At 47.1% G+C, this 72,089-nt stretch overlaps 1 protein-coding gene and 1 pseudogene across 1 annotated transcript; both read right to left on the bottom strand.

The window, feature by feature from the left end:
- Window positions 1-2,502: 2,502 nt before the first annotated feature.
- LOC109732409 (uncharacterized) lies at window positions 2,503-3,390 on the bottom strand. The gene is made up of 3 exons (XM_020291585.1): window positions 3,310-3,390; window positions 3,054-3,194; window positions 2,503-2,679 (listed from the first exon to the last, which is right to left on the bottom strand). The coding sequence occupies exons 1-3, from the start codon at window positions 3,388-3,390 to the stop codon at window positions 2,503-2,505; spliced, it is 399 nt and encodes a 132-aa protein (XP_020147174.1).
- Window positions 3,391-16,536: 13,146 nt separating this feature from the next.
- LOC109732410 (cytochrome P450 711A1-like) lies at window positions 16,537-57,790 on the bottom strand (annotated as a pseudogene).
- Window positions 57,791-72,089: the final 14,299 nt, after the last annotated feature.

Below are 72,089 nucleotides of genomic sequence, written 5' to 3'. Positions count from 1 at the left end.
CATCCTCAGCCCAAGAGGCAATCCACCACCACCACACTGGAGTAGGGTATTACACCACAACGGTGGCCCGAACCAGTATAAATCTTGTGTCCCCGTGTTCTTTGGGTTCGTCGAGCTAGTCCGTGAGATCGTGGAGTGCGAGAGCTGAAGGAAATATTCCTAGAGGCAATAATAAAGTTATTATTTATTTCCTCATATCATGATAAATGCTTATTATTCATGCTAGAATTGTATTAACCGGAAACATAATACATGTGTGAATACATAGACAAACATAGTGTCACTAGTATGCCTCTACTTGACTAGCTCGTTGATCAAAGATGGTTGAGTTTCCTAACCATAGACATGAGTTGTCATTTGATTAACGGGATCACATCATTAGGAGAATGATGTGATTGACTTGACCCATTTCTTTAGCTTAGCACTTGATCGTTTAGTTTACTGTTATTGCTTTCTCCATAACTTATACATGTTCCTATGACTATGAGATTATGCAACTCATGAATACCGGAGGAACACTTTGTGTGCTACCAAACGTCACAACATAACTGGGTGATTATAAAAATGCTCTACAGGTGTCTCCGATGGTGTTCGTTGAGTGGGCATAGATCGAGAATAGGATTTGTCACTCCGAATGTCGGAGAGGTATCTCTGGGCCCTCTCGGTAATGCGCATCACTATAAGCCTTGCAAGCAATGTGACTAATGATTTAGTTATGGGATGTTGTACTACGGAACGAGTAAAGAGACTTGCCGGTAACGAGATTGAGCTAGGTATTGAGATACCGACGATCGAATCTCGGGCAAGTAACATACCGATGACAAAGGGAACAACGTATGCTGTTATGCGGTTTGACCGATAAAGATCTTCGTAAAATATGTAGGAACCAATATGAGAATCCAGGTTCCGCTATTGGTTATTGACCGGAGATGTGTCTCGGTCATGTCTACATAGTTCTCGAACCCGTAGGGTCCGCACGCTTAAAGTTCTGTGACGATCGGTATTATGAGTTTTTGTGTTTTGATGTACCGAAGGTAGTTCGGAGTCTCGGATGTGATCACAGACATGACGAGGAGTCTCGAAATGGTCGAGACGTAAAGATCGATATATTGGACGACTATGTTCGGACACCGGAAGTGTTTCGGGAGGTTTCCGACATATACCGGAGTACCGGGGGGTTACCGGAATCCCCCGGGGAGTATAATGGGCCTATTTGGGCCTTAGTGGAGAAGAGGAGGGGCGACCAGGGCAAGCCGCGCGCCCCCTCTCCCTCTAGTCCGAATTGGACAAGGAGGGGGGGCGGCGCCCCCCTTTCCTTCCTCCTCTCTTCATCCCTTCCCCCTTCCCCTACTCCTACTAGGAAAGAAGGAGTCCTACTCCCGGTGGTAGTAGGACTCCCCCCTTGGCGCACCCTCCTCCTTGGCCGGCCGCTTCCCCCCTAGCTCCTTTATATACTGGGGCAGGGGGCACCCCAAGACACAACAATTGATCATTGATCTCTTAGCCATGTGCGGTGCCCCCCTCCACCATAATCCACCTCACTCATATCGTAGCGGTGCTTAGGCGAAGCCCTGCGTCGGTAACTTCATCAACACCGTCACCACGCCGTCGTGCTGACGAAGCTCTTCTCGGAAGCTCTACTGGATCGTGAGTTTGCGGGACGTCACCGAGCTGAACGTGTGCTGAACGCGGAGGTCCCGTATGTTCGGTACTGAGGATCGGTCGATCGTGAAGACGTACGACTACATCAACCGCGTTGTCATAACGCTTTCGCATAACGGTCTACGAGGGTACATGGACGACACTCTCCCCTCTCGTTGCTATGCATCACCATGATCTTGCATGTGCGTAGGATTTTTTTGAAATTACTACGTTCCCTAACACTCTCGGCATCGACAAAACCACCCAAGTTATTGTAGGGTCTCTCGGCATCGACAAAACCACCCAAGTGATTCTAGGGTCTCTCGGCATCGGCAAAACCAACCAACAACATCAGATTCAGCATAATTGGAAGATCCATACATAACCATAACTAATATGTACCATATTACACGATAGTGCTTAATGCTAAATAGGAACATTACATAACCATAATTCTGATATTACTAGATCATTCATCTAATAGTACTCATTATATAACCATAATGATAGTACTCATCATCCCATAACCATGCTGGTGGTACTAATAAGCAACATATTACATTATACTGCTCATTCATCTAAGATGGCCTTGATCCCATTCAGCTTCACCTTGGTCTGCTCCACAACCTTCTCAAGCTCATTAATGTGGGCCTGCAACTTCATCTTCTCTTCAGCAAGCTTCAACTTCATGTTCCTAATGACATTGGCTTGAGCAACTGTCAGGTTCTTGACCATGTCATACTTCTCCTGTAGCTTGCTCTCATCAGGTTTCTACTGCATCTGTCCTCTCTGCATTTGAGCCCTCTGCTCCTGGGCATCCAAGAGGCCGTTGACATCTTCAACCAACCTCTCATAACTTGCCTACAGCTTGATCTTCTGTTGTGTCAGATTCTGAACAACAAATGAGCTTGTCAGATTGTCCTCAATCTTGCTCCTCTTGCACTCTTCATACTTATTCCACAACTTGGTCAATGCATTCTCCATTGTAGCTGGCCAATATGGATCAACCCATTCAACCAGCCCACAGTTTGTTCCCTCCTGTAATATTAGTGTTAAACAAATGGATATGAGATATATGACACAATGAGCTAAACAATTACAGTGCTCACTAATCCACATGCTATAAAGTAACAAGTCTCAATCAGTGCTCCCAAACCTATGCACATACTGACATATAAACAATGACCTCACCAACCCACCACTATCACAGAAAATACATAACTAATTAACAACCTAACTAACAGGCCAGATCTGCTGACAACACGGTGCACATGCTCACATATAAACAATGACCTCACTGAGCAAGTAAGCATTGAGACCACATATTTAAACAACCTAACTAACACAGCAGATCTGCAAACTATAAAATCGGTACTAAACAATGACCAAATTAGCACAAATTTGGCACATACCTTCACAACACAAGCAAGGAACCTCCTGCCAGTATGGATGCCCTGGAAATCAACATGCCTCTGTGCTGGCAGGCCGTGTTCATTGCACAAAATGTCAGTTTCAATGCCCTCGAAATCGGAGTCATCCATGGTATCAGGGATCTGCAGGTGCAAAGGAAAGCCAACCATTTGTAACAAAACTTCAGATCAAGCTCAATAGAAAAATCACCAAATCCAAACCCTAACCCTAACCCTAGCTCGAGCTCGAGCAACTCACCTGGATGATGCTCTCGTCTGAAGCTGAGTCGACGTACTGGTGAGAGTTCTCGCTGCTGTCGTCATCAGACCAGGACACCATGGCGACGCGGCGGCGATGGCGGTCGGAGATGTGGGAGGGGGCGGCGGCGGCGAACGAGCGGGAGCAGAGAGAGGGAGAAGGCCGAGAGACAATGAGGGCTGGGGGGTGGGCCTGCACCGATTTGGGGGTGTTTGACCCGAGCGGCTCGAACCGGTGCGGGCATGGTGTCTAACGCCGTTTGACGGCTCGGACAGAGCAACAGTGCCGCCACGTCGACAAATACGGGGCCCACATGTCATTAACGTACTTAAAACGGTCCAAACGAGCAACCAGTGTTTTTTGCAAAAAATTATGAAAAAAATTAGTGCTTTTTGGCACAATTCCGTAAATGTGTGGTTCCTGCAAACCTTGCCTGAAGTGTCGATGTTTTTTGCAATTCACTCTCTTGCACGCAATATGTGTATAGTTCTTAGATGATGCGCTTTTCAAATTAGTTGCGAAAAACATTCAAATTGTAAAAAAGGGAATGACATTGCCATCCATGCGTCCATTACTGAAAGGGCATGGGCTTGTATCATATCAATGAGATTTTCCTATGCAGTTGTGCTGAAACTTCATATTATTAGTACCACATGAGCTTGTGCTCTCCACGACAACATTTCAAGGTAGAGTTTAAGCTATGTTCTTATTTTCTCCCTTTCATTTGTGCTGGTGCAGTTCTCTTTTCTTCAGTCTCATCCATTCTGTGTTTCAGATATGTGTGCTGCGTCGGGTACATGCCATGTAGTCAGAGGAGTGTCGGCGCTGGATTTCAGGATCGTGGAGTGGAGAAGAGAAAAGAAAAGAAAAATGTGTCCTACTTACAAGTGGGTTTCACACAAGGTACAGTGTCCGAGTTTGCACGGTGTTTCCAGAGCCTCTAAACACTTCTGGAATGCACTTCAAAACCTTTTTGGTGGCTTAATATTTGGGCAATCTACTAGAGTTCCTTTGAACGCTAATCTATCATCCCCTGCTATGATGCTTTGAATCTTACGATTGGATGATTGGTTCAAGCATAACACCAGGATGAGAAAGTACACTGGTAGAAAATGGGCCTTTAGTCCCGGTTCGCAAAGGCCTTTAGTCCCGGCTGTGCAACCGGGACTAAATATGCGCGACTAAAGACCCCCCCCCCTCTAGTCGCGCCTCTTACGAACCGTGACTAAAGGCTTTAGTCCCGGTTCTCGTGGCTAACCGGGACTAAAGGCCCTTCCACGTGGGCGCCAGGGGTCCGTCGGGGCGGAGGACCTTTAGTCCCGGTTCTCGTGGCTAACCGGGACTAAAGGCCTCCTCCGCAGGTTTAGGGTTTTAGCCCCCCTAAACCTGGTTTCTTTTTAATTTGTAGTGTTTTATTTCTTTTATATTTTATTTTGTGTTTTATTTTAATTTTGATGAAGTTTCAGTACACATATTCTACGCTACTATATACATGCATATGAAATTTCAAACAAGAAGAATTCAAGAGGAATATATAATATATATTCAATCTCGGGTGACCATATACAACTTCGAACAAGTTTCCATACACAGTTAGGATGGATGACCATATACAACTTCGAACAAGTTTCAATCTCGGGTATGCATATAAATTTCTTCGTCCTCGGTATAGTGTTCTCCTTTAGGATTGATGACTTCCCTCATGAAAAATTCTGCTAATTCATCTTGAATTGGTCGGAAGCGAGCTTCTGGACTAAGCCTCCTCCGCAAGTTATCCGTCGCCTTGCGCACGCTATCCAATGCCTTCCGCTCAGAGGTGTGTCTCCGGATGTTCTCACAAACATAGTATCCACATAGATTGGTCCCCGGTGGCTGCTTATCCACATTAACTAACCTTCTAAAATCTAGCTCATGTTTGAATTCACCGACAATTTCTTCTGAGAACCGTCTCCAAACCCTACAGGGCAAAGAAAATTAAATGAACAAGGGAGTTATTAGTTACTTGATATTAGGAAATGAACGAAAGAGACCGATCGATATAGAGCTCAAATGATTGAAAATAATTACTTTTGCAGCATTTTTCTCATGTCGCCCAACGCTTTGGATCCGAATCCATAGAGTCCATGATTAGAACTCTGGAGGTGTGAAGTTCAATATTTAGCAGAATCCAGTGGAACCTGCGGACACGTTACATGCACAGTCATGCATAACTCATCGATTAGACATACCATGCATGGAGTAAACAAAAGAGAATGGGCACAAGAGAGAAACACTCACCCAAAATGGTCAGGAAATAGAATATGACTTTTGAGTTGATGCTTTCTAAGAAACATGTACAAGTCTTTCTCCATGTCTTCGGGGGGATTTTGTAACACATGTCCATTAACGATATGTGGGTCAATGAACCCAACATCATGGATGTTTCTTATTTTGCATTCCCAAATCTTCAATCTGCATAATAGCGTATGCAACAATATAGTTAGGACAATATATATATATAGTGCAGGCAATGAAGAACGAGATGAGGTAGAAATAAATCACTTACAGAACGTAGCAACTCAGCATAGATTTGTCGAGGTCCCGCAGATTGAACAGCTGGAACAATTCACTCATATGAACTTGTACAGAGTACCGTTTGGTGTGATGCTCCTCTGTAACATCCGCATAAACATATTCTTTGTCGGCCCATGTTATGAATTGCTTGTACCAACATAACAGATTTCGCATTTGTGGTGGTAGACTCTTTTCCCGCGCAGGCTCGACAAGAGGCCCATTCCGCACATATTGTAATGCTATCTCACATACTGGCGCATCCTCAAGGCCTAAGAAGGCACGAAGAGTCAAACCCATCTCGGACGCTTGTTTCATGGCACTCGCTACAGTCAATCCAAGTGCTGCCGCAGCTGCTATGATCTCGGGGTCCTCTTCCGGACCGGCTTTCACTATGAGCGGGGGGATCGATTGTTTATTCTGCATCCCGAGCTGGTCAACTTGTTTCCCGCTTTTTTTACTTTCTTCTTTCTCCTCCTTCAATATTTTTGCTTGCCTACGAAGTTCATGTCCATAGTCGTCAGGCATATTCAGCTCGGCTTGGGACGGTGTCGTCAAAAAATCCTTAGCCCACTTCTTTTGCTTCTCAATGAATACTTGCTTGGGCTCAGGCTCTTTTATCGCCTTCATATCCGCCTTCCATTTCCCATAATGAGCAGACGCGGCCAATTTGGTTTCAGCTTCACTAAGTTCCCAAGGCCTTGGGAGGAGAGGCTTCAGTGATGGCTCCGGTACCCTTGTGGTCTTAGGTACATAAGGGTCCGGGTTAATAGTCCAGGAGCGGGTTTCCTTGTTGTCCGCTTGCTTCTGCTTCTTCGCCGGAGGTGGATTGGGGGGCGTCGTACCCACCGGAGGAGGATTGGGGGGCGTCGTACCCGCCGGAGGTTGTGGATCGGGGGACGGTGTCGAATGGCGTGAAGGAGGTGTAGGTGAACCACCACGACCACCACCACCGCCACCACCACCACCACCACCACCATCGGAGGGGGGTGGACTTGTTAGCCTTGGCGCCTCGCCTGGAAACACTATGTACTTCTTTTTCCATAGAATGATCTGGCGCTTGACATCTCCAAGTCTTCTCTCCCCTTCGGGTGTAGCTTTGTCAATCTCCAGGTCCTCAAACCCTTGGACTATGTCTTCCACCGTGACACGAGCATAGCCATATGCAATGGGGTTGTTGTGGTGGAGTGCTCCAGGTGTACAGGGTAAAGCACTGCCGCTAGCTACCTTCGTGGAAACGTTCCCCACGGGATAATGCAGATCACATTCTTTCATCTCCTTTACATCATCCATGGGGTAGTGAGGCTCCCGTGCACGAATCTCGATCATCGGTGCACTAGCACCAGGCGGGGCATCCGTGGAAGCCACGCTGCTTCTCCGCTGCTGGCTTCCGCGATCCGCTTCATGATCTTCATGCGGCACTGCAGCCGATTTTTCTTTTACTAGTTCATGCACGGTCTGCTTCAACTCATGGAGTTCCGATGCAAACTTCGCCATAAGATCTGCATCCCGGTCCGTCTTTCTCTTACGGCTTCTGTAACAGTACGGGTCATTGTCCTGGGAAAACCCTACTTTCCACGGAACTTTGCCTTTGCCTCGTACACGTCCTCCGTGTTCATCATTCCCAAGGGCTGTTGTCAGTGCGTCTTTCTCTCTGTTGAACTTGATCAAGCCCTCTTGAGCTTGGGTCATTGCGTCAATAAGGGCTTGGGTGGGAGCAAACTTTTTCTTTCGGTGAACACACACCCCTGTCTCCGGGTCTAGCGATCCCCCATGCCCGTAGCACCAGCTTTTGGCCCTTGGGTCCCATCCCTCTGTACCTAGAGGGATTCCTCGCACCCTCAGGTCCTCCTCCATCTTCTGCCACCTAGGCTCCGAAAGGCGGTATCCTCCTGGCCCCATAATATGATGGAACTTTTTCTTACTCGCATTATCCTTATTTTTTTCAATATTTCCTTGAAATGCTCCGATTGCTTTTGCCTCACAAATTCTGGCCAATCATCTTTCAGTTTCTCATGTTGTCCATTGAAATCCGGAGTCTTGCCCTTGTTGACATAGTCACGGGTTAAATTTTTCTTGAAGTTCCGGAATGCTTCGCCCATCTTCTGAAGAGCGAACTCTATAACTAGCCTCCTCCTCTCACGTCCACCCGGAACCTCGTTACCGAATTCATCGACTTTGTTGTATTCCGGAGGTAGAATGAAATGTTCCATAAGCTTTCTCCAGCAATCCTTTTTCGTTCTCTTGTCGACAAAACTGAAACCAAGACGTGCCTTCTTTGGCTCCTTCCATTCCTGGACGGTGATCGGGACGTTGTCTCTAACAACGACTCCGCATTGGTTGATAAACTTTGAGGTGTGCTGTAGGGGCTTGCCGGTTTCACTGACAAACTCAATGGCATATGTTTCTCCTGTTTTCATCGCCTTGGATTTTCCACGCTTTGTCGTACTCGATCCGGCCGAGGGCTAAAAAAAGAAAGAGAGTCGCGCGCGTTAATACATATGTATTCACATTTCAGTAAGTTTGTATCACGAGAGGCTCAATGTATATATATACCTCGCCGGAGGTGGTTGCTACTTGCAATTCGAGATCGTCGTTGTTGACGGTTGACCTCCGTCGACAATGTCCGTTCCTTCACCTTCTTGATCATCGACAATGTCTGTTCCACCGTCAAGGTTCAGAAAAGAAGAGACTGCATCCTCTTCTTGCTCATATTCTGAGCCCGGCACATAAGGAATCTCGTTGTTGATGATGCCCATTAAATAACGTTCAGCCTCCGGATCCCTAAGCGGCTCGGCTCTATCGTCCGCCATATGTCACTCCTGCATGTAGTAATAATTATTTAAGTATAAAGGAATTAAAAAATAAGATTAAGGGGACATAGAGGAGGAGGAATTAAAAAATAAGATTATTGAGCACTACCAAGTATTTTGTTTTTCCTTTTCTTTTTCCTTTTCTTCTTCCTTTTCTTCTTCCTTTTCTTTTTCCTTTTCTTTTTCCTTTTCTTCTTCCTTTTCTTCTTCCTTTTCTTATTTTGTTTTTCCTTTTCTTCTTCCTTTTCTTTTTTCCTTTTCTTCTTCCTTTTCTTCTTCCTTTTCTTCTTCCTTTTCTTATTTTGTTTTTCCTTTTCTTTTTCCTTTTCTTCTTCCTTTTCTTTTTCCTTTTCTTCTTCCTTTTCTTTTACCTTTTCTTCTTCCTTTTCTTCTTCCTTTTCTTCTTCCTTTTCTTATTTTGTTTTTCCTTTTCTTCTATTTTGGTTTCTTTTGCATTGGTTTCTTTTTTTTTGTTTTCTTTGTTTTTCTTTTTGGTTTTCATTTGGTTTCTTTCTTCTTCTTTTTTTGAAACACATTTAACATTTAACATTTAACATTTTCATTTGGTTTCTTTCTTCTTCTTCCTTTTTCTTTTTGGTTTGTTTCTTCTTCTTCCTTTTTCTTTTTGGTTTTCATTTGGTTTCTTTCTTCTTCCATTCTTGGACGGCAGGCGGCGGCGGGAGGCGGAGGACGGCAGGCAGGGGCAGCGGGCGGCGGGCGGCGGGCAGGGGCAGGGCCAGGGGCGGCGGGCAGGGGCAGGGCCAGCGGCGGCGGGCGGCGGGTAGGGGCAGGGCCAGGGGCGGCGGGCGGCGGGCAGGGGCAGGGCAGGGCAGGGGCGGCGGCGGCGGCGCGCTAGGGCAGGGCAGGGGCGGCGGCGGCGCTCACTGGGGGCGGGGGCGGCGGCGCGCAGGGCAGGGGTAGTGGGGGGCGGCGGAGCTCACTGGGGGCAGGGCGTCGGCGTCGGGGCAGGGCGTCGGCGTCGATCGGCGTCGGGGCAGCAGCCTGGCGGCGTCGGCGTCGATCGGCGTCGGGGCAGGGCTTCAGCGTCGAGAGGAGACTGGGAGGTGGCGGAAAATGATAAGTGCTGTATATACAGACAGAGCTTTAGTCCCGGTTGGGGAGGCGGACCGCGACTAAAGGTACCCTTTAGTCCCGGTTGGGGACAAAAGGTTTTGGCGCCGCTTTCGTTCCCGCGCAGAAAGAGCCTTTAGTCGCGGTTCGTGTCACGAACCGCGACTAAAGGTCCTTTTTCATATAATTCATTTTAAAATCTTAAAAATACAATTATATATCAAAAAAATGAGAAAAATAAAACTAATTCATTTTAAAATCTTAAAAATACAATTATATATCAAAAAATCAGAAAAATAAAACTAATTCATTTTAAAATCTTAAAAATACTATTATATATCAAAAAAATCAGAAAAATAAAACCAATTCATTTTAAAATCTTAAAAATACAAATAATATATAAAAAAATCAGAAAAATAAAACTAATTCATTTTAAAATCTTGAAAATACAAATAATATATCAAAAAAATCAGAAAAATAAAACTAATTCATTTTAAAATCTTAAAAATACAATTATATATCAAAAAAATCAGAAAAATAAAACTAATTCATTTTAAAATCTTAAAAATACAATTATATATCAAAAAAATCAGAAAAATAAAACTAATTCATTTTAAAATCTTAAAAATACAATTATATATCAAAAAAATCAGAAAAATAAAACTAATTCATTTTAAAATCTTGAAAACACAAATAATATATCAAAAAAATCACAAAAATAAAACTAATTCATTTTAAAATCTTAAAAATACAATTATATATCAAAAAAATCAGAAAAATAAAACTAATTCATTTTAAAATCTCGAAAATACAATTATATATCAAAAAAATGAGAAAAATAAAACTCATTCATTTTAAAATCTTAAAAATACAATTATATATCGAAAAAATCAGAAAAATAAAACTAGTTCATTTTAAAATCTTAAAAATACAATTATATATCAAAAAAATCAGAAAAATAAAACTAATTCATTTTAAAATCTTAAAAATACAAATAATATATAAAAAAAATCAGAAAAATAGAACTAATTCATTTTAAAATCTTGAAAATACAAATAATATATCAAAAAAATCAGAAAAATAAAACTAATTCATTTTAAAATCTTAAAAATACAATTATATATCAAAAAAATCAGAAAAATAAAACTAATTCATTTTAAAATCTTAAAAATACAATTAGATACCAAAAAAATCAGAAAAATAAAACTAATTCATTTTAAAATCTTAAAAATACAATTATATATCAAAAAAAAGAGAAAAATAAAACTAATTCATTTTAAAATCTTGAAAATACAAATAATATATCAAAAAATCACAAAAATAAAACTAATTCATTTTAAAATCTTAAAAATACAATTATATATCAGAAAAATCAGAAAAATAAAACTAATTCATTTTAAAATCTCGAAAATACAATTATATATCAAAAAAATCAGAAAAATAAAACTAATTCAATTTAAAATCTTAAAAATACAATTATATATCAGAAAAATAAAACTAATTTATTTTAAAATCTTGAAAATACAAATAATATATCAAAAAAATCACAAAAATAAAACTAATTCATTTTAAAATCTTAAAAATACAATTATATATCAAAAAAATCAGAAAAATAAAACTAATTCATTTTAAAATCTTAAAAATACAAATAATATATCAAAAAAATTCACGTGATCCATTCAACAAAGTTTGGTACAATAAATTATTACACATCAATTCTTCCCTTGTGTCCCTGCTTGCTTACGATTGTGCCGTATCCATGGAGCATCCTCATCATTTAACTTAATGCTTGGGTCAGTGTTCACTTTGAAGGGCGGAATTTCACCAAACATATTATAATCTTCTGACATGTCTGTCTTGTCCTCCGCTCCCACGATGTTTCTTTTCCCTGAAAGAACAATGTGGCGCTTTGGATCATCGCATGATGTACTGATCGTTTTCTTATCTTTCCGTTTCCTCGGTTTGCTACTCATGTGCTTCAAATAAAAAACCTGAGCGACATCTTTGGCAAGGACGAATGGTTCGTCAAGGTAACCAAGATTGTTGAAATCCACCATTGTCATTCCGTATTGCTCGTCCACCTTTACCCCACCTCCTGTTAGCTTGAACCATTTGCACCGGAACAAAGGGACCTTAAAGGAGGGTCCATAGTCAAGTTCCCATATCTCCTCTATGTAACCATAATATGTGACCTTTTGCCCATTCTCGGTTGCTGCATCAAAGCGGACACCACTGTTTTGGTTGGTGCTCTTTTTATCTTGGGCGATGGTGTAAAATGTATTCCCATTTATCTCGTACCCTTGGAAAGTCGTTATAGTCGAAGATGGTTTCTTGGCCAACATGTACAGCTGATCTCCAACATCATTGTCATTCATTAAATGTTTTCGCAACCAACTGCCGAAAGTCTCCATGTGGGCCTTTCTAATCCAGGATTCAGGCTTCCCCGGGTTGTCCGAGCGTAAAATATTCTTGTGTTGCTCGAAGTACGGAGCCACCAAGCTGGAATTTTGCAGAACTGTGTGGTGTGCTTCAGTCATAGAATGACCGTCCGTACATATCGTTGATTTCCTTCCGATCGTGCCTTTTCCACTTAGTCTCCCCTCGTGCCGCGATTGAGGAATACCAATCGGCTTAAGGTCAGGAACATAGTCAATACAGAACTCAATTACCTCCTCATTTCCATAGCCCTTGACGATGCTTCCTTCTGGCCTAGCACGGTTACGAACATATTTCTTTAATACTCCCATGAACCTCTCAAAGGGGAACATATTGTGTAGAAATACAGGACCGAGAATGGAAATCTCTTTGACTAGGTGGAGCAGGAGGTGTGTCATAATATCGAAGAAGGATGGTGGGAACACCAACTCGAAACTGACAAGGCATTGGACCACATCGTTCTATAATCATGGTAGATCTTCTGGATTGATTACCTTCTGAGAGATTGCATTGAGGAATGCACATCGCTTCACAATGGCTACTCGAACATTTTCCGGTAGGAGCCCCCTCAAAGCAATCGGAAGCAATTGCATCATAATCACGTGGCAGTCGTGAGACTTCAGGTTTTGGAACTTTTTCTCCGCCATGTTTATTATTCCCTTTATATTCGACGAGAAGCCAGACGGGACCTTCATATTGCTCAGGCATTCAAAAAAATGACCTTCTCTTCTTTGGTAAGAGCGTAGCTGGCACGACCTTGAAACCATTCCGGATGCCGCTCTTCTGGGTCTTTCAAAAGTTGCTGGTCCTGCCGTGCTTCCTTTGTATCATTTGTCTTCCCATACACGCCCAAGAAGCTTAGCAGGTTCACGCAAATATTCTTCGTAACATGCATCACGTCGATTGCAGAGCGGACATTTAGGACTTTCCAATATTCTAGCTCCCAAAATATAGATTTCTTCTTCCACATGGGTGCGTGCCCGTCAACTCCCCGCGGAACTGATTGTCCGCCAGGACCCTTTCCAAAGATGACTTTCAAATCCTTGACCATATGAAATATCTCAGCACCAGTACGTTCTGCAGGCTTCGGCCGGTGATCTGCCTTGCCGTTGAAATGCTTGCCTTTCTTTCTTACGTTATGATTTCGGGGAAGAAATCGACGATGACCCAGGTACACGTTCTTCTTACAATTAACCAAACGTACACTTTCAGTCTCATGTAAGCAGTGCGTGCATGCATTGTATCCCTTATTTGTCTGTCCCGAAAGGTTACTGAGAGCAGGCCAATCGTTGATGGTTACAAAAAGCAACGCTGTAGGTCAAATTCCTCTCCTTTGTGCTCATCCCAGACACGTACACCAGGTCTGGCCCACAACTGTAAAAGTTCATCAACTAATGGCCTTAGGTACACATCGATGTCGTTCCCGGGTTGCTTTGGACCTTGGATGAGCACTGGCATCATAATGAACTTCCGCTTCATGCACAACCAAGGAGGAAGGTTGTAGATGCATAGAGTCACGGGCCAGGTGCTATGGCTGGAGCTCTGCTCGCCAAAAGGATTCATGCCATCAGTACTTAGACCAAATCTTATGTTCCTTGCGTCAGCTGCAAAATCTTTGAACACTCTGTCGATCTTTCTCCATTGCGTTCCATCAGCGGTGTGTCTCAACTCCCCGTCGGACTTACGGTCCTCTTTGTGCCATCGCAACGACTTGGCATGCTTTTTGTTCTTGAACAGTCGTTTCAACTGTGGTATTATAGGAGCATACCACATCACCTTGGCGGGAACCCTCTTCCTGGGTTTCTCGCCCTCAACATCGTCACCAGGGTCATCGCCTCTGATCTTATAACGCAATGCAGTGCATACAGGGCATTCATTCAAATTCTCGTATTCACCGCGGTAGAGGATGCAGTCGTTAATGCATGCATGTATCTTCAGAACCTCTAAACCTAGAGGGCAGACAACCTTCTTTGCTTCGTACGTACTGGCGGGCAACTCGTTATTCTTTGGAAACATATTCTTCAACATTTTCAGCAAATTTTCAAATGATGAGTCACCTACACCTTCATGTGCCTTCCATTTTAGCAAATCCAGTGTGCAGCCCAGCTTTTTCAGACTATTATCGCATCTTGGATACAACGACTTTTTGTGATCCTCTAACATGCGATCCAAATTCTCCCTATCCTTGTCAGTTTTGCAGCGTCTCCGTGCATCAGCAATGGTCCGACCAAGATCATCAGCGGGCTCATCATGTGCCTCTTCTTCACCTTCACCTAACCCTTCCCCACCTTCAGCATCATCCTCCATGAAAGTATCACCGAAATGATCATGATAGTTGTCATCGATATCATCCCCTTCTTCATCTTCTTCCATTCTAACCCCTCTTTCTCCATGCTTGGTCCAACAATTATAGCTTCGCATGAAACCGTGCCGAAGCAGGTGCATGTGAACGTCTCTTGAGGAGGAGTAACCCTTCTGATTCTTACAGACAGCACATGGACAGATAATAAAACCTTGCTGCTTGTTCGCATTTGCCACTACGAGGAAATCTTTCAAACCCGTAGTGAACTCGCCGGAGAGTCGGGGACCGTACATCCATTGCCGATTCATCTGCATTATTATTATATAAAGTATATAATTAACCATCATGCATTTGTTAAACTAACTAGCTAGAAATAATACAAATTAAACAATGAACTACACACATGCATATTTTATCAATGACACATGAAAGGTTCAAGTTGCTAACCGCGATCGCGGAGGAAAAATAAATGAGAAAGCTCAAGTGTGGCTCGGACACTTCATATCATGTTTGTTTCAGGCTCTCGGGCATTTCATCGAACACCTTGTGTGCATAGGAGGAACCAAAAGCAAACCCACCACCCCCTTCTGAATATTGTGAAGTGAGCTGAGTGAAGTGAAGTGAGCTGAGTCCTATATATAGGGATGGGCCTTTATTCCCGGTTGGCCTGGCCAACCGCGACTAGGATGGGCCTTTAGTCCCGGTTGGCCTGGCCAACCGCGACTAAAGGCCTTCGGGGACCTTTAGTCCCGGTTGGCCAGGCCAACCGCGACTAAAGCCCCTCCCGTCCGCCAGCTGTCGACCGAGCGCGCTGGGCCCAGATAGTTGGTCGCGGGTCTCCTCCCGAACCGCGACTAAAGACCCCTTTTGTCGCGGTTCGATTATTTTGGGGACTAATGGGGGCGTATGGAAGCCTCTTTTTCTACTAGTGGTAGTGAAGTGCAGATGAGAATGGTGTGAACTTCAAATATTGTGTTGCTACCACTATTTTTTGATTGCATGTTCATTCCCAAATCCTCAAAACAACAAGCAAACAGTGACAACCATGGATTTCACAATCATACTACAAAACAGATTCTGTAAGATTTACGTTTTTTCTACATGGTGCATTACAGGTCTATTAAGATTTAAGACCTAGTCTCACAAAACAAGATTTATGACCTTATCTTCTTATTGAAGTTACATTCTTGGTGTTCATGTCTCTATAGCTACTTTTACGATACACAATATATATAGGTGTAAGTACTTCTTTGAATCTAGTTAGCTCAATTTACCCGGTTTATACTAGGTCCTCCAAAATACCAGGGTTGGCATTGTGCTCAGTGCGTTGCGCTCAACTGGCCTATATAGTCAAACGTGTCGCCCACGCCATGCGACACAAGCAATGGAACTAGAAAAAACATAATTGGATTGAAGTCGACATTCTTGTTCATGCGTCACTTCTCCACAAGCGCAGCGACAACCATTGCGAGGATGTTGAGGACAAGTCTAGTGCAAATGTGTTGGAGCCAGGAGAGGTCACATGAGTTCTTCGGGATAGGCCTGGCTGGCGACACCACGAGATACTCGTACATGAAACCGGCGTGAACTATCAAGACATGGACGAAACTGGGTATATATGTAAAAGGGTACATCTCGAAGATGGAGTTGACATCCAAGTTCGAGTAGCCGATCAGCAGGATGGCGAAAGTTCTCTACTAGCCGTAGGCCTAGAAAAGTCCAGTGTTGAACCAGAAGGGCAAGAGCTTCACCAGACTTTTCACATCTTCCACCTTTATGACCTTCGATGCCCATGCAGGGGTGTCAACAAAGATGGTGGTTTTGTCGAGCCACCTGCACACAGTAGTAAAGCTCGTAAGAAAATGACTACGTGTTAGACTGAAACAGTGAACAAGAAAATGTAATAGAAAAAAAAGTCAATTTTACTGCCCTGAACAAAGTGTGTGGTTCACTTTACCCCTGGTCTATTTTTCTGCTTCTTCTAGCCCCCAAACAAACCCAAACCAGACAAAACACCCCCTGGCTGGTTTGTCTCCACCCGCTGCTGATGTGACACTAGTCAACAGCGGTTTTGACCTTGGTGGGCCCCCTTGTCAGGTGGGGCTGGGAAAGAGATGTGAACTCGCCGGGCTCCGGGAACTGCGCCGTGTCCCTTGCCAACACCCGCAACGCCAGCCACAGCCACGTGCCCTTCAGGAGCGTGTGGCCCCGACCTCCACCCGCCACAACGTCTCCCTCGCGATCAGCGGCGACACCTTGTTGAACCGCCTCCTTTATCACCTGGACGAGGTAGGGGAAGTTGCGTTGGAGATCGTCGGCCGTCGACGGTGCGGCACCGGACTTGTCGACCTAGGCAAGAAGCTCGGCCTCGACCTCCGGGTGGCCAGCGACGAGGTACACGACGGAGGCTAGCGTGAAGGACGTGGTGGCCGACCCGGCGAGGAGGTGCTCGTAGGTGAGCGCGCCCACGTACTCCGACATCAGCAGCGCCCTCATCTTGTTGTCGCCGCCATCCCGGGCATTGAGCAGCGCCGACAGGAAGTCCCTCTGCCCTCTCCTCCTGTCTCGGTCGTGCTCCTTGCTCTCGACGATCTCCTTAAAGGAAATATGCCCTAGAGGCAATAATAAAGTTTTCATTTCATATTTCCTTATTCATGATAAAGGTTTATTATTCATGCTAGAATTGTATTGCTCGGAAACTTAAATACATGTGTGAATACATAAACAAATACCGTGTCCCTAGTAAGTCTCTACTAGACTAGCTCGTTGATCAAAGATGGTTAAGGTTTCCTAACCATAGACATGTGTTGTCATTTGATAGCGAGATCACATCATTAGGAGAATGATGTGATGGACAAGACCCATCCATTAGCTTAGCATATTGACCGTTCAGTTTATTGCTACTGCTTTCTTCATGTCAAATACATATTCCATCGACTATGAGATTATGCAACTCCCGGATACCGGAGGAATACCTTTTGTGCTATCAAAGTCACAACGTAACTGGGTGATCATAAAGATGCTCTACAGGTATCTGTGAAAGTGTTTGTTGAGTTGGCATATATCGAGATTAGGATTTGTTACTCCGAGTATCGAAGAGGTATCTCTGGGCCCTCTCGGTAATACACATCATAAGCTTGCAAGCAAATGGCTGAGGATTTAGTTACGAGATGATGTATTACGAAACGAGTAAAGAGACTTGCCAGTAACGAGATTGAACTAGGTATGAAGATACCGACGATCAAATCTCGGGCAAGTAACATACCGACAGACAAAGGGAATTACGCATGTTGTCATAAGGCTTGACCGATAAATATCTTCGTAGAATATGTAGGAGCCAGTATGGCCATCCGGGTTCCGCTATTGGTTATTGACCGGAGATGTGTCTCCGTCATGTTTACATAGTTCTCGAACTTGTAGGGTCCGCACGCTTAACGTGCATTGATGATATAGTGTTATATGAGTTATATGATTTGGTGACCGAATGTTGTTTGTAGTCCCGGATGAGATCAAGGACATGACGAGGAGTCTCGAAATGGTCGAGAGGTAAAGATTGATATATAGGACGATGGTATTCGGACACCATAAGAGTTTCGGAGTGCACCGGGTAATCATCAGGTCACTGGAAGGGGTTCCGGCACCCCCGATAAATTATGGGCCTAATGGGCCGAAGGGGGGACATACCAGCCCACTAGGGGGCTTGCGCGCCCCTCTCCTTGGCTGGCCGGCCCTAGGGGAAGGAAAGGGGAGGGGTGGCCCCTCCTGTCTTTCCCTCCTCGTGAGAGAAAGGAAAGGGGGGCGCCTCCTCCCCCTGCCTTCCTCCCGCACTCAAATAAGGAAGGGCGCGGCTTGAGGAAGACCCCAAGTAGGATTCGACCCTACTTGGGGTGCCCCTTGGACTCTGCCCTCTCCCCCACCTATATATTTGTGGGAGGGGGGCGCCACACATAACCACGACAATTGTTTAGCCGTGTGCGGCGCCCCCCTCCACCGTTTACACCCTCGGTCATATTTTTGTAGTGCTTAGGCGAAGCCCTGCGGAGATAGCATCACAACGTATCTATAATTTATGAAGTATTCATGCTGTTATATTATCATAGTTGGATGTTTTACAAACATTTTATAGCAACTTTATATCATTTTTTGGGACTAACCTATTGACCCAGTGCCCAGTGCCAGTTGCCGTTTTTTGCTTGTTTTTTACATCGCAGGAAATCAATATCAAACGAAGTCCAAACACTGTGAAACATTTTGTGGATTTTTTATGGACCAGAAGACATCCAGTGCACCAGAGAAGCACCTACTGGGTGCCCTGAGGGGGGCACAACCCACCAGGGCGCGCCTGGGGGGACAGGCGCGCCCAGGTGGGTTGTGCCCACCTCGGTGGCCTCCCGCACCCCCTCTTTGCCCTCAAAATCACCAAATTTTCCAAAAATCCTCGGGGTAACCCTAGATGAGAAGTTCCGCCGCCGCAAGCCTCTGTAGCCACCGAAAACCAATATAGACCCCATTCTGGCACCCCGCTGGAGGGGGAGATCATCACCGGTGGCCATCTTCATCATCCCGGCGGCCACCACGATGAGGAGGGAGTAGTCCACCCTCGGGGCAAAGGGTTTGTACCAGTAGCTATGTGTTTAATCTCTCTCTCTCTCGTGTTCTTGAGATGTCCCGATCTTGATGTATCATGGGCTTTGTTAATATAGTCGGATCATATGGTGTTTTCCCCTCTCTATCTTGTGATGAATTGAGTTTTCCCTTTGAGAATACTTTTTTGGATTTGAGAACACTTGATATATGTCTTGCAAATGAATACTCATGGTGACAATGGGGTATCATATTGATTCACTTGGTATATATTTTGGCACTCAACTCGCGGATTCCCGAGGTGACATTGGGGTAATCTACGCATAGGGGTTGATGCACGTTCTTTTCTTTGTTTCTCCGATTGAAATCTTGGGGCACTCTTTGAGGTTCATTATGTTGGATTGAGTATTATGAATCAGAATTTGCTTTGGTGTTATTTTAGTATGAACTCTAGGATAGATCGAATGGAAAGAATAGCTTTGTGTTATTTTAGTACGAACTCTTGAATAGATCGAATGGAAATAATAGCTTTGAGGTGGTTTCGTACCCTACAAACAGTTTCTTCTTATGTTCTCCGCTAGATAGGAACTTTGGAGTGATTCTTCATCGCACTTTGAGGGATGGTTATATGATCCAATTATATTAGCACTGTTGAGAGATTGCACTAGCGAAAGTATGAACCCTAGGCCTTGTTTTCAAGCATTGCAATACCGTTTGTGCTCCGTTTTATTGATTGCTACCTTGCTATTTTTATTTATTCAGATTATAAAAATATATTTCTACCATCCATATTACACTTTTATCACCATCTCTTCACCAAACTAGTGCACCTATACAAATTGCCATTGTATTGGGTGTGTTGGGGACACAAGAGACTCTTTGTTATTTGGTTGCAGGGTTGTTTGAGAGACACCATCTTCATCCTACGCCTCCCACGGATTGATAAACCTTAGGTCATCCACTTGAGGGAAAATTGCTACTGTCCTACAAAACTCTACGCTTGGAGGCCCAACACGAATCTACAAGAATAAAGTTGCATAGTAGACATCAAGCTCTTTTCTGGCGCCGTTGCCGGGGAGGTTAGGTAAGCGGCACTCACATCCCGTCAACGAAGCTCTTTTCTGGCATCGTTGCAGGGGAGGTGACTGCATGAAGGTATATCTTTAGATCTTGCAATCGAATATTTTAGTTTCTTGTTGTATCACTAGTTTGGTCCGTAAAAGAAAACTACATAAAAATGGAATTGAGGTTGCATCATATTATTGATCATCTTTAAAATATCTTTCTTGAAAATGATGGATCGGAAAATTGTGCTCAATTGTTAGAAGAACAAGTCAATAAAATATTTGGCACAAAATATTTGAATTATGAGCATGATTGCAATGTTGTTAGTATGAATTCTTTGAATATCCAAAATGCTAATGATGATTGCACAAGTCATGATACAAATGTTTCGTATAAGCATGTCAATTTATGCGGAGTGAATTGGGAGTGCAAATGCACACCAAAAAGGGAAGATAGATTTTGTAAGAGGCATAAATATTTAGAAAGGAAGAAGTTGCAAGAGAGGCTAGATGATTGTGCTGAAAGATTTAATTTTTTTCGCCATCCTTGTGAACTTTGCAATGAATGTGGTCATTTAAATCTCCAATGCAAATTGTTTCATGATCAAATCGTGTCCAAAAATTGTGATAACTTGATTACCCTTGAGCATCATAAAGAGCTTAGTCTTCTCTTGGGGTATGAAGAAATGAAATGTATAACTAATGGTATTCCAAAATTTAATCTCACAAGATTTCTTGATTTTGATCTAGAGGAAATCTATATGTTTTGTGCGGTAAATTGCATTGAGAATCCTTATATTGCCAACTATCTAAAGACAAGAAAACAAATAGAATATGAAGAGAGTACTAATGAAAGGGAAAATATTTCCCAATACCCTCCTAGCGTTTATTATTGAGCATCCTATCCAATCAATCTCTTCAACAAGAAGCTTGAAAAAATTAATTAAACCCACACATGATGTGGTGAAGAAGAAGAAAAGAAGAAAGAATAGAGGTAAAATGGTATCTTTCCCAATTAATGTTGCTCCTATTATTGTTGTGCCTCACGAAAATGAATCAAAAATAATTGTGGAAGATGATGCACTTGATGATGATATTGCTTCTATGTCTTATGGCACAATGTACGAGAGCACTATTGATGATGATTTTGTTATGCCTATTGCTTATTGTGATGATTATGATTGGGAAGATAATGATACTTCTTATAATCTTGGAAATCTTTTTGGCATCAACTTGGGAAATCATGATGATAGCAATTGTTATACCGTTGGTGCTATTCATACTATTAATGATGAGAGTGATTATGCTTATGGTGTGCCAAGCCACAACCTTGGGGATGCTATGTTTGATGAAGCTAATATTTTTAGTCCCCCAAGATTTGATGTGCAAATTTGTTATAATTATTGCATGCCTCCTATTTATGATGATTATAATGATGAAAGTGGATTCGGAGAGGTCATGACTTTATTTAATGATGAATCCACCATTTTGGATGAGGCTTTAATTGACTATGATAACAAAGTTGCTATCTATGATGATTATGGTGATGCCATGTATGCAATAAATAATAATGATAACCATGAAACTTGTCATCATGATTTTAATTTTCACTCTCATGATAGTTATTTTGTTGAGTTTGCTCCCACTACTATTGATGAGAAGAAATTTGCTGATGTGGTGAGTAATAAGTTTTCTATGCTTTTGTGTCATGAAAAGAATGCTTTATGTGATGATTATATTGTTGAATTTCTTCATGATGCTACTGAAAATTATTATGAGGGAGGAACTTATGCTTGTAGGAATTGCAATAATATCAAGTTTCCTCTCTATGTGTTGAAAATTTTGAAGTTATGCTTGTTTTGCCTTCCTATGCTAGGTGATTCTTGTTCCCATAAGTTGTTTGCTCACAAAATCCCTATGCATAGGAAGTGGGTTAGGCTTAAATGTGCTACTCATATGCTTCATGATGCTCTCTTTGTGTTTCAATTCTTATCTTTTATGCGAGCATCATTGAAATCATCATGCCTAGCTTAGAAGGCATTAAAGAAAAGCGCTTGTTGGGAGACAACCCAACACTTTTACCTCCTGTTTTTGTGTGTTAACATGATTAAGCTACCGTAGTAATCATGTTTATTGCTTTTCTTTTAATAAGGTGCCAAGTAAAGCCTTTGGGATAGTGTGGATGATAGTTGACTTGAATCTGTGCAAAAACAGAAACTTTTGCACTCAGTCCAGGAATTTTTAAAATTCACTGGAATGTGATTTTGATCTGACTTTTTTACAGTTGATACATATACAAATTATTTACGTTTTCCTAATTTTTCAGAATTTTTGGAGTAGCATAAGTATGGTTGGAGTATAAATTACTTCAGACTGTTTTGTTTTTGACAGATTCTATTTTCAATGCATAGTTTGCTTGTTTCCTAGTTTCTATGGCTTATATTGCTTAATATAAATTGTGGAAATGATATGCTACAGTAGGCATTGTGTGGAAAAAATTATGCATCTTGTCTTTGACAGTACCAAAGTGAAATGGTTTGCTCTTTATCATACTAACCTATCTCACGAAGTTCCGTTAAGTTTTGTGTGATTGAAGTTTTCAAGTTTTTAGTGAGATGTTGATATGAGGAAAATAAGGAGTGACAAGACCCTAAGCTTGGGGATGCCGAAGGCACCCCAAGGTAATTTTCAAGGAAGATCCAAGCAACTAAGATGCCCGGAAGGCATCCCCTCTTTCGTCTCCAACATTATCGGTAACCTCACTTGGAGCTACATTTTTATTCGTCACATGATATGTGTTTTGCTTGGAGCGTCATTTTCTTTTGTTAGGATTTTCTTGCTGTTATTTAGAATAATTTTTTGCATTTTTATTTTCAATAAAAGTGGCAAGGATAGCCTTTACCATGCTTATTTTGCAAGTATATGAGTTCTGTTTCAAAACAGAAAGTTTGTCACTGTTGTAAAAATTCCCAAGAAAAGTCAGAATGTGATAAAATGTTGAAACATTTTGCACAGTAAGCTCTGATAAATTTTATACATTGTGGTAAATTTTCATAATTTTTGGAGTTAGGGAAGTATGATGAATCTTGCATTCTTTACAAACTGTACTGTTTTGGCAGATTGCTATTATGGTTGCATTGTTTGCATTTGTTTGCTTGTTTAATTATTCTATTTGAGGATAGGAGTATTAAATATGCAGAGACATTTAGTATACAATGTCAAATAATAATTTTAGTGATTTGCTACAGTAGAGAATGATAAGGTTTTGCATTGATTTATACTAACTTATCTCACGAGTTCTTGTTGAGTTTTGTGTGGATGAAGTTTTTGAGATTAGGGAAACCGTGATATAAAAGGAATTAAGGAAACACAAAATTTCAAGCTTGGGGATGCCCAAGGCATCCCAAGATAATATTTCAAGAAGTCTCCATCTAAGCTTGGGGATGCCCGGTAGGCATCCCACCTTTCTTCATCAACAATTATCGGTTAGTATCGGTTGATCCTAAGTTTTTGCTTCTTCACATGAGATATGCTATTCTTGAAATATCATTTTATTTTGTTTTCCTTGCTGTTTGAATAAAATACTTAGATCTGAAGGTTTATAAATAAGAGAGAGTCCACAATTAGCTACCTATTTACTTAACTACTCGCTTGATCTTCACTTATATCTTTTTGGAGTAGCTTGTCATTTACTCTTGGGCTTCACTTATATCCTATGAGAAAATTGTTGAATGAACTGAATATCATGAAGTTGAAATTGTATGTTCATATCATGCCTAGTGGTAGCTTCACATTGGGTTTCGAAAGTGAAATCTTTTGAAGCTTGAGAATCACAATATTGGTCATACAAGCAATTCCTGAATGATTACTACACTACAAAAAATACACTTCCGTGATGATACGTGTTTGTCACAGTAGGTCGCGTTTTTTGTCATGCATGTACATCCATGACAAATTTATGACAGAATCAAGATAGTCATACCTGTGCTGTCGTAGAAGTGTTCCATGACATTACCAAAATTATCATCACAGAAGTGTCCACTTCCATGACGATAAATCGCGCGTCACAGAAGTGCTTTCGTCACGGGTGACCGACACGTGGCATCCACCGTAACGGAACGCCGTTAAGCTATCGGGTCGGGTTTTGGATCCGATAACCCGTTAACAGCCCCGACCAATGGGGATTTTCCACGTGTAAAATCATCATTGGCTAGAGGAAACACGTGTCGGCTCATCGTTGGGACAGATGTCATGCACTCACTGGACAGAAGGCGCCTATGATACGTCGACACGTGGCACGGCCCAACAGTGGCCCATTCCTGTGAAAAGGCCGGCCCGTTTGACTTGGTCAAAAGCTGGCGGGCCGGCCCATGGAAAGCCTGTTAACGGCATGTTCGCATATAGCCCATTTACAGCCCGCTAACCCAAGGCCCGTTACACCCTATCCGAATTAGGCCCAGTAGCGTCATCTGGGCCATCCAATATGATTCCAGCCTGTTTTCACTTTTGGCCCATGTATAGCCCATGACGTCTTTCGGCCCATATGAGGCCCTTTGTAACTCTTGGCCCATTAGCGGCCCGTGCTGAAACTGGCCCGTAATGAACAGTGTTTTACTTTACACTCATTAACGGCCCGTGGTGAAACTGGCCCGTAATGAACAGTGTATCACTTTATACCCATTAACGGCCCGTTATTCCATTGGGCCATTTCCAGCCCAAGTTAACTTTCGGCCTTCTGAGGGCCCATTTATTCTTGGGCTCATTTGCAGCATTCGGTTACTTACGGCCCGTTACTGTCATTTTCTGCTTGTGGGCAAAATTCAGCCCGTCGTTACAGTCGGCCCATTTGTGGACCGTTAGTCTGTTGGGCCATTTTCATAGCATCACCAAATACGGCCTATTAACGGCCCGTTATGGTCAGCCCATAAAACGTACGATTTCCATTAAAGGCCCGTCTACGGCCCATTAAAGGCACGTACAAGACCCATAAATGAGTCGGCAGCCCATGGATCCTACGAGACGTAGAAGGCCCATGGATCCTAAAAGACGTAGAAGGCCCATGGATCCTATGAGACGTACAAGGCCCATGTATCCTACGAGACGTAGAAGGACAATGGATCCTACGAGACGTAAAAGGCCCATGGATCCTACGAGACGTAGAAGGCCCATGGATCCGACGGCCCATGAAGGGCCATGGTCGGGCGAGTTGGCCCCCGTTTGAACGATATAGCATATTCAAAGAATTATCCTACTCAATACTATGACCTCTGAAAAGCATACACTATACAACAAAGAGGTCAAGGCATAGAAAGGTAGAATAATCCTACACTATACAATAAAGAAATTACAGCCGATTATACCCACTGGGCATTATGGTTCGGCACAGGTGATAAGAAAGCATACACAAACAGCAAATTACATACACTGGGCAAATACAGCTCATACATCATGGACGCGCATCAACTTAACTCCATTTGAACTATAATCTCTTCAGAAAATAGGATTGGCCGGATTCAGATAGCACAAATTTCAGTCTACAAAATCTCCAATTCCTTCATGGTTATCTCAGTGTCTTGTTTAATTTTTTTGACTCCTGCATCTAATACCTGCATGTCCAGTCTCAACTTGTTGATTATACGTTGACAATCATGTACACGTTGTCTTGCCACCTCTAGTTGATGCTCGAGAACATCAACACATTCCAATTCCAATCCATAATCATTCGATAACGGCCATGCCGCACTGCTCGCAGATCTTTGTGTTGATGTCACTTCATCCTGAAATGTTTCTGTAAGTACACATGACTAGGGCAAAAATATAGTTACAACAGTGATGCGAACAAGACACTATTTTGTACTACATGGCAAAACAGGACTAACAATAATGTTACACGTCACTTTCAAAAAAAATGTTACACGTCATGAAGCATAAGCAGGTGATATTTTAAAAATTATAAAAAAGATAGTCTGTGCAGCCTGCATACAGAAATCCCTCTTAGCTCACCAGAGGAGCATGATGTTGGGGCCCAATCGTAAACACAGACAAGTTACAAATTTAGACAGCATGTTGCGTATAAGTAAGCAAGCAGTTGGCCATTCTGTGCCTCAATTAAAGTCTTAGGGAGCATAATGAACAGCAGAGGGTTTCATACAAACATACTACAGCAGGCAAAACTATGCAATCATTAGCGTAGTATAAACTAGATTGTGAGCCTCATGCAATAATAGTTGGTTAATAGACTTCAAAGCTACAGGCACACTTCGGCAGAGTAATTAAATGGTAAGGCCTTTAATTATGTCAACTAATAGTGATACAAGTACCGAACATCAGGCATGATTATTTGGGCATCTCATTAACTGAGGACAAATAAAGCAATTGAAAAGAGAAAATTAACTATGCCTGAAACAAACAAGGAATTGAACTGTTGAGTTGCATACAGTGACTTACCTTAGCAGGCTGAAGAGGCTCAGCGCAGCTCCTACTTCTCTTGCAAGGCTCCTTCCTAACATCTTGTACTTGGAAATCCTCAATCTTATCTTCATTGCACCCCCTCTACAAGGTGACACAAACTACTTACTCGTCTCCTTGGAAGATAAATATGCATACTTTCCAGTCTGTGAACACAAAAGGATGAGATTATAACAAAACAACACCACATAATGTGCCGCATATCTTGCACTTGCACACAATGAAATGAGCATTTACTATGTCTGCACTATGTAAAAACTAGGCATACCTTCGAACTGGATCTCCAGGTACTCTTGGAGAGCCTACTGTAGTGTACAGCCAAACCTTTATGTCACCTATGAGTTAGACAAGGCCCCACTACAGCAGCCCTTAGTGTTTAAATCGTTGACAAGCTCTGTTAGAGTGTTAGGTCAAGAACATCAAGTAATCAAAGCAAACAGTCCTAGTATGGCTGGCTGATGCAAACAAGCAATTGAACAGATGTGTGAGCAAATCTTACATATCAAGAAAAGAAGCAAAGAAGGAGGCTTAAAGACCATCACTTGACTGACCAGATTTAAGGGGCATTTAAACATCATGTGCAACGTATGAACTAACATAAACATTGCATATTCCAGATTCTACAATGGAATGCACATGTATTAGGTTATGCCATGTATGATAATGCCTAAATGTACAGATAGCAGGCAGGAGTGATTCATCATTGCACGCACAATTGAATTGCAGGTTAAGGGCCAGTTCGATTCCGCCTTTTCAGGGCATATTGTCAAAATAAGCCATAAAAGATGTAAAGAAGTCATTTTTGAGTTATGGGCTTGGGCTTAACTAATTTCGCTTTGGGGGGGTGTTTCGGGTAGAACCTCACTAAAGATTCAAGGGAAGGGGAATAGTGAAATGACTCTGTTGTCTGCCTATATTACACTCAAAATGCAACTGCTGACGCCCGTGTCACACCTGACCCTCAAGTAAAAACAAACACGCAAGCATTCATTGCCCTGCCCGCTTGCATCTCCTCTCCCCTTTCCCTCTACCTCGATCCCCTGCCTGCAGCACTAGGGTTCCTCCAGCGAGCCGTCGCCACTGGTCCCATCTGGCCTGGTCCTCGACGATGCTATGTCCAGCTGGGCTACATGTCCGGCGGGTAGGGGCAAATCTCCCTGGCTGCTCCTCCCTCTGGTGCCGCCCCTCATTCTCATGGTCTCCAGCAGCTGCTCCACTGTGGTTCGTCCAACGCACTACTCCGGCGGGCGCTACACAACTACGGCTGATGCCAGACTGCGGCAGAAGGCACCTTATTCCCCCTCCCCTCCTCCCAGGCCATGGCCTTGAGGTGCTGTTGAAGGATGAGCTCATCCAACAAGGTGAGGATCTCCTCTGATTTTTGCCAAATTTTCATTCTGATCCACTATACGATGAATTGCTATGAGCTGCTTCTGCTGCTGCTATATGATGCATTGCTATGAGCTGCTCCTACTGCTGCTATATGATGAATTGCTATGAGCTGCTGCTGTTGTATGATGAGTTGCTATGAGCTGCTGCTGCTATATGATGAATTGCTATGAGCTGCTGCTGCTGCTATATGATGAGTTGCTACAAGCTGCTCCTGCTGCTACTATATGATGAATTGCTATGAGCTGCTCCTACTGCTCCTATATGATGAATTGCTATGAGCTGCTCCTGCTGCTGCTATATGATGAATTGCTATGAGCTGCTGCTGGTATATGATGAATTGCAGACTGCTGCTGCTGTATGATGAGTTGCTATGAGCTGCTTCTGCTGCTATATGATGCTTTCAGGTGGTGCTGCTATACGTTAATAGCTAGCCACTTGGACCATCGAATTTCAATAAATAATTGTTCTTCATTTAAATGTGAGTCATGCGTTCTTCGTTTAAATTAGGCAATGGGATCTCTATGGAAAACATTAACCAAAGTAGATTGTGCCAAGTAGATGGTATCTTTGTATTTGCATTTTGAGCAAATAGTGATGGTCTGTTTTCCTATCATATTAATTACTGCACTGGGTTCAATTTGTGATGTTTGCAAGTCAAATTAATTTCCATATGGTCAGCAAAATGAAAAAAATATAATGCAATCTAGACTTTCCACTGATCATACCAAAGATAAGCTGAAAACGCAATGAAAAGAACTGGTTGGCTTATTACATGGAGCTTATATTCACAAGTGCTTATTTTCTTAGGATAACTCGTAATAACTGTCCCTAAGAAACTTGGCTAATAGAACTGGCATACAAATAACATGTCACGATGATTGCAATGGAGGAGTGATGTACCATAGCACACCGTATAGGCTCACCACTGCCTCTCATTGTGTAACCCTATCTGCAAGTTGACACGGCTAATTTCAGACATCTCTACATGATACTACATTGCATATCCCTTGCGCATATTTAAACCACCAATTAACGATTGTGTGCGTACCATAAACTAGCCATGACTCTGTATGCTAGACTAGCAGGCACTCTAAGGGAGTTGAATGTAGTGCACTGGAATTCCTACATGTCACCTATGATTTTGTGTAATGTACTGCCCCTATTCCTAAATATATGTCTTTGTAGAGATTCCAGTATGGACCACATACAGATGTATATAGATGCATTTTCGAGTGTAGATTCACTCATTTTGCTCCGTATGTAGCCTATAGTGGAATCTCTAGAAATACTTATATTTAGGAACTGAGGTACGAGGTAGTATCATGTATGACATCTACATATCTAATTTAGCAGCCAGTAGTAGAAATCATTGTCTGCACAAAGGGATTACTAGTCGAAAATCCTAGCAAAGCACGCTGGCAGGCACAGAACAATACAAGAGAGAGAGAGACGCGCTTACAAGATCATAGAAATGCCTCAGTCCAGGATCTTGGTTGGCCAAGCTGTTAGATCCAGAAGAAACATCGTCCTTGTAGTTTTTGCCAGCTGCATAACAGGTAACAGCGACCGGTTAGTATATTTGAAGTACATCGGGCAGGTGATGCTGGACGGGTTTAAAGGTGACAAGTACCTAGGCCGTGGCGGGTGCTTGGCATCTCTCCAGACGATGGGAATCAGGTTAGAAACATCGAGGGTGATGACGCTGCGCTGGCTGTCGGGGTCCGGTAAGGAGATCTAGAACCGTCGAGTAGGGTGTTTGTGGAGCGGCTCCGGTAGGGTGGACTACGGTGTGGGCGAAGCGGATCTGTGGCCGTGGACGAGGGCGTAGGTGAAGCTGCTCCGGTGGTTGGGTTAAGGATGGTGTCGACGACGCGGATCTGCGGCCGTGGACGGGGCGTCAGAAGCTGCTCCGGTGGTTGGGTTAAGGATGGTGTCGACGATGCGGATCTGCGGCCGTGGACGGGGCGTCAGAAGCTGCTCCGGTGGTTGGGTTAAGGATGGTGTCGACGATGCGGATCTGTGGCCGTGGACGGGGCGTCAGAAGCTGCTCCGGTGGTTGGGTTAAGGATGGTTTCGACGATGCGGATCTGCGGCCGTGGACGGGGCGTTAGAAGCTGCTCCGGTAGGTTGGATGAGGGTGCGAGGAAGCGGATCTGAGGCCGTGGACTTGTGAGTTGGCAAAGCGGCCCAGGTAGGGTTGAGAATGGTATAGGCGAAGCTACTCCGGTAGGGTTGACGATGGTGTCGGCGAAGCGGCTCCGGTAGGGTTGAGGAAGGTGTCGGCGAAGCGGCTCCGGTAGGGTTGAGGAAGGTGTCGGCGAAGAGGATCAGAGGCCGTCGACGGGGGAGTCGGTGGGGCGGCTCCGGGGGTGTGGACGAAGTGTCTCCGATGGGGAGTACGAATGAGCCCCTGCAGATGCGGCGGTTGACGACAGTACCGGCGAAGCAGATCCGGCGCCGTGGACAAGGCCGGCACTGAATGGGCTGTGGTACAGTGGTGGATGAGCAGTCTACTTGTTTCTAGGGGAGGTGGGAGGGGTAGATGCGGCCGCAGAAGCAGATCCGGCGAGGTGGATGCTGCTGGTAGTGAATGGGCTATGGTACGCCGGTGGATGAGCAGTCTAGGGTTTCGAGAGGAGAGGGGAGGAAGCGCGATGAAGTACGGACGACGTGATGTAAGATGCTCTGGTGCTGTGGAGTTAGTCGTTTTTGCGGAAGGGGAGAGGAAATGGGGGTGCCATGTAGTGGGGGAACCGGAAGTTACCAAAGCAGCCCCGACCTATCATGTAGATGAGGGTGGTATTGTAACTGTTGGTCTCCGTGCACTAAGGACAAAAGGGGGATTTCGCATGCTAAAGACTAAGGTGGCGGAAATTTTAGAAGGAGGCGGGAGATTTTGCCGCCCGCGGGATCGTTCGTATCCAGTTTCAACTAATTTTGGACCGTGCTAGCGGGAAGGTCATGCTAGACTGTGTACACGGGGCACGCGTCAGCAGTTAATAACTGGTGTGAAGTCCACCCCAGAAAAAAGACAATAACTCGGGATGATGCACCGATAACTTGGACGTTCACATGGGCGCGGCCAATCGTACAGGTGTAGTGGCGCATTCACAAAAAAGGGATCAAACGCTCAGCCTATGTATTTCTCGTGTAAATAGATAATTTAGTGCCATTGGTTATTTACTTTAAACATAATGCATTGACATGTTAGTGTAGAGGCGCACAAAAAGAAATGGATATTGTAGTCAGCTACTTAAAAGTGTTACCTCATATGATTACATAGCCTCCATTTCATAAATTGCGTACCCGTTGAATTCATATATGAATATTACATATATTACTTCAAAATAGAAACTTAAATCATCCAAGACTAATGAATTTGAATGCAAGAGTAACAATGGTGCATATACATGATAGCTACATTGGTTGTTTGAAGAAACATCACTGTAACTTTGGCATGCACAATTGAAAAGGTTTATTTAAATAGAAAAAAATGTGATATGTGAGTGTCCAATCTTTATAGCGCTGAATCGATATTGTACCTTTGGCCACGATACGAAGTAGATATTGACTTATGTTCAAGCGATGCACGTCCACGATCGCTAGATAGTGATACGTGAATGAATTGTGCAATCTCTCTCACACGCATACATATCTCATTTCCCTGTGGGCATCGGAATCACACACGCGCACTTCGTGTATTTCTCTCCCTCCGTCAGGGTTAAATTCATCTTTCTACCCCGTCCTACAAGTCTCTCACACAGAAACACACATGCTCTCTATGTCTAACACGCCCACCCCTTTAATTCCGCCCACCCACAGCCACTAATGTCTCAAAGTATAATAATGTCTCTCACACATATGCTATCTACCTATCCCTTAATATAGCTAGATATGTGTCACACAAACTCCTTCTCCCTACTAGCAAGATGCCCATGCGTTGCACGGAACATCAAGATGCATTTGTATGAGAAATTTATCTTGTGGGAGAAAAGGATGAATGAGGGAATGCCTTATTTGCAAATGCGGAGAGGGGTGTGGGTACCTTTTTGCAAAATTGCCATAGTTTCCTTCCTGTCCGTCGGATATAAATCGGATGGCCTATATTGCAGGATGGCAGGAACACCATAATCACCAACTCTGTTTTTTTATAAGAGTAGAGATATGTGAGTGTCACTGCCCCCCCCCACACACACCCACACTTCCCAACACCAAAGGAGTAGGGTGACACCTGATCTTGATACTAATCTATCGACTGGCTTCTCTCTCAAACATACACACACACACTACCCAGCACCGAAGGAGTAGTGTGGCACATCGATCTTGATAATAATCTATCTACTCCTCTTTCAAACACACACACACACACACACACACACTCTCTCTAGTTGTGCCTCTGTGCCTACCGCGCACACTCTCGATACGTCTTTCTCTCCCTCCCCCCCCCAACAATGACAGCAGAAGGGTGACAACTCGATCTGATCATAATCTGTCAATTGGTTTCTCTCTCAAACATTGTGTCTCGGTACCTCGCTCGGTAGCCCCCTCGATATGTAGACTTCTCGCGCGCGCACAGCTGTAGTGACGATGACGCTGAACCCAGTGTGCCTTGTTTTTACCGGCCTCATGTGATAGTTTTCACCCTGTTTTTTGTTAATTAACAAGGCAACCTTTTCTTTGTTACTACTAGTGAATCTGAAATCATTCGGGGCAGACATAAAATATATCACTTAAACCCAATTATCGCAGCAACTATCTTAAAAGAAATTAGCTAGCTGCCCGTGCGTTGCACGGAACATCAAGATGCATTTGTATGAGTAGTTTATCTTGTGAGAGAAAAGGTTAAACGAGGGAAGGCCTTATTTGCGAACGTGGAGAGACGTGTGGGTATATTTTTTGCAAAATTGCCATAGTTTCTTTCCTATCCGTTAGATATAAATCCAATGGCCTATATTGCAGGATGGCACGCACACCATCATCACCAACTCTGTTTTCTACTCCCTCCGTCCGAAAATACTTGTCATCAAAATGGATAAAAAGAGATGTATCTAAAACTAAAATACGTCTAGATACATTTCCTTTTATCCATTTTGATGACAAGTATTTCCGGACGGAGGGAGTATTTGTCTTTTTAGAGATTTCAACAAGTGACTATGACCGGACCTTACCAACATACTCAAAAAAGTAGTCCATAATTTTGATGTTACCCTCTTTTCTTGGTGGTGCAGTGCCATCTGGATACCTCATAAATAAATTAAGGACAAATCTGACCCCTTCCTGAAAAGACATATGGAGCAAAATGAGTGAATCTACACTCTAAAATATGTCTACATACACATCCATATGTGGTAGTCCATTTGAAATCTGAAAAAGACAAATATTTAGGAACAGATGGAGTATATATAAGAGTAGACATGGAGATATATCTCCAGCATGGTCTACAACAAAAATGTGCTGGGCTGGTTAGCGCCGGATGCTCGCAACGCGATGACATGAGTTTGAATTCTGTCTTTTAACTTTATATTTTTATATTATATATTACTCTACTTATTTAATATATACTTCTTTCACTACTGTACTGACACTGGAACCCACAGAGTACTTAGAATACAAGATTAAGGATGGACTTGTTTCTTTTTAACTTTCTGTACGAAGCTATAGCCACCCTGCAAGTCACGTGTACACTGTACATGCAATTAAGTTTTTATAGAGGGACAATCATACAGGCAATTAACTCAAATGGATTGGATGTCACTCTATTATTTCCAGCATAAAGAGCATCTCCAACGGCAGCCGGCAAATTTCCTCCCGCTTCCTTAAGCGGAGGACGACCTCAAACGCCAGCGGCATACATTTTTATAACTCTAACCAACCAGATGAAATTCGTGCAAACACGGACTGATTTCATATAAGCATGAAGGATTTCGTATAAAAAAGCCGGATCTTCATATAAACATGATGGATTTCATTACATTTACATGAACTAAGAGGTGCCAATCCGGCTCTCTTGTATAATTAATACTCCCTCCGTCCGGAAATACTTGTCCTAGAAATGGATGTATCTAGAATTATTTTAGTTCTAAATGGCCGCCCGCGGATCCCTTTGTCTTCCTCATGTCCGTCAGACACTTGCGGGGTGGACGAAGGTCCTCGGAAGAGACGAAGCAGCAAAAAACCCACCTGAATCCGCGGTCGTTGCCTCGGCGGTGGCCTTCATGGGTCCGAAGTGGCGGCGGCCTCCCGTGTTCTACTTCTCCTCGATGATGGCGGCGGACACGGAGAAGCTGGCCACCGACTCGTCGCTCTCCACGCACCCGGCTTCTGTCTCTGCCTGCATGGCGCTGCCGCAGGCACGGGAGGCGCGCCCACAGACACGGGAGGCGCGGCCACCGCAGACACTGGTGGCGCGTACGACGCGGCCGCGACGGCGCCCGTACCGGCGTGGAGCAACTCGCCACTCCTCATCGAGCTGAACTGGAGCGGCGAGTTGCTGAACCACGCGCCTGCTTGGGGCGGCAACTGGCTCCGTCGGGCCAAGCGAGGTTGGTGAAGCACCGACTGGCCTGGCCCGTATCCGGAGGGCTCGGCGGGCCACCCAGCCGGGTAATATGCCGGAGAATGGCTCATCGGAAGCCATCGGAAGAGTGGAGAAAATGGTGAAGGAGGAGATGGGGGAGCGGCGGAGGGGTGCGATTCTTGCCCGCTGTCTGTCTGGCCTCGTGTAAATAGAGGGCGGACAGTAGGAGCTTGGCGGCGTCTGGCCTCGTTTAAACTGAGGGCGGACGGGAGGAGCTCGGCCGGTGTTGCATTTAATTCCGGCCCGCTCATGAACGGACGTCTGGCAGGAGTAGGATTCTCGGTTTGCATGCGGGTTTAACGGAGGGGTTTAATGGAGGCCCCGGGCGTGCAGCGGGCGGCAGTACTATTCGATTTGACAGCAGTAATGAGCCGTCAAATCACAAAGGCCCTCGCCTCTCGTGAAACCGACCCAGCTAGACTGCCCCGCCCTCTAGCCTTTTAAAAAATGTATATACTCCACTTTTGTACAGTAGTAGTATCGATAGATTGCACCATGGAGCAAAACTTGAAATTAAAAAAAATGGCGGTACATATAGAGAGCGCTCGTCGCCAAATTATGCATATAGAACTATTAAAAAGGCTTGTCACAATAATGGTGTCCAGCACAAGTGCACAACCCACCCCTCAAATAAAACTAAGCACCCTGGAATTCTTTGACAAAACTAAGCACCCTGAAATTCTTTGACAACTAAACTGCTGGCTATAAGATGTTGGCCATATATATTGTACGTATATAATGTGAAGAAACGAGTGGTAGTACTATACCAACTAAAAGATGAAATGTAAGAAATACTAGTATGTACATACTGAAGAGTTAAAGTAACAAGAAGAAACATAACATAGTTCTGCTGGGTGCTCAGCACAACACACCCCTCAAATTAAATTAAGCGCACCTGAAATTAAACTTTGTAACTATTCCGGTAGACACTGCATTAGAACCACCATGAGCAACGACACTGCCACCTTACTCGGAGTCCTCGTCCACGTCCTCGACTTCGTCCTTGTCCCTCTTCCTCTTGGTTGTTGCTCTTCATCCAACCCTTGTAGATATTGAAGCAAAGGTAGCCATCCATTGCAACATAGTGGATGTGGTCTATATCTAGTACATTCCGCTGCCATGCATGATGATGAAACGTGTATGGAGGTTTCTCCAGTTTACCGTACGAAGGATGAACCATGGCTCCTGCCAGGGTCAGCATTGAAGGCTGACGAGAGGACACCAGCCGATTCTTCTGGAGGTCGAAGGTGTTGCCTACAACGAGGCCTATCCGACGCAGGACTTCTTAGTCGTTACCAAAGTCTACAGTAAAGAATTTGACTAGGTTGCTCTCGAGGAAGTCCTTAAAATCCTGGCACTCAACGTCGGCATGGCATATGTGGTAGACCAAGCATAAGTCATGCACGCAAACCTGGATCACGGCGGGCTTCTTCCTCTCTTCATCCTTCAGATCCTTCTCTCGTCCCAGGACTGTGGTGTACTCAACATATAGCCCAGCGACCCACTCATCATCTGAGTCTTCGAACATGCGTCTGAAGCGAGAAAGGCATCCTTTCACCGTCGCGGAAGAACGGGTGTAGATGACGTCGAACTCATCGCCGGTGATGGTTCTAACCTTGTACTCACCACCGATCGGGGAGATTTGGGACGTCATGGATTTGGGAGGAGGGTTAGGATTTGTGGAACTGCCGTAATGTGAATGGACGGGACGACTAGGAGCGAATCACCGTAGTATTGAAGGACGTGCGGGGACGAGTAGGAGCGAACTGCCAGCGTGCGAACGGCAGGGTAGTGGCTTTCCATTCTCCCATGATACGGGCTTCCGAGAGCCCTTGGATCTGAGATCGAACGGTTGCATGGCGTGATTCTAGACCTATGGGTGAATATCCTATCCTGGAGGGTTATTCTGCAAATTTTCAGCAACTTAGCATGCGACCGTTTGATCTCAGATCCAAGGGCTGCCAGCAGCCCGCATCGTGGTCGCGCCTACCACGACCGTCACGTCGCTCGTGCGGTCGCGCCCTTGGAGATTTAACACGGTGCGTTAGGCTATCTCATGTTGGCATGTCATACATAGTCATCACTTAGTCACACATACTACAACAAGGTTTTGGCTATAAGGTTGGCTATAAGTGTTTTTTTACTTCTCTCTATCTCTTTCTCCGTACTCCCTCTGTCCCATAATATAAGAACGTTTTTGACACTAGTGTAGTGCCAAAAACGTTCTTATATTATGGGACACAGGGAGTACTAGTATTTATTGCATTTGCCAATGAGTGACCTCTTCCAATGAAATGGTGTTGCTAAGTTTGCTTCATTTAATTAGCTATAGACTCAAAATTGTCTTTTCACCTAGGTACACGCGCTTAGCACCGTTTCTTCCTTGGGTCACCAAACTAGTCTCTCTCTTCTTGATTAACTTGCCACATCAGAATTTATGCCTATGTGGCAAGCTTAAGCACCTATAGGAGCAAGTAAGTACAATAGTGCGATTTACATGGCATTTTTGCATATGTGGAGGAAAGAGAGGCAAGGAAAAAGTGGAGAAGTGGGCTCTCATGCAGGAGCCAGCCTCTACTACATGGTGGAGCATTCGGAGAGGCACCTGTATGGAGGTGGTTAGGAATTGGGAGACTCACGCCGGTCGTAGCGCCGCAGTTAAAATGATAATGGCAAGTCAAATCACGGGGCCCCACCTGTCCAGAGTAACTCGCTGTCAAATCACACAGCCCTACATTTGCAGCAGCCTACTCCCTCGTCTTCTCGCGTCTCTGTCGAACCGACTAGGCGGAACTGCCCCGCCTACCGCGCAGGAAAAGCCCGCGCAGTATACTCCCTCCGTCTAGGTGACCAAGGTGGAGAGGAAAACGAGAGAACTTAATGTTTAGTATTTGCTAAGGCTGGTTGTAATGGTACTAGCCTTAGCAATTTTGATGAGGTGTCATAGAATTAAATGAAGAAAGAGAGAGAGTTGAGTACTATGTGTCATACATGGCAATAAATAAAGTACTACATGATACTAATATATGATACATGGCGCAGGAGTACTAAGTATTATTAATACAGTTTTGCTAGAACTCATCTAGATGAGATATAATTTGATCTCATTCATCTTTTATAGCCATTGGATGTGATGCTATATAAGATGCATGTGTGCTGACGTGGGTTGTATTTGTTCTTGTGCAACGAACTGACCACTGCATGTCATGTTTGATAGTCTCAAGTCATTAAAAGCATACAAGCCCCACATCTCTTCTTGGTTGATTCCTCTATTTATGTCAAAAAATAAGAAACAACGTGAGAGTTAATGCACCACGATGTGTTTACTATTTGGTTTTCGTAAGATGACTTAGTACTCACCTAGACGGAGGGAGTATTCGATTTGACAGCGGGCGGCGCAGTTCCCGATACGGCTTTAATGCAGACGAGGGAGGGAGTAGCGGTTCCCGATATGTTGAACGGCCAATGCATCCTCCTTCAATTAATGCATGAGGGAAGTAATGGGAGGAGGTCCGGGAAAAGAGGCTGCACGATGTGAATGCAACGCAGTTTGCCCTCATATAAAGGTGCCCCTCCATTCCAATGCATCTACCACATCGTACGCACCTAAGCATTTGCCTAAGCACCTACACTAAGCGCAAAAGAGCTCACTCCAGACCCATGGCGGCGATGCGCGTGAGCGGCCAGCAGCTGCACCAGATGGTCCACGACGCCGGCCTGCGGCATGGCGCCGAGGATCGTCTCCAGACGGTGTTGGAGACCGGCTGGTGGATGGCCGCCGTCGACGCCAACTACGACTCTCGGTTGGACCAGATGATCGTTGCCACTAGCAACAAGTTCACCGTCCTCAAGAAGCTCGCGGACGACATCGCCGTACTCCTCCAGCCCGCGCACCCGGGTTCCTCATTGCCTGCCACCCTATTCAGCCTCCATGGCCGGAACCTCTTTCAAGCACTGGTGGCCCTGCGACTGCCCGCCGACGCCACGAAGAATGTCCACCTGGAGGTCGCGCTCGCCGCGAGGTGCCTCGCCCTGCAAGAATTCGTCGACCTACACATCCACGTGTACGAGCAAATCGTGTACATAGGTATCTACAAGGCCAGTGAGGACGCTACGACGTTGGCCTTCCTCAACCGGCTGGAAGCCTTGGATGCCTTTGCTGAGAAGCACCTCGACCTCGCCACAAAAGCCGCCGCTCCTTAGCCACCGGACGGTGGCCCGGCGCACTAAGTTGAGGAGGAGGAGGTCGTACGTTCGTGGATCCATCTTTCTTCTTGCCTTCTGTAACCACCACTGCGATCGCATTATCGTGGCCTTAATTCTTATTGTGCTGTTGCATTCTCGTTCCAGTCAATACCGACATGTGCGATCCCTTTGCTTAATTATATGCATCACTATAACTAGTACTCCATCCGTCAATTTATAAGTTGTGCTTACCTTTTCCATCAACTTCGTGCAACGCGCGAGCATCTTGCTAGAAACACTAGAATATGTCTATATAATCCGTATGTGATAGTCCATTTGAAATCTCAAAAAAGACAAATATTTAGGTACGGAGGGAGTAATATATTCGGAGTATATCAAAACAATAGTGATTTCTTTCAAGTTTGTGAACAAATACTACTATTCTACTACTTTGGATCCGTCGCAACGCACGGGCACATTGCTGGTAAAAGGAAAAGGCCTGCCGCGTTCGCGTCGCACCCCCATATGCCCGGGAATCGGGAGTACAACACGGCCCGTCCGGCACGACACATAGCTTAGGGAAGGCGTGTTGCCTAGCATTTTCACTTTCATGTGGGACCGCCGTTGAGCAAACCGACACCCCGCCCGCCGCCGGGTTGGAAAACAGAAACGAGGGGAAGATCTAGCTGTAGCACGGAAGCCAAGAAATTTGGTGTCAGACGGGGCTCGTTGATAGAGTAGGAGCATTCCGTACTAGTACTACTCCTACTAGTACCAAGTTTGTACTCCTAATACTATATTACTAGTATTACCACTATACAACTAGTAGGTACGTGCACGGCACAACATCGTAGGAACAAAAAACGGGAAGATCTTGTTTTGGGTGATTCATCTTTTTTTGAATCAACGTAGTATGAATAATATGATGTGGGGGGCACCCGTGAAGCTTATGTGGCTTGGTTGCATGGCTACGGAAGGTTAGAGAAAAATAAATAGATAATGTGTTTAGAGTGCACTCCACTAAATAGATATACTTTGGATCCATTGCAACGGACCGGCACATCTATATCTATACCCCCTATATAGTGTGTGAAAAACTTTGAAAGTTGGTCTATGGATGAAGCCAATCCGACAGTACAAAGATGGCAAATCCGAGGACTACTGGCCGTTGGATATCATCCACCAGATTCTGCCACATGTATAATCTAGAAGACTCCATGGTTGAACTTAATTCATGACTAACTTTGCCACAACTAAGCTTAGGCAAAGTTATTAGTTCTTCAAATTGAGAGCCACAAGTTGGCAAGCCTAAGGGAATCTTGCCACATTTTTTGTGTGTATGTCATGTGGGGCCTTAGTGTGGCTTGCCTAAGGTGTGGCTTGAACCAAACACTCACCTAAGTTAATCAAACTTGCCTAACCTTACATCCCACCAGATTTTGCCACATGTTAGAATCCAGAAAGCTCCACATGTAGAAGCATAATGCACAAACCACCAGAATCTCATGCGTGCAATGCACGTGTACCTTACTAGTACTAGTTGGTAGTAGTAAGAAACAAATTCCAGTTTTGGCACGAGCTCGTACTACGGGTGCACCACAAGGCCTGCCGCAGGAGTTACATTTCCCTCTCGGGGCCCACGGGACCGAACTTCAGTGGCTTAGTGCCCGGCCTATGAGTCAATGACATGCGGACCTTAAATGCGGCTGGCCCACATGTCATTCTCATGGTGGTGGCGTGGTTCGCGACTCACTCTTTCGAGATGAACCGACCGGTGGTGGCGTGGCCGTGGCGAGGGTGCCACAGCTGGGCGTCGGGGCGTTACGAGGCGTAGATGGCCACACCGACGGGTACTACCTGTAGTACATAAGTACTCCAGCTGAGGATTGATGCACGGGACGAAATGTGTCACAGCCGCTGGATGAAAATTCGATGGTGCAGGAGTACGGATCGGAGCACAGCAGCGCTGCAGGCAAACCGCGTCCAATCGGGTGTGTCTGTGGTAGAAAGTTGATGGTCGCCGCAGTTCAGCTGGCCCGCATGTCATGCACACAAAGGCAGAGGAGCGGTGGGGCCGAGAGGGATGAGGGGCACGTCGGGGGGTGAGGATCCCCTGACGCGAACAATCCTACCATTCTATCACTGACATGTGGGACCCATAAGCGTGGTTCCCACCTGTCAGCGAAGGAAAGGCAGGGCAAGGCAGTGATAGCCATGTCAGAGGATCCATGTCCACGTCGGGGGACGTCGTGCCGTGGGTTGGAGCGGCGTCGTGGGAATCGCGTGTGGGTGTGGCAGTGGTAGAAACAAGAAACGTGATGGTCGCCGTGGTTCAACTTCCATGGACAAGCTGTCATGTCTACTGACACATGTATATCAAAACTAGAGTGTTATATTTCAAGCACGTGAACAAGTATTATTCTACTACTTTGGATCCATTGCAACGCACGGGCCAGCACATTGGTAGTAGTAGTGTCCATCTCTATCTCTAGAGGCCTTCCCTCGTTCATCCTTTTCTCTCACAAGATAAACTACTCATACAAATGCATCTTGATGTTCCGTGGAACGCACGTGGACGTTTCCTTGGGGGTCTCTCTAGTGCGGCGTGGCCGTAGTTGCAAGTTGACGCCCCTTGAGATGCCGACGTTGAGGGGCACTCGGATTTCCTCCGATGAGCAGGTAAGATGAGTTTGATCACATAGTAAATGCATTCTAAAGACTACTTCCGTGTCCATTTCCTAATTCTCCCCCTGCCCACTGTTTCACAGGTTAGGCTCGTGCGAGTGGAGATTGGCTTGCATATGTACGGGAGGGTACCAACATCAATTTGCACAACATTTACAACGGTGACACCGTTCCCGTAGAACCTTTGTCCAACATTGGGATCGGCCATGCAATGGGCCACCGCATGTATTGGTACGATGGAACCACGGTGAGATTGAATAAGATAGCACGAACCTTGCACATGGCGGTCAAAGGCGGACTATGCTGTCTGCGGCCGATTTGTTGCCGTATGAGTAGGAAGACGTTGTGCTCCTTTCTAACCGCATCTTCGCGGTGACAAACCAGGGGACTTATTTTGTATGGGACACATCCTACGATATACTCCCTCTCTCCCAGTTTATTTGTTTTGAATCTTTTCATTTTATAAGTTTCAAATTCAAATTCAGAGCTCCCCATCACATGTTGAGATTACAATGTCCATTAAATCGTTGCGTGCATGTATAGTAAAGAAACAAATCTCGAGTTTGGCATGAGTTCGTGCTGCGGGAGCACCACAAGCCCTGGCACAGGAGTTACATTTCCCTCTCAGGGCCGTCGAGACTGAGCTTCAGCGCCTTACTACACCTACCTTTGAGTCAATAACATGTGGAGCCGATAGGTGACTGGTCCACATGTAATGCTCCCGTAGGCAGAGGGGCAGTGGGGCCAAGAGGGGTGAGTCGCAGGTCGGGGGACGTGTGGTTTCATGGGTTCGAGCGGCGTCGTGGGAATCGCGGGTAGCTGTGGTAGAAACTTGATGCTCGCCGCATTTTAGGTGGCCCAAATGTCATGCACACAAAGGCAGAGGGGCGGTGCGGCCGAGAGGGGTGAGGCGCACGTCGGGGGCGTGGTGCCGTGGGTTGGAGAGGCGTCGTGGGAATCGCGAGATGAAACGTGATGGTCGCTGTAGTTGAACTTACATGGACAAGCTGTCATGTCTACGGACACATGCACTGCATACCGATCACTGGAAGGAGTAGCAGAGAAAGCTATATATGTGGATAAATAGTTCCTTATAGTCAAGCAGACCCACGCTACTACTCTGTTCCAAATACATGCACACCATCGAAATAGTCCATCTATATCAATATACACCGAGAGGGAATATTTTTTTTACAAGAGATGAAATAGTTCATCCATCCATAATGCCCTCCTGCCGGTGCAGCCTTTTCTTCTTCTTCTTCTTCTTCTTCTTCTTCTTCTTCTTCTTCTTCTTCTCCTTGTTCTCATTCTCTGTGGGAGACGGCTTCGCAACAAGCTCTTTGGACCTTGCAGCTATCTCGAAACTCACACGGGCATCAAGGGCAGCATATTTTATCTGCTCGTACGTCAAGGGATAATTCTCCCATCTAGACGACCTTAATGCCACCGTCTCGTCACCCTTCTGAAGATTTGTACCGAGCACAAAATTTGCTACGTCGAATAGGGATGGTGTCTGTTTATCACAATCTTCTACAGGAATTTTGATTCTGGTTTGTAGGTCAGCGATGCTTTTCAAATCAAGGTTGTACGGCTCCAGCTTCTATTTGTCCCCTTCAATGGCTGCCCCACAGAAGTATACGTCCTCCTGAGACAAGAAATCGTGAAGCTCACCTGGTATGGAGGGTGAGTGTATGATGTGGTACACGAAAACATCATCTTCGAGGCACAGCTGAAGGACGGCGGCGCGCTGGATCTTCCCAGGGGCACACTCCGTGTACTCTGCATCGAGACCGATGACCCTCGTCTCTACCTTTTCGAGGGAGTTGGATACATTGTTGATCCACTGCCGAACAACCCTTGGGTGGACGGTGACTGTGGCAACTATGCGCATCGAGCCTTCGACGAGGACATGTTGGATGCTAAAAACCTGCATCTCGATCTCTTTCGCCATTTGGAACCGCTGGAACGGAGGGCTATGGTTTGGAGAATTAGGATTAGATGGCTAGTCTAACTGAAGTAGTAGATGACTATTTAAAGAGGTTAAAACAATGTGAACGCAGTGGGGTTTGGATGCAAATGAAGACGAAGGGGAGGTGAAGAAGCCGAGGAGAATCGGTTCTCGATGGAGAAGTAAATGGGAGAAGTGGCGTGCAGGCAGTTGATTAGACGGCTAGGTAGACTAAACGAAAAGGCTATGCGGGTAGACTGATGAGTCGTACCTGTTCGTGTACGTGCCCATCCTTCCTGATAGGTGGGACCTATGCAAACAGATAAAAAATGTGTCGTAGTTTTTTTTGAGCGCGTGAGTGGGAGACACAACATTCTCTGGTTAAGGAATACTCCCTCCGTTTAGGTGAGTATAAGTCACCTTATGAAAATCAGGTTTTCCCAAAACCTTTAGGCATTGAGCATTAACTTCCTGCTCAATCCCCTCCCAGCCTCGTTAGCCAGCGTTCTCTTCCTCTGCTGCCGCGTTCTACCTTTCCATTTTTCCTCTTCTCAAGTGTGGAACGATCTGCATGCCGTCCTTGATGCACCAGAACGACCACTGCATGCATCGTGGCAGGGCGTTGATTGGGCATGCATGAGAATTTGGTTCTGCACGCAATATGGATGATACCTGAATGATGAAGTGAATAGGCATGCTAGCACGGGAGACCTATTTCCGCTATACAATACTGGAGTACTCATGTTCCTAGTAGTAGTAGTAGTAGTAGTAGTAGTAGTAGTAGTAGTAGTAGTAGTAGTAGTAGTAGTAGTAGTAGTAGTAGTAGTAGTAGTAGTACAACTGTGGTACTCCCTCCGTCTAGGTGTGTAAGTCATCTTACGAAAACCAAATAATCCCAAAACACTTAGGCGCGGTGCATTAATTTCTATCTCGTTTCTTGTTTCTTGACATATCAACCAATAAGAGATGAGGGGTGTGCAAGCTTTTAATGACTTGAAACTACCAAACACAACATGCAGTGGTTAGTTCATTGCATGCAATGCTATTAATTAGCAAATAAGCATTAAGGTCTCTCGTTTTCCCCTCCTCCTTGGTCACGGCGCACAACCTAAGATGACTTACTCACCTAGACGGAGGGAGTACACTTGATGGTCAAAATACTATGCATCCGGTCCTCACAGTGAAGTGACAACACCCTGCGCCTGACACTAGTCCAGGCGGCGTGTTCGGGTTACAAAAGTCAGCCTCACCCTGTGCACCGTGCAGTCTGTCACCGCTGCTGTACAGCACATTGGCGCCTCGCCTCGTCTCCCTCTCCGCTCCCATAGCACGACTCCATCTCCATCTCCTTCTCCGTCTCCATCTCACTGTGCCCCCATGTACCGTCGCCTCACTCGCCTCCCCCAGTACCACTATTCCCTCGCTAGCCGCTCCAGCACCGACATCCTTCTCCCCCGTAAATCAAGCCCCCTTCCAAACTCCACCATGGCCGAACGCGAACCGCACAGCATCCATATGAGCCGCGATTGGAGCAATCTCCCCAGTGACATCCTGCGGCTGGGCGCCCTGCGGCTGGCTGCATGCTCGAGGGACATCCACACGGCCATCGTCGAAGCGAGGCCTAAGATTTTCAAGACACCCTGCTTGCTGCTATCTGGTCTTGCGAGATTGGCTCACCATGATACGGAGGCGTGCATGATGCCCCTCGACTTCAATCCGATCTCCATTAGCCGAAACTTCTTTGCAGGTATGTAGTGGGTCGCCGTACATCATTTCCCTCGACATCGATCCGATCACCATCGCCCGAAACTTCTTGGTAGGTATGTACTGGGTCGGCATGAACTCCCACTGGATGGCTGCCTTCAGAGAAGACGGTAAAAAGTTGGTGCTCGTGAACTTCCAGACCTCCCATGAGATTATCCTTCCTCCGTTCGATTATATAGAGTATTACCATCGCGGTCCAAGTCATCTAGATTACTACGTTAGTTGGACGGACCTAGTTTTGCAGAATATTATAATCTGCCAAGTGCCCACACGACATGCGAATTACGCAGACTTCAAGCTAATTGCCTTGTTCGACCGCAGACTCGCCTATCTTTACGCCGGTGCCTTCTTTAGCTGGAGACAACTCGGCTCGCAGTGGATCATCGTCAAAGCTGATACACACTTCTGTGATGCTATTGAACACAATGGCATCATCTACGCGATCGACAAAGCAGATGGCACCACGTATTGCTGGGACGGCGCGTGTAAGTTGTTTCTGTCTCATGTTAATGATGACGCCATGACACCGTTTGAACTTTTTGTGATGATTGGCATATTCCTGTTTGAGCAGAATTTGAGTAGAACTATGGCAATGTATTAGAGACGCCGTAAATCAGCTATATTTGGAATGACTTAATTCATGCGATTGTGACCATGTCATTACAGCCAATTTGTACCCTGAATAATCAAACGGTTAGGAATATATGGATAATATCCTTATTTTACAGTAATCTATATACTACTACTAAATATGACTGTGTATCAATGGCCATGTTAGTTTCCTCATTTTCATGATGTAGAAACATGCACCACACTGTTGGTTTCATCAAACCATACATTAGGGAAGTAAATGTGCATATGGAGAACTCTATATTTGGAAGTAGTGAAATCCTGCAATGATTACCATGTGTACATACCTATATTCGCCCTTCAGCAATCAATGGCTAGAATAATATCCTCACAAAAATTTTTCCCACAGAACACGAGTATATAACAATGCATGGTCTATTAGTTACCTTGAAGAATTTGTTTGTGAGGACAGAACATGATTACTCCCTCCGTTCCCAAATATTTGTCTTTCTAGAGATTTTAACAAGTGACTACATACGGAGCAAAATGAGTGAATCTACACTCTAAAATATGTCTACATACATCCGTATGTTGTGTCTATTTGAAATGCCTAGAAAGACAAATATTTGGGAACGGAGGGAGTACATAACATGCATGACATGGTAGTTTCCTGTGAAGAATCGATTGCGAGATAACATGAGTATAACCATGCATGGCACTTCTATATTTTCGAACCCAGTATACATTTCCCTGTATTTTCCTCCCAGTTCCAACAGGGACATATCAATGATGTTTCTTGCATTATCCTACTCATACTCTGAACAATGCTGATCTTACATTAACAATGCCTGTCCTTTTTGATATGATGTAGTGTCCCTACAGTTACTGCCCTTTGTAATCACACCACCTTTGCCAAAAACAGGGAAGCACAACTGGTTCCTCGCTCGATCAGACGATGGCAAAAGACTGATGATCATTCGGGCACATGAGCCGGAAAATTTATATTGCAAAAACCCCACTGTATACAAGCACCGTGTAATACGTGAGTATCCGGACAGTGGATGTTACGTCTATGAGCAGGATACCAGCTTGTTGGGGCCTTTAGGATTTTTTAGTTGGAGGCGGGTAAACAGCCTTGGTTCACACTCTCTGTTTCTCGGACTCAATTATCCGATTAACCAGGAGATCACCGTTGGCAAGGACCTTGATGGCAGAGAGGCTCTGTTTGCTATGGAAAACTGTGTCTACATGGCGACCCCTAGGAGTTCGGGAGCAAACTCCCCTGATTGTCAACGATACAGCCTGCAGCCAAAAGAAGGTGAGAATGAAAAAGGCATCCGGATTAACTTTGATCCTTGGATGTCTCAATTACGACAGGCAGTGATGTGGTTCAAGCCTTCAGGTTGATAGGTAATTGGGCTGTTGCATCGAAAGGGTGGAGTACTAGTGTCTCCGGATCACTGGTCGCTGAAGCGGGGCTGCAAATTATGATGGTGTTGGATCATCTCTAAGAATGACTTTGTTGTCTTTGCTGCTGGTTCTGGATGGGTAGTTCTTTCTTTTGTTATGCATATTCCTTGTCATTTGGTCATCCTCGTCTATGTCACTCTTACTATGTAATAATTGCTTCTGTTTAGAATGTCATTCTCGTCTGGATCACGAGAGTCTGAGCGCTGCAGATGGGTGCGTTTTGGTGGTGTAGCAAGACTTCTTATGAACTATCATGTCTTGCTATTTATGTCAGTAGTAGTCACTAGTCAGTGTTTGAATGTTGTATATATCGTTGTTTCGAACTGTTTATAGTTTCGAACTACTGTTGGGCTAAATGAGGGCATCAGCATTCTCCAGTGTTCAGAGTATATCTCCTTTTTTCGAGTTATATAATTTGAGCTCAGTGTCTTTTCAATGATGTACACTTGTTTGGGCCAGTGAGGTGTCGTTGAATATGGGCCGAGTAGTAACGCAATGCCAAACAGGTCAATTATGCCTCTCAGGTCGGGCTCTCAAAAGATCCTGAAAAAAAAGGCCGGGCTCTCCAAAAAAGAAAGAATAAGGACTCTTAGGCCAACATGTGGGCGCCACCGGTGTTTTCGTGCGCTTGCGCGCCGAGAGCATATTGGCGCGTGCTCGAAATTCATGCTACCTTTTCATCCCCAGTCTCCCACCCCTCCCCCACCTCTGGAATCTCGATTCCTACTCCAGTTCCCCCAAATCCCCCTCCTGTACTCCCTGTACTCAAGCGCACTATCATGTCGCCGGTCAACGCGGATCTCCAAGCCGAAGATCCTGAGGTCCGTCCTGCCTTCGGTCGCTGGGTGCTGTCGCTCAACAGTGGCATGGCGGCGCTTGACGACCAGTTTGTCGGCAAAGTGCTGATGGTAACCATCAACGGCGACCGGCCTCCCGTCTCATCGGACGACCTTGTCAAAGCTCTTGGCATTGCACACGGCGTCCAAATAAGTGACTTGCTCGTTGAAGTCTGTCCGCCACCGGCTGATTTCTTCGTCAGGTTTCGGACAACTTTCGACTGCAGTCATGTGTTCGAATCTTCCCGGCGTTTGTTCTGCGATGGCGCGCTGGTGAGCTTTGATCGGTGGCACCCAGGATGGGGCTCGGTGCCCTCTGAGCTTGAGTTTTTAACAAAGCTTACCTTCCACGGCATGCCTCGACGTGCTTGGAACAACGAGTCCATGAACGAGCTTATCAACGACCTTGGAGGTGAGCTCGTAAGTATGTTTGTTCCTCCAGACAGCTGGGCTCTGACGGTTATGGCATGGATGAAGAAGCCGTCCACCATACCGAAGGTGATTGGTGTTGAGATACCGGTGCAGGAACCGGGGTTGTACTATTCGTCGCCACCAAGGCTACCGCGGACCACGTTAGGGATGTACCTGTATCGAGTGTTCGTGCATGTCGAAGAAGTGGTCAATCCATCAATCGAAGTCCTGCCGCCGCCGCTGGTGCCAGGGTCCGTCGACGACGTCCATTACAGGAGTCAATGTCAGACTTTCCCCGTGTTGCTCGGAATGATGGATGGCACAAGGCCTACTCCATCGCGCGGCGGAGGCCACTGCTTCTTTGGGAGAAGAGGCAGGGCTGGCTGCCTGGATGTGCTCTAATTTGAGGTAACAACTGAATCTTGTCAGATACTAGTTAAATCCGAGCTATGGGTGTGAAGCACTGATATGCCAGTACATTTGATTGTGACCTGTTCTAATTTTGTACCTGAACTTTTTTTAGAAAGGGCTGTACGTCAACTTAATGTGCTAGCAGAACTTATTGTGTTGTTTGCCTGTTTTCTTTGCACAACATTCAAGATATTTCCCCGTCATTGATAAAGACGATGAACCGTTATGTACGACTTCGTTGGTTTTAACATAGCCCTTCCCGTAGCGATCCACTGCTTCCATCCTAATTGTGCCGCCTGCGTGAAATTTTTGTATGCAAGTTCAGTGTGCTATGATGTTCTATATGATTGTGTCAACTATATAAGTTTTTACTGAGCATCAGCAATGCATATGGCTGAAAGATGTATTTACGAGCATCGACGGATGGGTCTCTCTCTCTCTATCTCTCTCTCTCTCTCACACACACACACACACACACGCACACATACGCGCACACGCACAAGTGGGACCCGTTGAATTATCTATTTGCTCGTGACAGCTTTTAATTAGGTTCCACTGTAATCTAACTTTTTTCTTAAGTTATTAACTGAGCTCAGTGACTTCAAAAAGTTGTACAGAAGCCTTGTTTGGGCCTTTCCGGCATCGCTGAATGTGGGCTGAGTAACCATGTTAGGTTGTACTGTACTACACAGGCCTTTTTTTCAACATCAACAATGCAACTGGGCCGACAGTTGTACACAATATCCGGGTCAACTTGTTATTCTCCGCCCCGCTGGGCTGCAAACTTTCCTAGGAGGTATGCATTAGGCTTAACAAGAAAATGGACTTTAAGAAATAATAAATGGGATGTAATTATAATAATTGGACAGTTACTATGCACCAAAACACGTAATTAGTTTGAAAAATATATTATTTTTGGAATTTGAAAATTTTAATTTCATTACTTGTTGGGCGCGCAATATTTCGTTGGATTTTAACGTAATACAACTTTATTTTGAAATTATATTTAACCTGGCTAGAAATTTTGGATTAAAATATTTTGGATCCCATCAAAATGTGGGAATTTTTTTTTGAATTCTGTTTTGAGCGGTTGTTTGAAATTATTAATCGTTGTCCTAGCTAGAAGTTGGGCTGTACTTTTAACAAACTGTAAATGGGTTGTAGTAAATTCCATTAGAATTAAAAATGGGATGTACATTCTTACAAATCGCAAATGGGCTATATGTTCTGTGCCAAATCCGAGCTGTGGGCCTACTAAGTTGACGCATACCAAGGGCTTTGTCAACTTAGTCAATATAAACGATTCTAGCTGCAGTGATCGTACGATGTCCATCCAACGGTCGTAGTGCTTCTTCAACCTCTGGTCTTCTTGCTCCAGCCGCCCAAAGCAGCGCCGGTCGTGTCGCGTGCTCCTGCCTCCCGTGGCCGGCTGTGATGCCGCGGAGGCCTCACCGCCCCGTACTACTCCCACCGCTGGCCAGGCCATCCCTCTACTCACCCACACCCCCTGTTATTCTGCGGCGACGGCAGCCTCACACCGCAGCCGAACCAGTGAACCCTCGTACTCCTCTCCACGCGGGCTTCCACTGTTGCGTCTTCCCCGGCTCCGCGTCGTCCCCTTCCTAGGCCTTGCCGTCGTCCAGACCACCGCCCTGGTGCTCTCGGCGCGGCATGATCAACGTGGTCAACAACTGACTTCCATCGAAAGAGTACTGTACGTGGAGAGGCTGACAGCTAGATCCAGGCGGCCGCAAGGAAGTGCCCCCTTATTACGCGCAAAATAATTATTCCTCCACCTGACAGCAGGGACCCACCGGACGGGCCACCTTATTTCGCGAAAAAAACGTTTGCCCCCTGACTGCTGGGACCCACCGGACGGGCCAGCATATTTCGCGAAAAAAAAAGTTCCCCCCGCTATCAGCTCGGACCCACCAGAAGTGCCTCCTTATTATGCACAAAAAATGAATACTCCCCCTGCTAGCTGGGACCCACCATGGTGGGAGGCTGACTTGTGGGCCTACTAAGTTGACTGGGACGGGGCCTTTGTCAACTTTAGTTAAAATGAACGATTCTAGCTCCAGTGACCGTACGATGTCCATCCAACGGCCGTAGTGCTTCTTCAACCTCTGGTCTTCTTGCTCCAGCCGCCCAAAGCAGCGCCGGTCGTGCCGCATGCTCCTGCCTCCCGTGGCCGGCTGTGCTGCCGCGAAGGCCTCACCGCCCCCTACTATTCCCACCGCTGGCCAGGCCCTGCGGCGACGGCAGCCTCACACCGTAGCCGAACCAGTGAACCCTCGTACTCCTCTCCGCGCGGGCTTCCACTGCCGCGTCTTCCCCGGCTCCCCGTCGTCCCCTTCCTAGGCCTCGCCGTCGTCCACCGCCCTGGTGCTCTCGGCGCGGCGTGGTCAACGTGGTCAAGGAACGACTTCCATCGGACGTGGACTGTACGTGAAGAGGCTGACAGCTGGGTCCACGGCCGCAGCAAGGAAGTGCCTCCTTATTACGCGGAAAATAATGATTCCTCCACCTGGCAGCTGGGACCCACCGGACGGGCCACTGTATTTCGCGAAAAAAACGTTCCCCCCTGACTGCTGGGACCCACCAACTACATCTTCGCACGCAAGGAAGTGCTTCCGGGCAAAAAAAATGATTCGCCCCCCTGACTGCTGGGACCCACCAGCTACATCTTCACAGGCAAGGAAGTGCCTGACAGTCGGGACCCACCTGGTCGAAGCGTACGTAGCGTTGTCATTCTGGTTGCGAACGTGTACGTACATATATACTGGTGGATGTAGAGGCGCGCACGTGTCGTAGTAGAGGCGTGTACGTGTCGTAGTAGAGGCGCGCACGTAGCATGTACACGTACGTACAGCGGCCAGGGTGCAAGAAAGAAAATACGGCCACGTATGTGTACATACGGGCGGGGTCTCGAACGCCTACTCGCGCTTACGTACGGCCAGGGCTCGTGTACATGGCTGGGTCGGAACGGAGAAACAGCGTCGTCGTCGTGTTCATGGGGAGGCAACGGAATGCGTCGTGTTCATGTAGAGGCAACGGAATGCGTCGTGTTCATCGGGAGGCAACGGAACGCGTGGGAGCCAACCGGCTGGGTCGGAACGGAATGCGTGGTCGTGTTCATCGGGAGGGCTTGGACAGAACAGGCGATAGAAACGAGGCCTGGCATACCGCACAACGGAGGAAACGGACATCCTACGTTCGGAACGGGGTCCTGTTGATCGGGAGGGGTCTGGCGTACCGCAAAACGGAGGGAACGGACCTCCTACGGTCGAAACGGGCGTCCTGTTGATCGGGAGGGGTGTGGCGTACCGCAAAACGGACGAAACGGACCTCCTACGGTCGAAACTGGGGTCCTGTTGATTCGGAGGGGTGTGGCGTACCGCAAAACGGACAAAACGGACCTCCTACGGTCGAAACGGGGGTCCTGTTCATTAGGAGGGGTGTGGCATACCACAAAACGGGACTCCACGGGATACTGTTCATCTCCACCGTCGACCTCCTCCAGCCTCCACGGGCTACCGTCGACCTCCTCCAGCCTCCATGGGCTCCTGTTCATCCAGCCTCCACCACGCGCTACTCCATCGGCTACTGTTCAACCACCCCTCCACGGGCACCCCTCCACCGTCTACTGTTCATCCAGCCCTCCACACCACGGGGTCCTGTTCAACCACCCGTCCACGGGCACCCCTCCACCGTCTACTATTCATCCAGCCCTCCACCACACCACGGGGTCCTGTTCATCCAGAGGCAATGCCACCGCTCACTGTTCATCCAACCCCCCCCCCCCCCCGCAACGCTCACTGTTCATCCAATCGATCGGCTTCAGTTAGCAGCAGTAGCGAAGGAATCGCTCGATCGGGTTCAGTTAACAGCCATCGATCGATCGCTCGGGTTCAGTAACGCGTAGCCTACAGTGCAATCGCTCGGGTTCAGTTAGAGCCCAACGCCTCGCTCGGGTTCAGTTAGAGCCAACGCCTCGCACACAGGCGCGTACGTGTACGAGAGAAACGCGCATCGCTCGGCCCCCGACCTCCCACCGTAACCGGCAACTCCCCGAAATTTTCCTCCTCCTTGCTTCTACCATGGTTTTTTCCGTCATGGACGGCCCAAAGAATGTCATGCAGCTGCGTCTCCGGCCCGCCCAGGACGAAAAGCCCATTTTCTGTCATGATTTTTTGTCATAGAAGTAGGAGCCCACCACATCTATGATGATGCCGGGTTTTGTCACAATTATCGTCATAGAAGTGTCATATGTATGACAGAAAAAAAATTTGTTCGGCCCAAAATGTCACGGATGTGTCTTTTTTTTGTAGTGCTATAAGGAAGAGAACTTTCACATGCAAATACACCATCTTGGAAATATTTTGTGATTGTGAGCCCCCATCAAAATATTATATGCCAAAATTATTGACGTTGGACAAGGAAGACAACGTAATGATTTATGTTTGTTCATATTCACATAGAAGTTATATTGTCATAGATCCTTCAACATGTGGTGCTTGCCCCCCATCTTTGCTAGCCAAAAATTCCGCACCAAGTAGAGATAATACTTGTGCATCCAAAAACCCTTAAACCCAAATCTTATTTTCAAGAGTCCACCATACCTACCTAAGGATTGAGTAAGATCCTTCAAGTAAGTTGTCATCGCTGCAATAAGGCAATAAAAATTGCTTCTAAAAGTGTGAGATCATTTAGTTTAAGAGAAAATTGAGCGTTCTACGAACTTGTGATGGTAAAGAATAAAAGCGACAGACTGCATAATAAAGGTTGCCATCACAAGGGGCAATATAACGGGACGTTCTTTTGCACTAAGGGGTTGAGCATACAAACAAAAGCGCATGGCAACCTCTACTTTCCTCTGCGAAGGGCCTATCTTTTACTTCGTGTATTTTCTTTTATGCAAGAGTCAAAGTTTTTCTCTATTCCTTTTTATTTTTCTCCTTTGGCAAGCATCATGTGGTGAGGAAAGATCTAGGCACATATGTCTAGTTGAATATGGGTAGCATGAGTTATTATTGTTGACATCACCCTTGAGGTGAATACGTTGGGAGCGAAATTATAAGCTCCTATCTTTCTATGTGTCCGGTTGAAATGTTTTGCTCGTGTGTATGCGGTGAGTGTAAGCAATCATAGAAGACTATATGATGGTTGAGTATGTGGAGCTCTTACTTAGACTCCATTGAATAAGTTGAATTGCAATTTTTTGGTGACTAAGAATATAGGTTGTTGAGTTTTAAGAGCATCCATTGTTTGAACCTTAACGTGTGAATTGGTTGCTACTTTAACATGATGAGTTCTATGAGAAAGAATTGCTATTATGATGCTAGGAAAAGTGATTGAAATTATCATTGATCAAACTTATGCACTTTGCTAGCATTCACACTTCATAAATTATTTCTTTTATCATGTACCTACTCGAGGACGAGTAGGAATTAAGCTTGGGGATGTTGATACGTCTCCAACGTATCTATAATTTATGAAGTATTCATGTTGTTATATTATCATTCTTGGATGTTTTACAATCATTTTATAGCAACTTTATATCATTTTTTGGGACAACCTGTTGACCCAGTGCCCAGTGCCAGTTGCTGTTTTTTGCTTGTTTTTTACATCGCAGGAAATCAATATCAAACGGAGTCCAAACACCGCAAAATTTTTTGTGGATTTTTTATGGACTAGAAGACATCTAGTGGGCTAGATAAGCACCTAGGGGGTGCCCCAAGGGGGCACAATCCACCAGGGCGCGCCTGGCCCCCCAGGCGCGCCCAGGTGGGTTGTGCCCATCTCGGTGGCCTCCCGCACCCCCTCTTTGCCCTATAAATCACCAAATATTCCAAAAAACCTCAGGGTAACCCTAGATGAGAAGTTCCGCCGCCGCAAGCAGCCTTTGTAGCCACCGAAAACAAATCTAGACCCCGTTCCGGCACTCCGCCAGAGGGGGAGATCATCACCGGTGGCCATCTTCATCATCCCGGCGGCCACCACGATGAGGAGGGAGTAGTCCACCCTCGGGGCTGAGGGTTTGTACCAGTAGCTATGTGTTTAATCTCTCTCTCTCTCGTGTTCTTGAGATGTCCCGATCTTGATGTATCACGGGCTTTGTTAATATAGTCAGATCATATGGTGTTTTCCCCTCTCTATCTTGTGATGAATTGAGTTTTCCCTTTGAGATTTCGTTTTATCGGAGTGAATACTTTTTTGGATTTGAGAACACTTGATATATGTCTTGCAAATGAATACTCGTTGTGACAATGGGGTATCATATTGATTCACTTGATATATGTTTTGGCACTCAACTCGCGGATTCCCGAGGTGACATTGGGGTAATCTACGCATAGGGGTTGATGCACGTTCTTGTCTTTGTTTCTCCCGTAGAAATCTTGGGGCACTCTTTGAGGTTCTTTATGTTGGATTGAGTATTATGTATCTGAATTTGCTTTGGTGTTATTTTAGTATGAACTCTAGGATAGATCGAACAGAAAGAATAGCTTTGTGTTATTTTAGTACGAACTCTTGAATAGATCGAACGGAAAGAATAGCTTTGAGGTGGTTTCGTACCCTACAAACAATTTCTTCTTATGTTCTCCGCTAGATAGGAACTTTGGAGTGATTCTTCATCGTACTTTGAGGGATGGTTATATGATCCAATTATATTAGCATTGTTGAGAGATTGCACTAGCGAAAGTACGGACCCTAGGCCTTGTTTTCAAGCATTGCAATACCGTTTGTGCTCTATTTTATTGATTGCTACCTTGCTGTTTTTATTTATTCAGATTATAAAAATATATTTCTACCATCCGTATTACACTTTTATCACCATCTCTTCGCCGAACTAGTGCACCTATACAAATTGTCATTGTATTGGGTGTGTTGGGGACACAAGAGACTCTTTGTTATTTGGTTGCAGGGTTGTTTGAGAGACACCATCTTCATCCTATGCCTCCCACGGATTGATAAACCTTAGGTCATACACTTGAGGGAAAATTGCTACTGTCCTACAAAACTCTGCGCTTGGAGGCCCAACACGAGTCTACAAGAATAAAGTTGCGTAGTAGACATCAAGCTCTTTTCTAGCGCCGTTACCGGGGAGGTTAGGTAAGCGGCACTCACATCTTGTCAACAAAGCTCTTTTCTGGTGCCGTTGCCGGGGAGGTGAGTGCATGAAGGTATATCTTTAAATCTTGCAATCGAATCTTTTAGTTTATTGTTGTATCACTAGTTTGTTCCGTAAAAGAAAACTACATAAAAATGGAACTGAGGTTGCATCATATTATTGATTATCTTTATAATATATTTCTTGAAAATGATGGATCGGAAAATTGTGCTCAATTGTTAGAAGAAGAAGAAATATTTGGCACAAAATATTTGAATGATAAGCATGATTGCAATGTTGTTAGTATGAATTCTTTGAATATCGAAAATGCTAATGATGATTGCACAAGTCATGATAAAAATGTTTCTTATAAGCATGTCAATTTTTGCGGAGTGAAGAAGTTCGACTACATCCACCGGGTTACTAAACGCTTCCACTTACGGTCTACGAGGGTACATAGACACACTCTCCCCCTCTCGTTGCTATGTATCTCCATGGATAGATCTTGCGTGTGCTTAGATTTTTTTTTGTTTTCCATGCAACGTTTCTCAACACTCCTCCACCCTCGCCTAAAGCCGCTCGTTGGTCCGCGCGATCCTCCAGTCCACTATCTAGGGGAGCCGCCGAAGAAGCCCTCGAGCCGGCCACTGCAATGCCGATGCGACGAGGCCCAGCACGATGGAGAGGGACTCCGACAGATCCATCTTGAGCGAGGTGGTGGAGTGGACGTGCTCGACGATGAACTCTGCGTCCTCACGTCCTCCGTGCTCCCGCAGCGCCGAGAGCGCGAAGTCGACGCCGAACGCCGCCTGGCCGATGACGTCGATAGCCAGCTTGAGGGCGAGGACGGAGAAGTCGATGTCGACGTCGATGTTCAACTGTATGGTGTCAGCGGCGCGCTCGATGCAGCGCTGCATGGTGGGGATGAGGTCGGCGAGGTGCGGCGACTGGTAGAGTGAGATGATGTTGTTTCGCACGGCCGACCACCTCTCGTCCTGCGTGAAGAAGAGGCCCTTCTGGTGGAGATCAGAGCCGGCGATCGGCGACGGCAGGCTCCTGTTGGGGACGTTCTTGAACTGTCATACCCTGACCTCCTTGCACAGCTCCGAGTCAGCCACGAACCGGCAGCGGCAGCTCTTTCCCAGCCCCACCTAACAGGGGGCCCACCAAGGTCAAAATCTTCGTTGACTAGTGCCACATCAGCAGCGGGTGGAGACAAACCAGCCAGGGGGTGTTTTGTCCGGTTTGGGTTTGTTTGGGGGCTACAAGAAGCAGAAAAATAGATCAGGGGGTAAAGTGAACCACCAACTTTATTCAGGGTAGTAATGTGAACTTTTTTCAATGTAATATACCTAACTCTGCGTGGGAGAGGGGTCCCCCCCCCCCCAACGTGTCATCACACTGTATTTGTTTATTATTTGTTTATGTTGGAGTGCTTGTATGTTATAATCCTCATGTGTATCATATAATCACATATACATGATGTATTATGATATAGTTTTATAGCTAAAATTACATTCCGGATGTTTTTTGACTTTATAGTGACTTTTGTGATATGCAATATATACGACTGTAAGTCTTCTTTGACTCTACTTAGGTCCACCCAGTTAGCACTAGGTCCTCCAAGTGGAAAGTCTGGTCTTGCGTTCGGCGCCTTGTGATTGAAGATGTCCAACATGCCTGTGTAGGCAAACACTTCGTCTACATCCTGCAACACAAGATGTGGAACCAGCAAAACACAATTGCCTTGAGGTTGGTATCCTCGTTCGTGCAGGAGTCCACAATCTCGACGACAACCATTGAGAGGATGTTGAGGACGAGTCCAGTGCCCATGTGTTGGAGCGAGGAGAGGTCACACGAGGTCTGACCAGCGACACCATAGGTTAATACATGAGACTGACGTGAACTATCGAGACGTGGAAGGGACTGGGTATGTAAAATGGTACATCTAGAAGATGGAGTTGATATCCAAGTTCGAGTAGCTGATTGGCAGGATGGCGAAACCGTGGAAGTGATCTTTTGCATGTATGTCCAAAAAGACTGGTGTTGAGCCAGAAGGGCAAGAGCCTCAACAAATATTTCACATCCTCCACCTCCGTGACGGTCGATGCCAATGCAGGGGTTTCGACCAAGATGGTGGCTTTGTCGAGGCACCCGCACACAACAGTAAAGCACATAAGAACATGGGCGGTGGGGGGGGGCACTGGCCCCCTCCCCCGCCTGTCATCACACTATTAGGTATTCATTATTTGTTTATGTTGAAGTGCATGTTTGTTATAGTCATCATTTGTATCATATAATCACATATACATGATGTCCTATGATATAATTTGTAATTAAAATTACATTATTGGTATGCCTTTATAGTGACTTTTGTGATTACTGGTGTAAATACATGCCCACGTTAAAGATCCATGAATTCGAGAGAATAGACGAATGGAGCCAACAAACTCGTCCATCCATTCATGGCTAGGGAAGAATGGAGGGGAGGGGCGAGGGGCCGGGAGAATTCGATAGAATAGAGGAATTGGGGCAACAAGCTCGTTTATCCATTCTTGGTTGGGAAAGAATGGAGGGCCGGGGGGGGGGGGGGGGGGGGGGCGGATGGTCCATGGAAGACGAACTGAGTTAAGAGAGAGAGAGAGAGAGAGTGTGTGTGTGTGTGTCTGTGTGTGTGTGTGAGAGAGAGAGAGAGAGAGAATAGATGGGAACACATGGGCTCACCTTTTTACCACCTACTAAGTGTAAAGTACATATAATTCTCAATCTCAGGTTATCCATTGTGGCAGGATCATCTCATGCTCATGGAAAGATCTATGAATTCTCAGGCACCAGTTGAGCATCCGCACAATTCTTTTTCTATCCGGACCATCGCGCATGGTCCTTTCGTAGGTAAATTGTTAAAGATAAAAATAAGTTGGTGTACCTGGCACAACATGGGACACGTGTGGACCCAGAACACTATCGTCCAAATGCTCCTTACCACATCGCCTGTGCCTAGGATAAACTTTGGCCTGCCACCTTCTTTTTTAACCGCACACATTACATTAATCAATAAAATAGAGTACAACTACACACATATATATAGACACATGAACTCACACGATTGAAGAACATACGTCAACAATTACACGTTGCTCACAAACATTGCATAAATAGTGTTTTTCATGATTGTAAGATTTTTGTAGTATATTCTTCGAGGACTATGCTCGTTGATAAAAAATCTATATTTCTTTCTTGGGAGGGGGGGGGGGGGGGGGAGAGAGAAAATATAACGGTGCACATGGTTCCACATGCACCCATAATAAATAGTAAAATATAAAATTAACCAAAAAACAGTTCAAAAATTTTAGGTTGTCAAACTTAGTCAACTGTTGTACTCATTTGTGAAGTCTCGTGAAGAAATGACACATGTAGTATTCTTAGCAAAGAAAAGAAAACCAACCTCCAAATTACTTCAAACACGGTCTTTTTCTATAGCATTAATTTTTTTTCCTAGAATATCATGGATGTCATTTCTCCATGAAACTCCGCATGGTGACTAGAACACTCAACCATCTATATTACAAAAAATACCAGAACTGTTTGATTTTCTAGCGTTTTTTCAGTTTAACTATTAATGATCGATGTGCGTCCGAAAATCATGTCCTGGAGAAAAAGAAGAGTAATAAGGAACGATTTAACATATGTGGCCCATGGGCCTCACGCAGAGAAATGCAAATCTAAAAATGGGTCTATATGAGCACAATAACTGAACTTTATGAAAAATCATACTTTTGGCCCAGAAAAGAACGTAAACACATTGAAAACATAGCCCTCCCGCCGGCAAGGTCCGGGATCCGCCGCGCCGCCATGACCCTAAGGACACCGGAGACGAGACGGACCGGCGGCGGCGGCGGGAGGCAGTGGAACCCTAATCTTTTCTTAGGGGAGAAGATGGCTGCGTCCACTTTTAGGTGTTGTAAACTTTAAATTGTACTGTAGAACTTAGTTTGTGGTTTAACACAAACTATCGGTTGGTTACTCGTGCAGGTCGTCGATCGCCGGGGAAAGTACGGGGACTACTGCGCTGCACTTCATTGCTTGCCTCGCTACACGCAGAGATCAAAGATGCTTTTTTTTATTTGGTTGCCATGAATGGACCTCTAGGCGCAACTAACTCCATTCTCCCTCCCCTTGACCAGTTGACTTGCTCCTACGTGAATCGACATGGCCCAACACGATCGAGGCCCGCTGATTCCTTCCAGCAATGTGGAGCCATGTTGAGAAACTTCACTCTCATCATCTCCTCACCTGCCTCCGCCTAAGTACGTGACCACTAAATTAAAGGACTTGACCCCATCCTGGCCGTGACGAGCTGAGCTGCTGCTGGTTAAGGGCTAGTACAGCTACACCAGTGAGGTCCCTCTCTTCCTATTCCCTCCGTGCAGTTGCAGAGAGGTCCTGGTTGGAATGCGATGGTAAGACTGTTGCCAAGTCTGTTACATTCACACACGTATAGTACGTACGGCGCTTGACCAGCGGCCGGTGTGGGCGTCGCGTCGGTCGACGATGGACCCACGGGGGACCGTTTGCCGTACTGTGTGCTGACTAAGCAGGCGGCAGGTATTCAAGGCGTCTTCCGGTTGGTTCCGCTAGGCTGACTCACTGACCGGAGACTATAGTATTATCCGCACCGGCCGTGTGGTTGCACTCTGTGTAGGAGTACATGACAAGCGCACACGGCAGTCCGTAGTTTTGATCGGTTAAGGCAGGGGGGAGTTTACGTGTAGCTTACCATGAAACAGATCATTTTTATGGACAAAACATGTCCTTAACGCGTAAAAACCTAGCCTTCCACCGCTTCGACGGGGCTGGGGCCTATGCTAATGTTCTCATAAATGAGATATGGGACGTCGCGCGCTCCCTCTGCTCCACCCCTACCCCCGATGGACCGCCGTGAGGATGGTGGTTCCGACCACGGCGGTAGTGCTCTGCCAAGGACACTCCCCCGCCAAGGCCATGCACACCCTCGTGGGGCACGCTCGGGGCGCGCAACTCCTGGCCACCAGGAGGAGGAGGAGGACGGCATGGCGACGTGTGCTTTTCGTGCGTTCCTACACCCGCATATCGCTTCTCTTGGCGACCTCATGGCGATGCTGAAGCTCTTCTTCAACGCGAAGCTCATCAAGATGGCCAAATTCCATCTTCCCACCACCGAGCAGATCCTCCACGAGGACGAGCAACGTCACTGCCTCCGTCCTATCCTTCTCCCTGCTGACGCTCACAAGCCCCGCGTTCTTGTTTCCTTTGATCCTGACACCATGTGCTTCTCTTTCAAGCTTGAGCTCAGCCACTGCCGCTCCGCTTTGGGCTCGATCCCGGTGTGTCCCGTTGCAGTGGACGACGGCTATTTCCCATCTTTTGATCTTCGCTCCGAACTGCTTGCGCGGGAAAGCTGTCGCTCCCTGCTGTTCAAATTCTGGCCTCAATTCGGCGATGGCAATATGTGTCCCCGTACCCTGCCATTGCCGCCTTCTGTAGAATGCAAGCACCCTCCCAAGCCCATTGTGCCAGCTGGGCTGTTGCCTACGGTGGGCCCCTTCCTTTCCTTTACTGAGGCTGCCATTCTACTGACGAACGCCTACTTCGTGGCCCAAGCACGGGTGCAGGCCCACCAGGTTCTCGCAGCCCGGTCCATCTGCTCCAGGCCCATCAAGCACTTGCCTCTACCTGGGGAAGGGCTGCTCCCCGATGGGGCCGTTTCCCCAGTGGTGGCCACTGACCTCATGCATGGAGCCTGTTCGCTGGTCCCGGCTCATGTGGTGGCCGCCTTCTGCAGCTGCAGGGCGCCACCATCAGAGCCCCAGGCAGAGGATCTTCTTCCTTCCCCACCTACGCTGCAGCTCCTCGGGCAAGTGGTGCCTGGCCCTGGAGCTTCCCCGCCCTCTTCTCCTGCGGCAGCGGATCGGGCTGCGCTGCTCCTGGATCCGGCGCCTGATCCCCTCTTGCTGGAGCTGGGGCACAGGATTGCTGCGCGTGCTAGGCCTGACAATCCCGACCGTCTGGAGGAGATGGCCATCGCCAGGGGCGCTGTGGTGGCGGCGCTGCACTCTCCACGCCACAGCCCTCGGATTCTGCAGTTGTATGATGGTGAGCAGGTTGGCTCTATTGAGAGAGCCTCCAAGAGGAAGGCGGCGGCGTCTGGTGCCGCCCCTGCCAGCGCTTCCGGCAGGCGCTCCCCCTCTCCTGGTGGTCGTCGCAAGGTGCCCAAGGTGGCTGCCGTGGCTGGCCTGCTGGAGCTTCCCTTCTCCGACACCCCCAGGCTGCTTACCAGGGGCAAGCTCAAGCAGCTGGCAAAATGTTGCGACCTCAACGCCGACACCATTCTCGCCCACGCACAAGCTCAAGATTCTTCCTCTGGTGGGGCTGTTCGTTCCCCCCAGGCTGGTGGCGCCTCTACTTCCTCCGATAGTGATTGCGCCATTCTGAATGTGTAGGTCTAGTTCTTCTATAGCTTGGTCGTAGCGTTTGTGGCTGCTGTTCACCACCTTACCACTAGCTCATTTGCATTGTTCTTGCATTGCTCTGCCGTCTGTAGTCTATTTCAGAGTCTGTCTGTATGAGGTCTCTTTTGAGCCTGTCATGTACGCGTCTTTTGCATTTCCTTTGCATGAGCATTTCAAACTTGTGTTCTCTCTTTATGCTGGGCTTTTGCTGCATCTTGGAACTCATCAAATTTCTTGATTGGAATGTTTGTGGCCTTGGTGATAAGGATAAGTGTTCTTTGGTCCGAGACACCCTAACTTCCTGCAGTCCTAGTGTAGTTTGCTTGCAGGAAACCAAGTTGGAGTCTCTCCCGCAGTGAAAGTTGAATGCCTTTCTCCCCTCTCATCTGGATCGCCATGAGGCTTTCCCCTCAGATGGTTTGTCTGGTGGTCTGCTGGTGGCCTGGGATTCTTCTGTTGTTGTTGGGCAGATCATTGTGACGCACAAGCACCACATTACTATCAGAATGACATACAACTCAAGCAGTTCTGTCTTCTTACTCACGGTTGTTTATGGTCCTTGTTTGGATCGGGACAAACCTCTTTTTCTTGATGCTATTGATTCAGCTGTTGGCATGGTTACTGATCCCTGGCTGGTGGTTGGTGACTTTAATATGTATCGTTCTGAGCATGAGAAATCACGTGGTCGTATCAACTGGGCTATGATGGATATGTTCAATGCTTGGATCAGGGAACATGGTCTTGATGAGATCGAGGTCAGTAACAGAAAGTTCACTTGGTCCAATAAAAGGGATAATCCAACGCTGGTGCGTCTTGACAGAGTGCTTGTGAATACTGACTGGTTGCTGGGGTTTCCTCAAACTTCTGCTTCTGCCATTCCTACGGTCACCTCTGATCATGTGCCCATCTTGTCGGATTTCGGGTTCCGACAAAACCCTTAAGGTTCGAACTCTGGGGTGCGCGCGAAGATCTCTCCCTCACAGATCATGCCCTCACACGCTTTGCGATCTCTAGGCTAGCTCGACGAACTCGCAACACAGGGGACACAAGATTTATACTGGTTCGGGCCACCGTTGTGGTGTAATACCCTACTCCAGTGTGTGGTGGTGGATTGCCTCTTGGGCTGAGGATGAACAGTACAACGAGAAGAACAGCCTCCTGAGGAGATGTGTTCTTGTGCTTGGTGAACTTGTGTGGGTGAGGATTGCCCGAGATCCGATTGATCTGCCTCTGAACGAGTTGCCTCCTACGGTGGTGGCTAGCCCTATTTATAGAGGCCCTGGTCCTCTTCCCAAATATTGAGCGGGAAGGGATTCCACAATGGCCAATTTGAAAGGGGACATCTACTACAGCTTATCCTGACAAAAGTGGTCTTCGCCTGCCAAAGGCTCTGGTGGTGACGCCGTCTTGGGTTCCACGGTGACCTCCGTCATGCCGTCCTGCTGGTCTTGGTCTCGTTGTACCGATAGGGAAACCTTTGCCTGATGCCTCGGAACTCCTCGCGTGTGCTTGCCTCCTTAGCAACAAAGTGGAAACAAGGACAAGGCGCGCTGGCACCCGCCTGGTCTCGATCGTCATGGCTTACGTCACGAGAACCTCGCGAGGTTTGCCTTGCCTTGATCTCTCCGCCCCTCGCGAGCCAGCCTGGTGAGGCCGCTCCCAAGGAGGTCTTGCGTCGTCCGCCTCGCGTGGCTTGGCCCCTCGCGAGGGTCTTGAAAGCTTGTTGGTGAAGATGGGCCATACGGGCCCGCTCGCAGAGCCACGCCGTGGGCCGCAGGCAGGCAAGTCTGGGGACCCCCGTTCCCAGAACGCCGACAGTAGCCCCCGGGCCCAAGGCGCGCTCGGACTTGGCTTCGAGGCGAAGCCAAAGGGCAAGTGCGGAGCGATGCGGTCCCCAACAGCCTGCGGCCTTGGTCAACAAGTGGCGGTTGATTGGACGTGGGCATCTCCGCTTCCCCACGCTGCCTTGGCAACTGCCCGACTTGACAAGTCCCTGCGACATGCAAGGAAAAACCATCATTACCTGTGATCATAGGGGGCGCTGGTTGGCCTTCTCCTGTTATAAATGGGTAGGGGGGCAGAGCCCCCGTCGCCCATCTCTTCCCATTCCGCTCTCTTCTCCTCCTTTGCTCCATTGCTTTAGCGGCACCAATGGCGCCGATTCGAAGGTTTTCCGCCGCAGAGAAAGGAAAGGCTCCCCGCGACGAGCTTGGGCCGCTTCCGCCGAAGAAGAGGCTGGTGCATCGCCGCGACATGGTCGTGAGGGCGGAGGTGACAAGGCCCTGGTGCGAGCGGCCTCCTCCTGGGTGCCCGTTGCCCTTGTACGCCCAAGCCGAGGGCTTAGGTGGAAGAAGCGGTGAGCGGCGTCACCTTCGCCGTGGTCACGGCAGCCAGGCTGCGGTGACGCGCTCCGTCGCCCCAGGAGTCCATGCCGCGGAATCCTCGCGCGAACTGGTGTTGTGGGCGGCGATGCCCCCGAGCACCTGGATCCGCTTCCCTTCCTTCTTCTCTGCCGAGATGCCGCCGAGGGGGCCCCTCGAGCTTTGGCTAGCTGCAGCACGCCGACTGCGACGCGCCGGCGACTGGAGCGGAGGTTGAAGCCGTCTCCTCGGGCAGGATCTTCATGACCCGAGGCTGGGGTGAGGTCGCCCGAGTGTGCCGTGCGGAGGGCGCCCTTGCGATCCACTTCGAGTATGACGGCGCCTCCACGCTGTTCTTCAAGGTCTTCGACGCAGAAGGCCGCCGCCTGGAGTGTTGCTCTGGGAGGGGTCATCGGGTTGACGCCGCATCAGGAGCAGGGCCTGCTGTCCGCGTCGCCAGCGGCTCCTCTAGAAGACACAGCGACGCTTGGGAGTCCAGCGATTCTCCCGACCTCTACGAGACTCCGGAGACGAGCGACGACAGCTACGTGCCCCCAAGCTCTCGCCGAGCCCGAAAAAGAGCTGCAGCGTCCGACCGCCGCTGCCGCTGATCTGAATGAGGTTGGCGCCGGCCTCTGGTGGCCCACTGTTGATGATGGCGTCAGCCATAGGGTCGCGTGTAGATAGGACTCCTTGAAGCTTTTCCCCTTTGTTTCCTGCGAAGAATCGACAGGTACCCCGTGGGGGCGTGTAAAGGGTATGTAATGTCTTTTGTCAATATTATCCTTATTATGAACTTGCGCGGGCGTGAGTCCTGCTTCAGCTCGGTCTCCCCTTTCCAACCTCGCGATGACTTGGTGCTCTACGCTGACAGGTCCCAGTCCCCAGGCAGGCTGCAGCCATCGCTAGTATGCCAGGTCGCGTGCCGTGGTCAAGGCCAGGAGGTGAGCGGCCCGAGGTCCAGTAAGAGTTCCTGAGGCGCGATCAGGAGGTCCCCTTTAGCACTCAAGAAGCCATCAGGAGGTAAGAAAGGGCGCGACGTTGCCGCAGCAAGGCTGCGGCTAGTGTGGTTCCTAGGCCTTAGCGGTTTTAGCCAACCCGGGCGCGAGACTTATCTTGACGGTCCGGAGTCGATTCCTCGTGATGCGCCAGATTCGTGCATAGGTGTCCGTAGCATAGCTAGGCCAGGCCCATACGAGCCTCCCCCTCTTCTCCACGTTCTCCTTTGTGCTCTCCGCTGGTATGCCAGGTCGCGTGCCGTGGTCAAGGCCAGGGGTGAGGGCTGGAGAGCCAGTAAGAGCTCCTGAGTCGCGATGCTCAGGAGCCCCCCTTTTAAGGCGCAAGCGGATTGCATGGGAGAAGAGGCAGCTCGCGGTGCCGCCTGCCGTCATCCTCAGGGTATTCCTGCAAGCCAGCACAAGGAGAAACACAGCTTGCCATTACGGTTGCCGGTCTGCCACCGGTTGCTCCACGAGGAGATGAAGGCACTGAGGGCCTGGTGAGGTGACGTGCGCGGGGCGTGCCGCGAGCCAGAGCTCGACCGCTCAGGTTTGTCGACGTTGCAGGTATAGACCCGAGCACAAGCGTCGTGCCAGCGTGAGCAGCTCCCGTGGTGGGTGACAATCGAGCAGGTGATAGTCATAGATAGATTAAGCATGGAAAGCAAACTGGCTCAAGTAAATGCAGGGAAGATACATGCCACTGGGTCAGGCCCGAGCGGCTTGGGGATGATGCAGCCCGAGGGGCGCCCCCAGCAAGGTAAGCTAACGACATAAACAAGAGGATACATGCCACAGGGACGGACCCACGCGGCCTGGGAATGATGCAGCCCGAGGGGCGCTCCCAGCTAAATAAACTTGGAAAATGTCACCTGGTTCTGTTGTTGAAGAAATGTTGAGGCAGCTGAAGATGCGCGGCGAAGGGGTTGCTCCTCACGAGCCACCGGGACCCTGAGCCTAAGGAGGCTCCGGGGGTCCAGGCGGTTCCTTGAGGATCGTCTCCATCTCCGTCAGGACGGCGCGGTGCCTGGCCTCCTGAGCCGCCAGGACACGCCGCAGGTTGCGCTGATAAGCGGATGCCACGCTCGACAGGCCGAATGGCATGCAAACGTAGCTGTGCGGTGGGCCCTCGCAGCGTCCCATGCGCGAAGGCCAGAAGAGCTCCTGAGACGCGGCCCTGTTGAGCCCTGGGACGTCGATGCAGACGCGCAGCCCGGCATCCTCGCCTGGATGGGGGGCGGCGGTCGTCGCGCATGGCTCTTGCGTCTCACAGTTCCCGAGTGGTCTTGGCGATGAACTCCTAAGCGTTGGGCGCCCCTCTCCCTGTGTCCTCCTGGGGGAGACGTGCCGCGAAGCACGCCTCCAAGTGGTGCCCGAGCTCCTCCCTCGTGATGTTGGCGAGGTCTGAGGCCCTCCAGAAGAGAGCCCCCGAGCCCTGCCCGAGGACGGCGCCGGGCGCGCCTTGCTATGCGAGGGAGGGAGGCGCCCCAGGTGCGGGCGCTGATCCTGACGAGGTACCACTCGCGACGCTACCCTCCTAAGGTCCTGCACGGAGTAGCTGCTTCTTCTTCTTGGGGACAACCTCAGGAGGGTATCGAGCTGCACTGTTGTCGGGGTCTTCGATTGACGCTACTTGGAAGGCGCTCTCGAGGGAGCACACCGCATCTCTTTCTTCGCAGGGGACTGTGATGATCCCGCCACTCCCTAGCATCTTGAGGACGTTGTAGCCGTGGTGCATCACCGCCATGAACTTGGCCAGGGCTGGATACCCGAGGATGGCATTGTACGGCAGACGGATGTGTGCGACGTCGAAGTCGATGAGCTCTGTGCGGTAGTTGTTCCATTCTCCGAAGGTGACAGGGAGGCGGACCTGCCCTATCGGTGTGGTGGAACCGCCGGTCATTCCTGAGAAAGGCTTGGTAGGCCGAAGCTGGTCGTAGGGCACTTGAAGGTTGTCGAACGTGTCGACGGACAAGACGTTCAGTCTTGCACCACCGTCGATGAGCGTCTTGGTGACTTGTACGTTGCTGATGACGGGTGAACAAAGCATTGGGAGAGCGCCAACGGTAGCCGCGGACTTGAGCTGGTCTGCTGAGCTAAAGGTGATGGCGCACTTGGACCACCTGAGCGGGCGAGTGGCCTCGAGCTTGGGAAGGACTGCGTTCACCTCGCGGGCAAACTGCTTGAAGATTCGCTGTGAGGCTGGGGCTTGAGCTCCGCCCAAGATGCAGGCGACAGCGCGCGGCTCCTAGAAGCCCCCAGCCCCCTCGTCTTGATGGTGGTCGTCGTTCCTTCTTGGTGGGGGCGGCAGCGGAGGAAGCCCAGCATTGCCTTGAGGACGGTCCTCGCGAGGCTGATCCTGCCGGCAGTCCTCACAAGGCCGGTCGCGCCACTCCTGGCGTGGGCCCCGATCGTCCCAGCGTCCTCCGCCACGTCCTCCTCCTCGGCCGTAGCCTCGGTCGTTGCGCTCGGGGCGTCGACCGAAGCGTCCATCGCGAATGGCTCTTGATGTCTACTACGCAACCTTCTTCTTGTAGCGTTGTTGGGCCTCCAAGTGCAGAGGTTTGTAGGACAGTAGCAAATTTCCCTCAAGTGGATGACCTAAGGTTTATCAATCCGTGGGAGGCGTAGGATGAAGATGGTCTCTCTCAAACAACCCTGCAACCAAATAACAAAGAGTCTCTTGTGTCCCCAACACACCCAATACAATGGTAAATTGTATAGGTGCACTAGTTCGGCGAAGAGATGGTGATACAAGTGCAATATGGATGGTAGATATAGGTTTTTGTAATCTGAAAATATAAAAACAGCAAGGTAATTAAAGATAAAAGTGAGCGTAAACGGTATTGCAATGCTAGGAAACAAGGCCTAGGGTTCATACTTTCACAAGTGCAAGTTCTCTCAACAATAATGACATAGTTGGATCATATAACTATCCCTCAACATGCAACAAAGAGTCACTCCAAAGTCACTAATAGCGGAGAACAAATGAAGAGATTACGGTAGGGTACGAAACCACCTCAAAGTTATTCTTTCCAATCAATCCGTTGGGCTATTCCTATAAGTGTCACAAACAGCCCTAGAGTTCGTACTAGAATAACAACTTAAGACACAAATCAACCAAAACCCTAATGTCACCTAGATACTCCAATGTCACCTCAAGTATCCGTGGGTATGATTATACGATATGCATCACACAATCTCAGATTCATCTATTCAACCAACACATAGAACCTCAAAGAGTGCCCCAAAGTTTCTACCGGAGAATCAAGACGAAAACGTGTGCCAACCCCTATGCATAAGTTCATGGGTGGAACCCGCAAGTTGATCACCAAAACATACATCAAGTGAATCACATGATATCCCATTGTCACCACAGATACGCACGGCAAGACATACATCAAGTGTTCTCAAATCATTAAAGAATCAATTCGATAAGATCACTTCAAAGGGAAAACTCAATCCATTAAAAGAGAGTAGAGGGGGAGATGAAACATAAGATCCAACTGTAATAGCAATGCTCGCGATACATCAAGATCGTGCCAAATCAAGAACACGAGAGAGAGAGATCAAACACATAGCTACTGGTACATACCCTCAGCCCCGAGGGTGATCTACTCCCTCCTCGTCATGGAGAGCGCCGGGATGATGAAGATGGCTACCGATGAGGGTTCCCCCTCTGGCAGGGTGCCGGAATGGGCTCCCGAGAGGTTTTTGGTGGCTACAAAGGCTTGCGGCGGCGGAACTCCCGATCTATTCTGTTCCCCGAAGTTTTTAGGGTATATGGATATATATATATAGGTGAAAGAAGTACGTCAGGAGAGCCACGAGGGGCCCACGAGGGTGGAGGGCGCGCCCCCTACCTCATGGCTCCCTCGTTTCTTTCCTGACGTGCACTCCAAGTCTATCAGGTTGCTTTCCTTCCAAAAATAACTTCTCCAGAAGGTTTCATTCCCTTTCGACTCTGTTTGATATTCCTTTTCTTCAAAACACTGAAACAAGGGAAAAAACAGGAACTGGCACTGGGCTCTGGGTCAATAGGTTACTCCCAAAAATAATATAAAAGTGTTTAATAAAGCCCATAAACATCCAAACACATAATATAATAGCATGGAACAATCAAAAATTATAGATACGTTGGAGACGTATCAGCATCCCCAAGCTTAATTCCTGCTCGTCCTCGAGTAGGTGTAACACCCCAAAAATTTGACCCTGTTTTATTAATTAAAAAATTTCCAGGAAATTAAATTTTTATTTTTCTGGATTTCTCCTTTGATTTCAGAACCCCCTTCTCTTTAATATTGTGGGTTTTTACCTCAAATGGAAACTTTCCAAAAGTATTATTGGACTTGCATGCTCTCTCAATAAAAAAAATCTTTATCAGTGGATTTATGTGTGTAATTGTTTTTCATGAGCTTTATTCTTTTAAAAATGATCTTTCATAAATTTGGAGCCCCTTTTGCACTGCAACCTTTTGATAAATGCATTTTAAATTTTCACCAAAATTTGGGGATGTCATGTGAGGTTTCCACATCCCTTTTATGCAAAAATATCCTTTGGTCATTGGAGATTCTGAGCTCTACATCAATTTTTCAAATCTGGTCCAATAGGTATTTTTGCACTACAACCTATTTAAATATTCTTCTAAAAATTCTTCCAAGTGTTTGGAGATGTCAGTGGATGCTTATAATGCAACTTCATGCAAAAACCCAGTGATGTTCTTTGAAAAATTTGAGTGAATCATCCTCATCTTCATTCTGCTCCAGTTTGGTGATTTGTACTGCAACCCTATTTTTATTTTGCTCTAGTGCCCTTGAGCTTTTTCCTACTTATAGTCCTCCCTACCAAACCCTTAAGTCCAGGAGATTGGACCCATTGGGGTATTTTCAGTGCATACAATGATAGCCTTTAGTTTCTGCCCAAAACTGGTTTTCTCAAAAACTTGCACTAACAAGTTTCTGTTTTTGCCAAGCTCACCTTACCACCTTCTTTAGCTCCCAAAGAGACTAGGATCTGGAGATTTTGGCCACCCCAAGAGTTGCCTAGATGACCATGGCATTCTGTCGAACACCCTGTGTGCAGCAACAGTTTTGGCATGTTTTCTAGTTTGCATTGTGGACTTGAGCCCCTCACCCATCCAGCATGTCCACTAAACTCCTAGCTATCCCTAACCCTGGCCTGTTAACTACCAGCATCACCCTAGCTCTCTAGCACGCGCTGGCGTTTCGTCGAACACCTGGTGTGCGTGCTCTGGGCGCGGCCAGAGCGCGTGTTTTGCACGTGCGTGCGCACGGGTCGCCGCGTCGCACCCCTGGCCCTTGCTCGCCTGCAGAGCCGCGCACTACCCTCGCCCACTCACCGGAAACCTCCAAGCCTCCCTGGCGCCCTACAGCGCCGCCGTCAGGGCTCCCTTGGCGGCACACCGGCGTCGGCAGCGGGCTCTGCCGTGGACGGCGCCGCCCAAGCCACCCGCGCGCGCCAGCTGCCCCCTGTGAACAGCCCGAGCTCATCCACTTGCTCGTCGGCACGCGCTCGTCGCCGCCACGACGCCCTGCAGCTACAGAACGGCGACTCGCCGTCGTTCTTATCCACCACCGTGGAGCCAGCCCCGTCGCGCTATAAAAGGAGGCCCCCCGAGCCCCTCCGAGCACTCAAGCAACCTCAGGCCTTCCCCCTAGTGCTCCCCTAGCCGCGGATTGACCGGAAGAAGCTTTCTTCCCCGCCTCCGGCTAGTTCGGTCGCCGCCGCAATCCAGTACCGTACGTCGCAGGCAGGCCCTCCCCCGTCCATCCAACGCCACCAAACATCTCCCCACAGTCTTGCGGAGCTGCCTAGCGCCTCAGCCTCGACCAAGGACCACCATAGCCTGAAGCCCCCTTTGCTCCCGAACCACCGTCCGCCGCGGAGCTCGCCGCCGGTGACTTCCTCCGTCCCCACCTGCCCAACGACCACCGGGAGGACCGCCCCGGTCTGGCGGATCCATCCCTGCCCTCGGGGCCCCGTGGGGAGCTGCCGTTCGTCGACGGCGATCGCCGGAGTCCCGCCCCGTTCGGGCAGAGAGAAAGGAGGGAGAGGGAGACCAGTCAAACCTGACCAGTGGGCCCCTGGACCCACTGTCAGTGACCCGCGCGGTCGTCCCCTCTGGTTAAGTGATAGCGCAAAATCCCGAGTACGTCTCCTCTGCTTCGAAAGCGTATTCTCCCCCGAAGCGTTTTCCTTTTCTGATTTTATTAAAAACAAAACTTTGACTGATCTTTGACTGGCTATATCTTTTAAAATAAAACTC

The sequence above is a fragment of the Aegilops tauschii genome, chromosome 5, assembly GCF_002575655.3.
Source record: "Aegilops tauschii subsp. strangulata cultivar AL8/78 chromosome 5, Aet v6.0, whole genome shotgun sequence".
Taxonomy (NCBI): domain Eukaryota; kingdom Viridiplantae; phylum Streptophyta; class Magnoliopsida; order Poales; family Poaceae; genus Aegilops; species Aegilops tauschii.
This window is presented reverse-complemented; position numbering and strand designations above follow the sequence as displayed.

Bases quoted from the DNA above. Each gene is read 5' to 3' on its own strand.
- LOC109732409 (XM_020291585.1), bottom strand. From the start codon at position 3,390: ATGGTGTCCTGGTCTGATGACGACAGCAGCGAGAACTCTCACCAGTAC. The intron at 3,195-3,309 runs GTGAGTTGCTCG...TTGCACCTGCAG, and splicing joins CAGACGAGAGCATCATCCAG to ATCCCTGATACCATGGATGA. The intron at 2,680-3,053 runs GTATGTGCCAAA...CTAATATTACAG, and splicing joins TCCTTGCTTGTGTTGTGAAG to GAGGGAACAAACTGTGGGCT.